At 39.5% G+C, this 63,855-nt stretch overlaps 4 protein-coding genes across 4 annotated transcripts; 1 reads left to right on the top strand and 3 right to left on the bottom strand.

Annotated features, from left to right (window-relative positions):
* Nucleotides 1-17,971: 17,971 nt before the first annotated feature.
* LOC124256539 lies at nucleotides 17,972-25,482 on the bottom strand. The gene is made up of 5 exons (XM_046690527.1): nucleotides 25,119-25,482; nucleotides 23,644-23,723; nucleotides 22,596-22,672; nucleotides 20,522-20,601; nucleotides 17,972-18,203 (listed from the first exon to the last, which is right to left on the bottom strand). The coding sequence occupies exons 1-5, from the start codon at nucleotides 25,205-25,207 to the stop codon at nucleotides 18,041-18,043; spliced, it is 489 nt and encodes a 162-aa protein (XP_046546483.1). The 5' UTR covers nucleotides 25,208-25,482; the 3' UTR covers nucleotides 17,972-18,040.
* Nucleotides 25,483-27,524: 2,042 nt separating this feature from the next.
* On the top strand, nucleotides 27,525-31,426 carry LOC124256531 (cytochrome c oxidase subunit 5A, mitochondrial-like). The gene is made up of 5 exons (XM_046690516.1): nucleotides 27,525-27,682; nucleotides 28,614-28,744; nucleotides 29,373-29,477; nucleotides 29,842-29,996; nucleotides 31,278-31,426. Exons 1-4 carry the CDS (start codon nucleotides 27,607-27,609, stop codon nucleotides 29,986-29,988), a joined length of 459 nt encoding a protein of 152 aa, XP_046546472.1. The 5' UTR covers nucleotides 27,525-27,606; the 3' UTR covers nucleotides 29,989-29,996; nucleotides 31,278-31,426.
* A 1,644-nt stretch (nucleotides 31,427-33,070) lies between these two features.
* LOC124256567 (ileal sodium/bile acid cotransporter-like) lies at nucleotides 33,071-42,384 on the bottom strand. Its single transcript, XM_046690551.1, has 5 exons — nucleotides 42,309-42,384; nucleotides 38,531-38,664; nucleotides 37,525-37,795; nucleotides 34,437-34,641; nucleotides 33,071-33,579 (listed from the first exon to the last, which is right to left on the bottom strand). The coding sequence occupies exons 2-5, from the start codon at nucleotides 38,625-38,627 to the stop codon at nucleotides 33,133-33,135; spliced, it is 1,020 nt and encodes a 339-aa protein (XP_046546507.1). The 5' UTR covers nucleotides 38,628-38,664; nucleotides 42,309-42,384; the 3' UTR covers nucleotides 33,071-33,132.
* A 1,290-nt stretch (nucleotides 42,385-43,674) lies between these two features.
* On the bottom strand, nucleotides 43,675-48,785 carry LOC124256484 (ileal sodium/bile acid cotransporter-like). Its single transcript, XM_046690472.1, has 3 exons — nucleotides 48,520-48,785; nucleotides 45,989-46,193; nucleotides 43,675-44,094 (listed from the first exon to the last, which is right to left on the bottom strand). Exons 1-3 carry the CDS (start codon nucleotides 48,783-48,785, stop codon nucleotides 43,675-43,677), a joined length of 891 nt encoding a protein of 296 aa, XP_046546428.1.
* Nucleotides 48,786-63,855: the final 15,070 nt, after the last annotated feature.

The following is a 63,855-nucleotide window of genomic DNA, read 5'->3' on the forward strand; positions in this document are numbered from 1 at the left end:
TATTTGTTGGTATCCATTAAGTTTGTCTAACTTGTACTTCCCAGCTTCTAAAATGCCACTCAAAGAAATAATCTACATCATTTGTCTTGCTGTTGAAAATATTTTTAGTGATATTCGAAACCATCTTTCATTCTCAATATCATTTGATATTTGTCTCAGATCTGTCCCCGCAAGACAAGGTGTAGCATCACTTTTATCTTACTTACATGTTGAAAAAAAATGTCATTGATATTAATAAACTAAAATTGTTATTTTCATTTGATTCATGTAATTACCTTTAGACCCGCAGTGTTTGAATTAAACAAAAGTAACAGAGGTTACATAAAGTCTTTAACACTCCCTGAATCCGCCCATGTAACCTTCACTCAGTGTATGCATACTTTCCCATGCCGGAATACCTACCACTTTTATCGTCCTCACATTTTGAAATAGTACGTTGATATTAATAAATATAAATTGTTACTTCAATTTGATTCATTTAATTGACTTCAGACTACAATGCATGAATTCAACAAAAGCAAATCAATAAAGGAAGTAATACTCACCAAATCTGCCCAAACACTTCACTCAGTTGATGCGCTGGCCTCAGGAGCTAGCACTATGAATTCTCATTCTACTTTGTCAACTCGCGGCGACTCAACACAGTCGCTGTTGTGAAATATGAAAAACATCCATATATGGAATACTCCAGCTGCTGATGTTTTGTATTCTTACACTTTTTGCAAATATTGAACGTGTTTCCAAGTACAGCCTGAGACAACCTACAGCACTGGCTTCATCAGTGATTATGAAACATACGCATTCAATAGAGATCAAAGTAAATATTAAATGAATCCCATCAGGAATACAGTCTTTACAGTTACGGGTAAATCATATGCATGGTAACAAAGACCGTGACTCTGAATACTTTACCTATATATGTACAGCGAATACGTAAATATTCCAATATGAAGAAAGTGAAATTGTGAAATGGTACTGCTGCCTCGAGAGTATTTCACAATGTTTGACATTATACAAGTTCGTGTTTTTTTATGTTTCAAGCACTTCGGTCGAGCTGAGATTCTGTTAGTGATTTATCGAACTGTATTGTACCATTCGTAAGGTCAGCTTGCAATGTGATAATATCATCAGTTATGCAGCAGCGCGGAAACGTGGTATGTCAACTAAGACACCTTTCCATAATACATCGATGTTCACAACATACATTCTGTGAAGTCAATATCCATGAACGATACGCTACTCGATAAGCGTGAGTGAGTGAGTTTAGTTTTACGCCGCACTCAGCAATGTTCCAGCTATATGGCAGCGGTCTGTAAATAATCGAGTCTGTACCAGACAATCCAGGGATCAACAGCATGAACATCGATCTAAGCAATTGGTAACCGATGACATGTGTCAACCAAGTCAGCGAGCCTGTCCACCGATCCCGTTAGTCACCTCTGTCGACAAGCATGGGTTACTGAAGGCCAATTCTAACTCGGACCTCCACGGATCTGCTCGATAAGAAATGGAATTCAAATTTAAAACCGTTGTATAGTTATTTAGTTATTTGTTTGGTTTTGATTGGTGTACCTCTCTTTTGTTGTGGGGGAGGCAGTTTTAAATAGCTTAACTGTTTTAAAATGTGAAAATATTTGACTGATGGTCTTCATATTTATTTGACCCTCGGTGAAAAATACATGTGTCTTGAAACTGATTTCCGTCTTGGAAACAAGTGCGCTTAATGCTTTATTCTCTGTGCATTGTAGAATATGACACCCTTTCTAACTCGGGATTGTTTCAAAACAGGGATGCCGGACACCCGTCTGTGTAAACACATACGTCCACAAATTAAAATCTATAGATATTTTAACGGATCATAGTACAGATACAGAATTCGGATGTTAAAGACAGTATATACAAAATGTCACCTCAGACCTTTCTTTGAACGAATATACGTAATATGTGATTCAGTTTAGTTTTACGCCGCTTTTAGCAATATTCCAGCAATATCACGACGGGGAACACCAAAATGAATATACGTAATGACGTGAGAAAACAAATTAAACTATGGTATGTCTCCGACATGGCACCGAGGCTCTGTGTGTTATATTTGGTTCTGATCTAACCACGAACTCAGCTCTCGCAATGATGCTCAAAACATAGCTAACTGCCGATCACTATTATACCATCGATAATGCTCTGAGCGTATCAACAAAGCGGTCTGCATTCAAATTACATTTCAGCTGATTGCGTGTTTTAAACACAGGGATACAATATTTGTTTCCGGGAACTGTTGATTGATTTCATTAGTGTTTTGTTTGGCATGATCCATCGTTTGATACAAGCCTATGGGAGATAGACACACGGAGCAGAGTAATGCCCAAGGGACCTATAACAACACAGAATATCATTGACCATGCCGACTGTTTGTTACAGATCCACGGCAACGTGTTCGTGATGTCAGATGTAGTTGTATAATGTTAGTATAAAATAATAACCAGTAGTGACTAAGCTTAGAATTAGATTATATTTAGCGTAAAAGCTAAATAGCGGTTTACATCATAAGAATGGACCACTGATCTTTACAATTCTTACAATTTTCACAGCTATCATTTTCTTCTCCAGTTTGATGACACCAGATGTTCGTGAAATGGGTAAACATGTCCAACCGGTTGCAACCGGCATTCATTCAATTTGGGGGGAAAGAAATGCGAGAGTTACCTGCCCTTGTATTTTTCGTTATGCCGCCATTGCGTACCAACTACGGTGGAAAACAGCCACATACCTGCCAACTCTCGCGCCTTTGTCTTGAGACTTATTACTGATGTCACACTCTTACGACAAAACTGATAAATCTTACGCCAAACTGGGTTCATGTAAAAACAAAATGTACATGTTGACCACTTAAAATCACACAAATAGGTCTGAATACAACGTTTTCAGTGAATGTTCTGAGAAACGAATTTGCAATTCGTGGTTGGAAGCTCTGCAGCACTCACACGTATTCAATTGCATATACATGTAATTTGCCAACGGATGGACATAAACATGATGAGATTTCAATGTACTAGACAGAAATACCAAAAGAAGGTATACAAATTTTACTCTCTCTCTATATATGAGACTTTGCCCTCCTCGAACTATGCAGTTATATAGCTATAGAAGATATAGACTGCAGCAATTTGAAATAGACGGCTTATTAAATTTACTATGTATATATATATATATATATATATACGCACACACACACACACACACAAAGATCACACACAAATTCTTCACAGTCTAAAGATCCTTAGTACAGATTTAAATTCTTCAATTCTAATACCGGCTTCACTCCGGTACATACATATATATATATATATATATACATACATACATACATACATACATACATACATATATATATATATATATATATATACCGGAGTGAACCAGGGGACTGCTGCAATGTAGCTAAGTGCGGTTTTAAACAAACATGATTTAAAAATTAGTGTTGACCTTAAAGAAATCGAGAAACATGTAACCATCCTTACCATTAATGTAATTCCGATGAATATGTGAACAGCCTCTGCAGTAGACTCTCAATCAGGCGATGACTCTGTATCTAGAATAACACTAATGTAACCAGTCGTTGGCACTTTTGAATAATCTCATGTCACACACCCCATCACAAAACTGCTCATAACAAGTGTCTGACTGTTTCAACGCAAAGAAATCCCGGTACCAGTTCTCAACTTAGGGCTTCACTCTGTCTACTTCATTGTTGCAATCATTAAGCTACTGGAACCGGGGTAGAATTGGTCTAGTGTGTAAGGGGCGACTGACGGGACCGGATGATCAGGCTCTCTGATTTGGATGTTGCTTGTCATGGCATCCTAAAGTGCTGTCGGAAATGCTAGAAAAATGCTTTTTGACTTATATTTAAAATTCAGAGGTATTACAGTTACTGAAATAACAAATATCACTTCAAGAAACATCTACCTAATGTAGACCGAGGGAATAAATTTGGAGACATGCTCTAAAATGTGTTTTTACTGATGAAAATACCAAAAACTTAGAAAAATAAGGGGTAGTTGGACGTTATTTGAAACAAACATTAACTGCCTGTGTTACGTCATCAGCATGCACGGTATCGACAGGTGAAATTGGCACCTGAGCACACGCTCGGGGCGAGGGGTCATCTCGATAGGTGTTTTCTGCAAAATGTTGAATATGTGTACGTATAGTATACGTATCAGTTATGTAAGGGATCATTTGTGTATGTGTGTTTGTTTTGAAATAAACATACGAATTACTGTACATTTGAAAGAATCCTATCACTTGTGTTATCTTATCGACTGATTGTAGAAATGTGCAACGTTTTAATAAATGTTTTGCATGTCAACAGTATATTTCATTGAAAAAATATGGATGTAATTCGGTCAGTTTAATCTAGTTGAGAACATTGGCCAAAGATTTAACGAAGTCACTGGTGTAGCTTCTTTAGAATATATATATTTTTCTTCTCATAAAGTTTGTAGACCGCCCGTCTAAGCACTCTCTTGTCAAAGTTGTCAAGGATGGTTTTACGTCCCGGTTTTGCATTTGAGACGGTCCCTGTCTTGTCTGATTTGTTTACAATATTGTAAACTTGTTGGTAAGACATGCCAACAGCTCTACAAGTTCTGTAATAAACCCTTTCTAAACTAATGAAAGGTTTACCTCTGTCTTTTTTAAGCAGAAAAAAACTAAAACCTTTGCAACAATCGACTGCAAATCGTTGGCCATAGTGGACGCTCTGATAAAGATGTGCATGCATGACGGGAAACTTATTTATCAAGACTTAACATTTATATTAATATTTCTTCAATAAAGAAAACGATACTTTAGTAAAGTAACACAAACATTCAACATTTATTTGTTTAGGATAAACGTTAATTCATATTTTTACACCACCTGTATTATTAGCATAAATGTAAAGACTATTTCAGATTTCTGTTGTTGAAATCTGAAAAAATCTTAAGTTGCTGTTTTGGTACTAATTCTCTCCTGTAAACTGCCCTTTAAATGCATGGGAATGTTAAATCGATTGAAATAAAAATTAGGTAGACAATAGGCGAGTTGATATATTGACAACATAGTATATTTATCACCTTTATAAAGATATTAAGGCTAAAAAGCATTTTTCTAGCATTTCCGACAGTACTTTAGTTCCGTAGATCGAAGATATGATGTCAATCAGGGGATTGTCTTGTCCAGACACGATATTATTTACAGACAATCGGAGAAAACAGTTGACGGCGAAAACAAAAACAAAAAAAGAAGCCCATTGAATCTATATCAGGGTATCCAGGGTGCAAAATAACATGGACGACAGCAGTATTATATATACACTCTGTCTGATTACCGTTCTGTGTGTTTACAATGAACTTGTTTAACAGTTCATAATTATTGATGGTATCAAACATGCGATTAGTCCGGTAAAAGATCCAAACGAACACCACTAATGGCTTCCACTTTGTGTGGTGATGTATTGAATCTCTTTCCTCGGACGAAACAATATATTCAGTTTTTAAACACTCATGTGGTGTAATTGTGATATCATTTGTGTTGAGTAAATATTTCTGAGCCTAAAGGACGAGAAACTGAACTCATGTCATTAAATAATTATTTATCTTTACAAAAATAGTGAAAGATCTACGTGGTTTATGATACACTTTGGGTTAAGAATCAATATAATCACATCGCCTGGCGCCAGGCAAGAGTAGTTAATGTTTTCAGATAGGCTAAACGCACGTCCTGTGTTGGTTAACGAATCGGGAGTGTAAATACCATCTCAGTAAACGTAAGATTACGCTTACCGGCCGTCCAAACACAATTATAATATGATTCATTAAAAGCATCCGGGCTCAGTGCAGATTGTTATCGAGAGAAAAACATCATGCAAAAATCACATTTCTGTATATGATAGACATTTGAAAAAGGGAATATGTTTTTCTGCAGATGACTCTTTCACAACCTCCTCCTCGATGCACAAACCTCTTTAACAACCTCAGCTTCAGGATTTGGCTTTCTTCCACAAAGTCATCCTCAGGGTAATGCTCCCTTTCAGAAACTCACCTTTGGTGCACGGTCCTCTTGGGCAACATCCTCTTTGGGAACTGGATTTCTTTTACAATCTCATCTTTGGTACACGACTCTTCTAAGAAACTTCATCTTCAGGAATTGGCTTTCTTTCATAAATTCAACCTCAGGACACTTTTCTCATTCACAACCTCACATTCTGTACACAACATTCTTTATCAGCTTCCTCTCCCTTTCATAACCTAATCTTCCAGAAACTGACCTGTTGCGCCCCCATCTGAATCAATTGCTCTCGTGACCAAACTACTCTTCAGGAAAGGGATCTGTTATTCGTCCTAAGTTTCTGGTAACGGCTATCTTTCCCAACTTCATCGTATGGAGACGACCCTCTTTCCGGTAATATTCAGGCGACAAGTCTCTTTCACATAGTTTTCATGAGAGGGCTCTTCACTACGTCATCTTCAAGAGATGACGTTCTGTTACCTCATCACCTAATCTTTAGGAAAATGTTCTCCTTCACTTTATCGTCTGTTTGGTTTGGTTTGACCGTTGTTTAACGCCCCCGCACTCAGCAATATATGGCGGCGGTCTGTAAATACTCAATGCCTGGACCAGACATTCCAGAGATCCACACCATGAGCAGCGATCTAAACAATTGGGATACGATGACATGTGCCAACCAAGTAAGCGAGCCCGACCACCGGATCCCGTTATTCGCCTCTTCCGACAAGCATGGGTTACTGAAGACCAATTCTAACTCGGATTATCATCTGGTTGCGACTCTAAAATATATACCTTTTATTTACAAAAATAGAACTGTCATTTTGTTTACAATCTTGAGGAGTCGGTTTTTCTTCATAACCTCACCATACCCGTCTTCCCTGCGCCCGATGCGGATTCGGTTGCTGGCATTAACTGAAACATTGGTGACATGAATCTATAGTTACTAGTGTGAAGTGAAGTGAATGTTTATTCCGTAAACAGGTCACAGGCCTAGTATACATTTACATCATCAATTCACATCGCAAAACAGAGGTAGCGTCATAGTGGGTACATATACGACACTGGAGCAACTTACTGCGCTTCTTAAAAGCAAGGAAAATATACTTGGCTAAACTGGTGCATCTGTAGATATCATAAGCTGAATAAATTTTGCTTCACATAGGTGATTATTGTAATATTTTGGTGAAGTATTTTCTCTAAGACCTTGGTAGAAAGGACAAATAAGGCAAAAGTGATACTCGTTCTCTAAACAAGGTATTCTACACAAAGGACATAACCTTCCACTTCTTGGAATGTGAAATTTTCTACCTTCAGAAATCAAAAGATCATGTGCTGAAGAACTAAGCTGTGAAAGGGCAATTCTATATGGCTTAATAGTAACTAATGATTAATAGTCTTCGAACATATTACAACTTTTTATAAGTCGGTATACTGACAAACTTGAATACAATTGGTTATCAATATTGATACATATAGTTACTTTATGTACTACTTTATAGAACATTATAGTTACTAAAGGTAGGTTTCCATGTGTACGTATTGTCTGCGTAATGTGTTGATGCGTATTACGTGTGTGCATTAAATCAAGTCTTTCATTTCCTGGAGACCATACTGATCACAACTGCTGTCTACAATGTTTCTAAAAGAACGCTAGAGAACTAACAGACATAACAGAGGATGAAGAGGATGTGATTATTGCTGTTTTTTTGTACTGTATGTGAAAGAAACACAAAAAACGAAGGCACCGGTGGTGGGTGCATGAACTCCTGAGACAAAGAAGGACATTCCTTGCAATTTTGTAAAAATGTGTGTGCAATGAAGAGCACGTGACATGGAAAACCCCTTGGTAATCCCTACTTCCGGCCTCCATATAGCTGCGTGATGCGTATTCGGACACTTTGAGCGTAAGCATAAGCACGCACTGCGCATCGCGTAGCATGGAAACGGCTATAACTATTTTAGTATAAAGTGATGTTTACGCACTACGCATCACGCATTACGCACTACGCGCACATGGAAACCCGGCTTTACTCGTTCATTTTGTAGTGACAATGAGTATCAAGAGCAATCGCCACCCACAATACATTTGAAATCCCTCTTTCGAACTTGTAGTGTATGAGAACATCGAACTTGAATGTCAGTGCGTATACCTGTGTAATATTCTCGATATCTTACAATTTAATGCTGCTATATCATTAATGAATTATTGATATGTTGATTGGGGATTTTATTCCAAAGAGCGATACTTTACCCTGAGAAATGTTCTGGTCTTATTCCCGACTTAGTGTGCGCTGCGACAACTTGTGAGACGTAAAGACAGAGCCAAGCTTTGAGCTGCCATTTTGGAACCGGCAGTATTTGTCGATATCTGAAAATCCTTTCCCGCCTTTTTGGGAACCGAAATACTTCGTTTGTCGTTCTTTACTGTTAGTTATATAACAGATGTCTGATATAAAGATTCATCATCTAGTTGAGGTTGTTGTCGGTGCAATAAAGCAATCTGATAAACTTGGTATCCAAATCTGATAACTATGCAAATTACGTCAATCAACGAACTACTTTCTCAAAACTCCATACATGGCATTAGTGTTGGGAATTGGTTAAAGGTCACATGCAACGTAAAACACAACTTTGCAGATTCTGATACCTTTCGGTATGGACTTACCGAAACAAAGCGTCAAAAAATGCAAATTCAACTTATAAAGTTGAAAAATAACGCGATGAAAAAAATCGGAGTTCAAACGTTTCACTAATTTTCCCCAGACTTTTCTGGGGAATACGGGTTTCAACAGCTGGGCTGCGCTCATAGCACGTGCGCAGTGAAATAGGTTCGCGCAACTTGGAAGCGGGCTGTCTGGTGAATACTCGGTGAAGGCTTTGGTGTGAGCTATTTTCATAATGTTTTGTTGATATCTCACAGGCGCGAGCTTTTTATATGTTATGACAGTAAATAAACTGTTTATATAATTTCATTTGTCTATTTCACCACACGTTCTTCTTACCGAGTCACTTTCTCAGTTCGATACTTAAAAGCAATGTCATTATTTAGCGTTGACACAATTTCTAACTGTGATATAGATATGTCGCTGTCACAGACAAAACTCAATGTCTTGTTTTATTGACACCTGTGTGTCTGCCTGCCTGTCTGCTAATGACAATAATCAATACACAACTGCGATCACTGACCACATGCAATTTGAACTTAACACCAATCAGGCTATACACCATAAACAAAACGCATTGATTTATGGCCCGAGTTCGGTCTCTGTCACATTATGTAATTACACAGACAGGCAGGTGTGATACTTGAACACATGACATGTTATGATGTCTGTTGATTGCAAAATGTTATACACAAAAAATGAGCATGTACTAGTATTTACAAAACCCAACATCTCTATATATACACACACAATGAGCCGTGAAGACGGCATCTGCTAATGAACCAGCCGTTACACTTGAGTGCACACCCACCCGCTCTGACTGGGTTCGGTATCCCGGCTGCTTCGTTTCGAGGGAGGTAAACCCAAGTACAAAATATTGCACTTTTGATTTGCGATTATACGCTTATAATTTTGTTTATTTGTTTTTTCATAATCAGCAATGCATATTATATGTCATGAAGAAGTGATAATTGTGTTTTAATTATGTTTGATTTTTTTGGTTGCATGTGACCTTTAAAATCTCATAATTGATGATTGGTTCATTACAACCGATCAATCATCGAAAATAATTGGTTTGCGTCATTTATCAAATTGTCCTGTTATGTTTGTTAATGCACAAACGTTTTTCGGTTGTTGGGGTTTTTTTTGCAAATTGTACAAAATACGTTTGTAAATTTCACATCTTTAAAGGATTACTAGTATGTTAGGAACATAAATTTCCTGGAGTCTTTAAGATAAATTCAGTCATGACTTGGGACGAGCTCCTAGTGCTCATGAAATGTAAATTTAATGACACAGGCAAAACAAACCTTGTGAAAAATATTGTTAACACAATCGATTGCTTGGTCGTTTAGACACTGCGACCAATCTTCGATTATTTCAATTAATCGGACCACCACAACATGGCATGCGAATCCTAAAACGTTTTAACATTTCATTGATGACGTCGTCGCGAATTGACATTGCGTGGACGAGTTTGTAAACAAACATGGCTGCCCCCATTATCAAAATTGGTGATTCTGTAAGTATTGATGACAGAGGTTCTGGCGTCGTTACTGCAGCAATTGACATTGGAAAACACGAAACGGAGAACCTTGTTTAAATTGAAGGTACGGATTATGAGGCACGAGTGACAGGCTATCGTCTAAGAAAGGTATCAACCAAATATTTCGATCTATACAAAGAAGACGACGAATCGATTCCGTCAGGTATCAGAAACTGATATTCATGAGGTGATAACACTCAATAAAAATAGAAACACTACAACGAAAACCCTGCCTGATTTTGTTGTTCCTTTTAAACATAAATATCTTATTTTATGTTTGCACTGTATTAGCGACTAGTCAACCATATGCCGCCGCCAGGAACGGCCTTCACCTTGGTGTACCGCTAAGTATTCTTACGCGAATGCTCGATTCTCTTCATTATATATCCCCGTACGATTTGCTTCTTTTTTTAGAGTAATTTTAAGAATGACATTATATGATAAAGAGGTAATTAACCTCGTGTGTTTCCGTATCATTAATATCATATATTAGGAATAAAAATTGTATTATGCGAGCCTTTTTTAAGGAATAAAAATGTGTTATGCGAGCTTTTTAGGCTCGCATGATACAATTTCTATTCCTAATATGTGATATTAATGATACGGAAACACACGAGGTTAAGAACCTCTATGTCTTCAAAGTTATTAATGATATCTTTTATTTTAGATAACATTAACGGTCACAAAGCAAGTTGTTTTAAATTCAATAACAGATTGACTAACTGAATTCAGGATATCTTAGCGAATCAATGATATCAGTAATGTGTGTATAGACATGTGTAAATCATTTTAACATAATCTTGAACTGAATTTGAGATATCTTGAATTAAGTTTTAATTTGATTATGTGTAATATAATTGTTATTGTTTTATTGATATCATAAACACATTCAGAGATATGAGTAACATTGTTTAAATGTGAAAATGTTAGTAAATGAAAATATACTAAAAACTGCATTTGTTTTATGTGACTAATCATTTCACACCAAGTCTTTCGACTCATACGTATATGTGAGTGTTTTAGTCTACAGTGTTACTAAAGAAAAGGGCAGGGTCTGTTTTTTCCGCAGACAAATAACTTACTTCATGGTTCGGGATACACAGTAAGCTATCCGTTTCAGAGTCTCAGCGTCAGTCCACAACGTTCTGAAATATCTGAGTCCGCTAATGTTTCATGTGTTCATAATTTTAGAGACATGTGTATTGATAAAATTAGCCAAATAACAGAAGCATGCATGGGGAAAATTGAGCGAAACCCAACTAAGAAATAATTAAACTTTCACTTTTAAAACTTCCAGCCATATACCTTCTGTTTTAGGTGAACACTTGAAAGTGAATCGATGAAAACGGTATACATTATTTCATACACGAAGGGTCTGACCTACATTTGTGAGTAAGTATGATTTCACGCCGCTTTAGCAATATTTCAGCAATATCACGGCGGGGGACATCAGAAATGGGCTTCACACGTACCCATGTGAGGCATCGAACCCGGGTCTCCAGCGTGAGGAGGGGACGCTTTAACCATTGAGATACCCCACTTAAAAATGGGCTAAATAGGCTTAAATATATTTTAATGGAAGCGAATGTACTGCTAATGATTGATAAGAATTAAAATAAGTGTAAAATACAGAAATGTAAGAAAGATGAGATCGAGTCGATATCTGTCTTGTGTATCTATATATTCAGCAAAGTTCATGGTTCACGAAATGACAATCGGGAATTTTACCGGGTTCCGACAGTTGTCATCCCTGTATTCTGAGGACTCAGAAAGTTAAAACTTTCAAGTATGATGACTGTTCAGATAAACTGTGCTGGTCTACTCTGTTGTGTTGAGATTCTTTTCGCAAACGGTTTCATCTTTTTGTAGCTCAGATTAATGAGTGAGTTTAGTTTTACGCCGCATTTAGCAATGTTCCAGCAATATCACGACGGGGGACACCAGAAATGGGCTTAACACATTGTACCCATGTGGGGATTCGAACCCAGGTCTTGGGCGTGACAAGCGAACGCTTTAACCACTAGGCTACCCCACAGCCCCAGTTCGGGTTGAACTGCTCTGAATTGTTGATCCAGAATTTGTTGAGTGGCATGGAATTACCTGCGATGAATTCAATATAGCGAGTATATAACAGCGCGTAGGCATGTCGTTAAGAAAGATAGGTTACAATGTGGAAATTGCTGATATTTTCTTAACAGTTAATTTTTAAAAATTGGCGATAATGTAAATCGGTCCAAATGTAGGCGCCCACAAAGCCACTGGCAAACAAATCCTGAGTGGTACGGTCTTGTTTTCAATTGTATGGTTTCCGCAGGCTAGGAGCCCAAAAAGACTGGGCAAGATGGTTCCAATTATTTTCGCTTTTGCAGCTAATATTCATATCATACAATTAATGAACAGTTACAGATGAACCCATCATAAAATGTACTAAAGTCAACTGACTGGTATTAGATTTATACCCACATTTATCTGAATTCGAAACTTATCTCAAAACTTATCTCGGGTGAGGGAACTAATTACGGATTTCACACATGTTGGGAAAAGAGTGAAGGTCTTCATCCCGACAACCCATACTTTAACCACGCATCCACTCCAACAACCCTAAGCCAAATAATGTCTCTCGAGTCAGAAATGAACACGCATGTATCTGTGTACGTTTTTGCGCCAATACAGAAATTAATGTGTGCTTGTGCATGTCACCCAGAAGGGATCCTGTGATAGAGGTAGTTTGTTTATTGTTTAACACTGCACTCCAATATTCCAGCTATATGGAGGCTGTCTGTAAACAATCGAGCCAGGACCAGACAATCCAGTGATCATCATCATGCACATCGATCTATGCAATTGCGGTACGAAAGCATGAGTCAACCAAGTCAGCGAGCCTGACCACCCGTTAGTCGCCTCTTACTTCAAGCATGGGTTGCTGAAGACGAAGTATAACCGGGATCTTCACAGGTTCCTGTGTTGGAACATGTCACCATGAACCTGTGGGGATCACAGGAGGCTAACATGACCTGGTGGTCAGATTCAGTGGCGGTCCTCCTTGTGTGTCATCATACTCAAACAGCATGGGTCGTGACTCAGAATACCAACCACTCTATTGCGTCCTCTCAATTTGAGTGAGCGAGTTTCGTTTTATGCCGCACTCAGCAATATTCCAGCTATAAGGCGGCGGTCTGTAAATAATCGAGTCTGGACCAGACAATCCAGTGATCAACAGCATCAGCATCGATCTGCGCAATTGGGAACCGATGACATGTGTCAACCAAGAATCAATATTCTAACCCGGACCTTCACGGGTCCCTCTTAATTTGATTAATTACACACACCGTTTATGTGGCATATTGCGAGCTGGGCATTCAACCACAAATAAACAAAAAAATATCTGCCTTATTTGTTTTCCCCATTTAGCTGCAAGATTGGCAATTAATCTTCTCACATGGACACAGCAGTATACTCGCAACTTGGTGCCCTTGTTCAAAGCAACCTTAACACTAAGACTGTCACAAGTCTATGTTAAAGGCCGGGTTCAAACCTATACACAAATGGAGTATGGTCGCGTTGCCTTGTGAAAGTTGTCTTCAGTCTAAGTAAACTTTAGGCTCAGTATTATTCGTTACACTGCTATACTGAGTCTAACAAAAGCTTGTGGAAGGTCGCGTCAGGTAACCTTTGAGCGACCTATGACCGTCAACTCAACCGCGAGACGGCCGATCGGATTTAACCAATCAGACAACGGCTACTATTTAGGGTTTGGCGGGACTTACAAAATGGATTTTCTCTTCCTCGGTCGCCAACACTGATCTCATAAGAAATGAAAACCCGCATAAAACACATGTATATGACCTGCAGAATATACGCTTTAGGGTTTCTGTTGACGTGGCTATCATTAGCTAATATTTCCGCAAGCTGACATCCTTGAATACTGACAAAACGCTATTCTCACTGAAAACTCAGCGACTGTTTACTCACTCTTGTGGCGTGCTCCATGTGCATCACTCAGAAGCGATCGTATAATTACGTACGGAAAATAGCATTCGGAATCGTTCGGGTACAAAAATATTTCGAGGTAAAACTTCAAAAGGTTTGTGCGAATGTCAACTTTCGCGATTTGGTAAGCTGAGTTCTGATTTGTCCATTGAAAAGGTCAGCTGACGAGACCTTCCACAAGGTTTTGTTAGAACTCAGTATAGCAGTGTAACGAAAAGTACTGAGCCTAAGTTTACTTAGACTGAAGTAGGCCATGAGCCACTTAGAGGGAACAAACACTTTTATTTTTTTAAAGTTGTTATGGTCTCTTCATATCAAAAATATATGGTGGCCATGTCGTAGCTCAAACTCAGAACGAGGCCAAATCCAAGATGGCCACCAAAACTTTTTAAAAAATGTCAATTCAAAGCACTAATCGTGAGTAAAGTTCAACAAATAGGTTTGAAATGAAAAATGGGAGGTAAAATAGTGCTAACATGATTAAAAAGATTTAATTAATATCAAGTTGTGTTATTTGGTACCTTTAAATCATATCGTTTCTGCATTTTGTAAGAGTCAAAATTGTAAGTTCAAAGAGCTTTTTCAAAAACTCATCATTTTATGTATTCTGAAGACAGCTCTTTAATTTCAATGAGTGAGAGCACCTTCAAGTTCCTTAAATTGGTTAGTGATAGTCACTGTTCCGCATCATGAACATCAGCTGCATCATCAGTGTAGCTCCTCGGCATGTCATGGTCCTCGCATACCATGTTGTCACAAGTCTGGTTCCGACATGTCACAGTGCATTTCAGTCCATTGGTAAGGCATTGACAACTTGGCAGTTTACAGACTGTTGTGCACTTGCAAGAAATGAACCCAAGAACAGCATCTGGAACAAGAGGTCCTGTCATCCAGCAAATCTCTATGTGACCATTTTCTTCCACCCATCCATGCCCATCTGTTGCCATTCAGCTTCCAGACAGTTGTACCATATTGCAGCTTGATAGTTTGCTCTCAGGATGTGCATAGATAGACAATCAAAGCAGGGTGGCAATTGTCCTGATTCAATTGCCCCTTTTCTCACTTCAAATACGTGGTAGCCCAATTGATTGACATCCCTTATTTGAGAACCTGAGGCAGACAGGCGAATACATGTGAATGCTTGAAGTGAGTCAATCAAACCTGGTGGCACAGTCCACTCATTCACAAATTGTTGGAAAGCCTCTTGATGTTGCTCTTTGCTGTTGAAAAGAAGTTTGAATGCATTGGACAATGGGAGGCTAACTGGAAACCATGGGATTTTTTCGCTCTAGTTTAAGGTATAGGAGTTACGATCACCTTGGCGCTATGATCCCTTTGTACAAGGTCTTCACTGAAGTTAAAAAAGAATCCCAATAGAACAACCTGTTGTCTCAAAAAACTCAAACATGTACAACTTTCTTTTATTACAAAAACAATAAATATTTACAAATCCTCCCCTCCTAAATCCCTGCTGCAATCTGTTTATTTATCTTGTCCATCATTATCTGGTCCAGCATGCTTCGTCTGTGATGCACGACCAGGTAGGATGCAATTCCAATAACCAAACACACTCCCTCAAATATCCAAAACTGTCTTTGTTCATCATCTGGAGTTATGTCACATCTGAAGAAAGAAAGAAAGAAATACTATTAGGTGAGGTGAGGTGAGGTGAAATTGGGTTTAACGTCGCGCTGCAGAATATTTCGCTCATATGACGACGTGCATGCGTGTGTTTGTGTAGGTGCGGCTGCTTGTACTAGCCCAAAATTAAGCTGGTTTTATAGTGCTAGCCCACTGAGATACCATGCCGCAGTGAAGCATGAATACCCCACTCAGACACATTATACTGACTCTGAGCCGACCAGTCCTTGTACCCATTAATGCCGAAGCCAGGCAGGGGACCAACAAGTACCATTATTTTAATGTGTGCAGAAATAAGGCTCACCATCAGCTCAGGGCACTGGCCCCCTCTGCGCTTCAACCTTCCGGAGAATATGTAGACTCCCCAACACTTCAGCCTTCTGTCCATTACCCAGAAGAAGCGTGTCAGGAGGGCTGTCCTCCTGGTAGAGCTGTCTTCAGAATACATAAAATGATTAGCTTTCGAAAAAGCTCTTTAAACTTACAATTTTGACTCTTACAAAATGCGGAAACGATATGATTTAAAGGTATCAAATAACACAACTTGATATTAATTAAATCTTTTTAAACATGTTAGCACTATTTTACCTCCCATTTTTCATTTCAAACCTATTTGTTGAACTCTACTCACAATTAGTGCTTTGAATTGACATTTTACCTCCCATTTTTCATTTCAAACCTATTTGTTGAACTTAACTCATAATTAGTGCTTTGAATTGACATTTTTTGAAAGTTTTTGAGTTTTTGGTGGCCATCTTGGATTTAGCCTCGTTCTGAGTTTGAGCTACCAAACTGACATGGCCATCATACTTTTTTGATATGTAGAGAGACACAAAGGAATATAAAAAACACGAAAACTTTTGGTCCCTCTGAGTGGTACCAATATGTCCATTTTCAGCTCCTGTCTCATTGCATAAAGTTGTCTTTCGACGCAAAGCAAAGCAGTATTCAAGTACATGACAAATATCACAAAATTTACCTACCAGGTTCATGATGTAATTAAGCATGCAAAGAATAAAGAAATGTTATGAAGATTCACTGCAAAAAAATTCATGCAGATATTCTACCAAACATACATTTTGAAAATATATTTCTTTTTTTGATGATCCGGGTTAGAATTGATCTTCAGTATGCCATGCTTGTTGTAAGAGGCGACTAGGCCATATAGCTGGAATATTGCTGAGTGCAGTGTTAAACAACAACCAACCAACAGCAGACTTGACACGACTCCCTCCCCACTACCCTGACGCCCTGCTGTGCAGTGTTAGGTGAGGTGAGGTGAAATTGGGTTTTACATCGTGCTTGAGAATATTGCGCTCATATGACGACGTGCATGCGTGTGTATGTGTATGTGCGGCTGCTTGTACTAGCTCTGACTTAAGCTGGTTTTATAGTGCTAGCCCACTGAGATACCATACCGCAGTGAAGCATGATTACCCCACTCAGGCACATCATACTGACTCCGAGCCGACCAGTCCTTATTGTACCCATTAATGCCGAACGCCAGACAGGGACCAACAAGTACCAAATTTTAACGTCTTTTGGTATGACGCGGTCGGGATCAAACCCACGACCTTCCACTCTCCGGGCGGACGCTCTAACCACTACACCACGGAGGCGGTCTGCAGTGTTAGGGTTGTACACTTATTTCATGATGCCATCCACAAGCTGAACACTTTATTCTTCCTTGAGAGGGTGATACTTGTTCAGTAGCTTTGTTATCAGTATCACCTCTCTGCCAGTTAAATTTACTTCTTCAAAATATGTAGTGAAAGGGCTGTTGGACATCTACTATAAGGCACGTGTTTATTCTAGTAGTAAATTCCAAGCTTAACCCTTGATACCGCCAGGCTCTTGCCAGGCACCCACAGCTGTTACAGTCCAGTCTCTCATGGGCAGATAAAATCTACACTGCTGAGGAGTAGACAATGGGAGGCTAACTGGAAACCATGGGATTTATTCGCTCTAGTTTAAGGTATAGGAGTTACGATCACCTTGGCACTATGATCCCTTTGTACAAGGTCTTCACTGAAGTTAAAAAAGAATCCCAATAGAATAACCTGTTGTCTCAAACAACTCGAACATGTACAACTTTCTTTTATTACAAAAACAATAAATATTTACAAATCCTCCCCTCCAATCACAGTTCCTAAATCCCTGCTGCAATCTGTTTATTTATCTTGTCCATCATTATCTGGTCCAGCATGCTTCGTCTGTGATGCACGACCAGGTAGGATGCAATTCCAATAACCAAACACACTCCCTCAAATATCCAAAACTGTCTTTGTTCATCATCTGGAGTTATGTCACATCTGAAGAAAGAAAGAAAGAAATACTATTAGGTGAGGTGAGGTGAGGTGAGGTGAAATTGGGTTTAACGTTGCGCTGCAGAATATTTCACTCATATGACGACGTGCATGCGTGTGTATGTGTAGGTGCGGCTGCTTGTACTAGCCCAGACTTAAGCTGGTTTTATAGTGCTAGCCCACTGAGATACCATGCTGCAGTGAAGCATGAATACCCCACTCAGACACATTATACTGACTCTGAGCCGACCAGTCCTTGTACCCATTAATGCCGAGCGCCAGGCAGGGACCAACAAGTACCATATTTTAACGTGTTTTGCTATGAAACGGCCAGGGATCGAACCCGCGACCTTCTGCTCTCCGGGCGGATGCTCTAACCACTACACCACAGAGGTGGTTACCCCACTCAGGCACTGACTCTGAGGCAACTGGAGTTTGTTTCATTCCTTTACTGCTGTGTGCCAATCAGGTAACAGTAAATGCCATCTTTTGATGCAGTCAGGGTTCAAACCATCAACAACAGGCTGACACTCGATGCAGGGGACCAAGGAGATTGTCTGGATTACTCAGTTTTGTTCAGACTCATTTCTACCCCAAGTGTATAGCAAGTGTCATTTAAACTTCCCACACAGGAATTGATCATTTCCCAGTTCATGTTGTTGTCATGAGCAATGTTTTTGGTTAGAGATGTGACTTACATTACACGATAACCGACCTAAACAAGATGAAGAGGCCTTAATGCCTAGTTTAACATTATTCCACTGAATATTTCATATATTATATAAATACACTGGAACAATGAAATAATATAAAAACGTTTAAAAAATTCAATTAAAACAAAATGATTTGCCTGCAAAGACAACAAAGTTTGGAATGCCTTATTTAACATTATTCCACTGAATATTTCATATATTAATTATATCAATGCACTGGGACAATGAAACAATATAAAAACTTTAGAGAAAATTTAGTTAGAGCAAAATAATTTGCCTGCAAAGAGAACAAAGTTTGGAATGCCTAGATAAATCCTTGTATTAGTGATCAATCAAGTAGGGACATGACAAGACACTGTTCAATATATTGACCACAATCCCTACTAAATCAACCAAGCCACTGAGCTTTACCAGACATTATAGCTAAAACACATGGAATTATCATGAAACGGCCCTCTTATTATCAGAAATTTGCGGGCCGCTGCAAATGATATTGGACCGCTCAACCTTAACGACGGGCCACTATCAATTCTGTTGTCAAGTGACGTCATAGTGGGTGCGTCGGTTCATTCGACATTGGCTTTGGACTGGCAGATATTCTGGATCAAACAAGTCAAAGCAACCCCAATTCCCGCTTTAAATAGCGGTAATATTGGCTTTCTTGCTGGTGCTAACCTTAACAATTGCACTATTAATGTTGTTGTTCGACCAAATTCGAACACTGGCATGGTTTGGCATGTTGCAGGCTATGGTCTTGTCAAAGGCCAAGGTCGAATATCGTCACTTTCTGTTGTGACGTCACTTGAATTGTTTGATGACGTAATTGCATTCGGGCAGTCAACCCCGTCAGAAGTTGGTTTTGAGTAAACTTACAGTCAAATTCCTTCAATGTTTCCTTTTTCTTTTCAACACAAATTCCATGTATTTTAGCAATAATAACAGTAATGCTATTTTTGAGAGCATTATCATTTGCAGAAGCCCTCAGTCTTTTTCAACTGCACTCCTTCGTCGGGCAGTTAATGGAAGACCGCGAGCTTCTGCAAATGATAATGCCCTCAAAAATAGCATTACCCTTATAATAAATTTTTGAAGCAGGAGTTACTGGGGGCCAATTCTGTCCTGGAATCCACTTAGATGCTATAGCATTCACAATAATGGTTTGGGGTAAACACAGGATAACCCTGTTACGGTTCTACATTAGACTGGAGTGAGTGAGTTTAGTATTACGTCGCACTCAGCAATATTCCAGCTATATGGCGGCAGTCTGTAAAATAATCGAGTCTGGACCAGACAATCTATTGATCAACAGCATGAGCATTGATCTACACAATTGGGAACCGATGTAGAGTAGACTGGACCCCAGCAACACATGTTGATCATAAGAGACATCCAGATAAATTGGGTGACCAGGGATAGTGACTTGGTAAAATGTGTGTCAATGTACCCTGACAGAATGAAATATAATCATCAGTATCAATCACTGGAATGCCTGGTCCACACTTCACTAGTTACCCTGACTAGGTCCTCATCATATAGCTGGAATATTGCTGAGAGTGGCATTGAACGACAAACAGACTGTTTTCAGAATATACCGATAACAGTGGCACTCACCCTTTGTACATTATTCTCATGTCCGAACACTTTATGAGCAACTTGTATCCCTTTTCATGACAGTAATGTACATCTCGTCTCTGGAAAATAAATTGTATATCACTTGTAACGAAATACCAAAAGTGAACTGTAGCTAATCTAGATCATGTAGATATGTAGTTAACAGTTCAAAATCACAATCAACCCCTGTATTTGTGCTGACATTACACCAAGAATTAAGCCAAGACACAGTGGTTCACAGTTTTCATTGAGCTTGCCAAAGTACATTTATTTCTTTTTGCAAACTTCATTATTTTTTAATCGAACGACTGAATGCTTGATGCAGAGAACGAGATGGAGTAGTATTTTTGGGCAACCGTCTCAGAGCTTTCATGTGAGTGCAATATGCAGGGTTACTTAATACAGTGAGGGGTGGTGGGGTAGCCTAGCGGTTAAAGAGTTTGCTCTTCGCACTGAATACCCAGGTTTGATTCCCCATATGGGTACAATGTGTAAAGCCAGGGTTCGAAATACCCCCTATTTTAGCATGCAATGGCACGGTAAATATTGAATTGGCACGGATAAAAAATGTCCTCGGTGCCCTTATGGCATGCCTAATTTTTTAGAGACATAACTCACCTTTAGTCATTTAATCCCCAAAACAAAACACTTACGCAAATAACAAACAAGCAAAAACATTTATTGACTCTATCGCTCAGGAAATCACTGGAATTATGATAGATGATATAAAGAAATTTGGTTGCTTTTCCATTTAGAGTGATGTGCTGATAGTTCAGTTATTGAACAGGACATTGTGTTTGTTAGATATATTGAACAAGTAAACGTGTCACTTAGCTATTAAAGATGTTGGGAAAGCAGAACAAATGAACATGATGAAGCTTAAGAAAGCCATCTTAAACAGAAGACATATCAGTGATAACAGAAAACAGGTTACATTTGTTGTTTACAAACAATAAATTTCAAATGATCATCATCATTGCTACAGTCATTTATTCTAAAAACAGGTGGACACACTTGATTTCTGAAAGGCACATTTAAAATATTTGCCTGGTGCCCTAAGGCACACCTCGGGAAAAAAATATTTCTATCCCTGAAAGCCCATTTCTGGTGTCCCCTGCCGTGATATTGCTGTAATATTGCTAAAAGCGATGTAAGATTAAACTCACTAAACTTAGTACAGTGTAGTTTGTATGCCTCTTATATTGTAAGTTTATATGCCTCTTATATTGTAAGAGTGAAATGCAAAAGTAATGAGTACCTTAAAACTGTCATTTTGGTTTTCAGTGAAGGATGAAATCTCGCTTTTTGTTTATATGATCAACAAGTCATCTGTTATGGTAGTAACCTTTGTGAAATCATTTGAAATAAGAACAGCAATCTCATTGAAATTGTGTTTTCATGTCAAAGAACACAACACCTCTGGTACATAGTGTACACTATCAAGCCAACTTTCAAAAAGAAAGGGTGGAAACGGCTTAGATACAGGCTAGAGCACATGTTTGCCTTGGAAAGATGCTTCATGTATCAGTCACTAGTTTGTCTGTTGTAGACTTGAACATCAAACGAGTCATCACAAAGCTGGAATATTGCTGGATGTGGTATTAAACAACAAGGTGAGGTGAAATTGGGTTTAACGTCGTGCTTGAAAATATTTCGCTCATATGACGACGTGCATGTGTGTGTATGTGTATGTGCGGCTGCTTGTACTAGCCCAAAATTAAGCTGGTTTTATAGTGCTAGCCCACTGAGATGCCATGCCGCAGTGAAGCATGAATACCCCACTCAGACACATTATACTGACTCCGAGCCGACCAGTCCTTGTTGTACCCATTAATGCCGAGCGCCAGGCAGGGACCAACAAGTACCATCTTTTAACGTCTTTTGGTATGACACGGTCAGGGATTGAACCTCGATCGATACGTTCCGCGACCTTCCGGCTCTCGGGCGGTTATCAAACAACAAACATACATACCATTCCTGTGATATTCACAGGAAAAAGATGAAAAAGAAAGGAATAAACTGCAGATGTGATATATTTACACCATTTCCACACTTTATTTCAAATTATACTTACAAGTTCATCTCTTGTACAACTTTTGCAGACATCCAGTGTTGTGTATTTCCCAGACTTACATGTCTCATTTGAATAAGCTGTCAACATAATAGGAAACAATATTAAATAAAAGTACATTTCCTCTCTATGGATAAAAAGTTTTGCTCAGGTTCCATAAGCCATGAGTTAAATTGAGTAAGTGAGTTTACTTTTACACAGCACTCAACAATATTCCAGCTATATGGCAGTGGTCTGTAAATAATCGGGTATGGAGCAGACAATCCAGTGATCAACAGCATGAGCATCGATCTGCGCAACTGTGAACCGATGACATCTGTCAACCAAGTCAGCGAGCCTGACCACCCAATGCCGTTACTCGCCTCTTACAACAAGCATAGGTTACTGAAGATCAATTCTAACCCGGACCTTCACGGGTTCATGAGTTAAAAGGATGATGGAAAGAAAAACATGATAAAACATAAAGGTGACTTTATTTACAATAAATTCATGTTGCATAGTTTTGGTAGAAGGATTGTCTACATAGTGGCTACATACTGAGGTGAAATGGGGTTGAATGTTGTGTTCATTATTATTGCACTTACATGGCAATTTGTTTTGACTGTGGAAAGTGGTGGCCATGAGTCTACCTGCCCTAGTCCCGACTGGTGACAGTTTTATAGTGCCAGCCCACTGACATACCATTCCACAGTGTAATATGGATACCCCGTTAGACACAGTAAACCACCCCAAGCAAACCCTCTGTCTTTCTGTCATCCCTTAATGACAGGGTTCAGGTAAGATAGACTGCCGCCATACAGATGGAATATTGAGTGTGGCATTAAACAACAACCAAATACACATACAAAAAAAACATTCTCCATGTTCACACATCACTGACAGGGCTCAAACCTGTACCGCCATACCTCCCTTCATTGAATAACTTGAATAATATACTAGGGTAGGTCATAGCAAAGCCTATGCATATGTGAGGGGCGGTGATATGGTACAGTTATCAAATATGCATCATTACTGTTATTCCTAATCATTTAATCTCTACTATCTTACTAACCCATTGCTTGAATGTGCGCATCTTTCAGTTTTTTCTGGAAGGACCATCTGCTTTCGAGGATAAGTGTTACAACCGACAGACTGAAAAGCATAATATCATTATTAGTTGCATAGTAAGACAACAGAGTCAACATTGTCCAAGGATGTAACACACGCAAAATCATGCATCCTGTGAGTATTTCATTGAAAACAGAAACAAAAAAGAGCACATCTTTCTTGACAATTTGTTCATGAAAGAATGTTGCTAAACCATACAGGGAATTTAATACCCTTTACATGCTTACAAAACAATTCAGTGTATATTTTTATGTACTCGATTAAATACTACAAAGTATATTACAAAGTTAAATGTTTCACTATCTTCTAGTGCTAATACTCTTTTTAGATTTGTTTCAGTTCATATAGTTAGGAACTCCATATCAATCTTTAAATAATAGCTTGTTTGTTGTTTAACGCCACACTCTGCAATATTTCAGCAATATGGCAACAGTCTGTAAATTATCAAATCTGGACCAGACAATCCAGTGATCAACAGTATGAGCATCATTCTACGTAATTGGATAAGATGATGTGTGGCAACCAAGTCAGTGAGCATGGATGAGCCTGACTAAACGATCCCGTTAGTCACCATGGGTTGCTGAAAACCAGTTCAAACCTGGATCTTCACGGCTGTACACAGGGACTTGTGACGCTAAAAACTGGCATCAAGGTATACATTGTACACTTGTGTAACCTTGATTCACGGATATAAGGGAAGTGCAGCGAAAATCATATTTTAAATGCACAATTTCATTTTGTATACTCACTGATTATTGTATTCATCGATTCAGCAAATTGAAAATGCCCAATATTCCACTCGTGAATGAAACATTTGTCTACGAAGCCATTGGTAATCAATGTAATCATCACCCATTTGTGTGCCCACAACATTTGACATCACGTTGTTTCATGGATTACGTAGTCGGTTACTTTATACCACTATGTACGACAGCCCATTGCAGTAAGTATTGACACTAAGGAAAGCAGACAACGATATGTGAGAAGACTGGTGCTGACGGTATCTTTTTTACTTGACATTTTGTAAAAATAAAATTTGGTATTGGTGGCATTAGTGATCTTGGGCTATTTATCTCAGTTCTGAACAATTACATTTAGTATACTTGCATGTAATGCAGAGATTCGGAACATTTTTTGTCAGCGTGGGGTGGCATTGTATGTACATCAAAATACCGCATCATGACATCAGTCGAGACTTAATTTATGAGAGAGCATGATAATTACAGCGATCCACGAATCAAGGCTATCCACAAATTTAGGTTACGGTTCTGTAAATGATGGGGTATTCATTTTATATAGTGCTAAGACTCATACAAAGACAATGTATACGTTGATGCAAGTTTTATTGCGATTCAAGCGGCTGTGGTTAGTTATTTTAACAGATCATTGTATGTATCCTGTTTTCACAGTCAGGCTTACCATATAAGTGCAATGACTGCAAAAACCATTCGTTTCTTCGTACAAAATTCTATCATGTTTTGGAATTTAAACCACTGTCGATATTTCATAAACAGACTTCTAGAAAATATCTAGAAATGCCGAGCAATATTGATCATCGTCAGCGCTGGAATCCCTCATGCGTGGAACTCGACGAGAGTCATTTTCCAACTTCGCATCTCCCTTAGACCAACATCAAGACTCCGTATGTCCACTGAAAATGCTTAAACAATATAAAATAAATTCAAAAGTTTCACTACAGTGCCACTCTAAAGAATGTTTTATGTTTACACATTTCCTGGAGACACTGTGCCAACTTGTAATGTTTGGAACGGAAGCGGAAGTCACTGGTGTACACATACTATTTCCCAAACAACAAATGTTAGTTGAAAGTATTTGTTTAGGCATCAGTTGGATTACATTATTTTGCAATAAATAGTTTTATGAATCCCGGAAAATGTTATCCGTATACGTATGTTCGTGTGATGACTGATAAGGCTTGTTGATACTACTTGCGTGTTACATCTAAAACGGCAATATCAGCGCAAAGTAACCGACGAAAACGGATTCTCGTTTAAAGCGAAAAACGGCTACTATTTTGGGCAGAAATGGTAGGATATGTTTTTTTGCTTTCGTTTTTAACCAGTAACTGAAATTAAACTGCACATACATGAACACATGTTAACATTAGACATCACCCCTAGTTCAGTATACCCGAAGACACGGATTGTGTGGAGTTTAACTTTTGGAAAAAACACAAACCTCAAAGCGACTCAAAATGAATTACTGAGTATTACAAGAATCCAAACCTCTGAATATGAATATTACATACTATCAAATACCATTCACAGTGAATTTTGTATTGTTTGTCTGCAGAGACAAAAGAAATGATAATCTGGTGTTTAAATAAGTGTGAGACGACGCAAAAGTATTCGATGTGATTGCAGTGTGCGAAATAGCCGCTGGCCCGCTAGCCCGTGGCTAGTAAAAATCCAGTCGAGCCAGTACATCTCAACAGCACTGGCCCGACTGGCTGTTGAATTTTCATGGGGTTATCTTTTAAATATATCATTCTCTCCGACTTGTTAACCTATGATACACATTCAAATCATGCACGATTATGGTTTGATAAATGATGGTATTTTACCTCTTTGTAATATTTAGCTTAGTTTCTACATTTAAATTTCGGGCTAGTGAATTATTTTGTGGGCTAGTAACTTTCAGGCATAGCTAGCCCGACTGGCTAGTTAAATCTGGAAACTGTTTCGCTATACTGTGTAATAGCAATTATAAGTGGGCTCTTTTCGAGATCTATACCACTGAATCTTAATCCGGTACAGGACTGTCATCATCAGCCAGATTAATATGTAGAATAGTTCGGTCATAGAAGCTTACACTTTCTTTAATCAGAGAGAAAAACAAACAGACCGGGTATACTTTGAAGCGAGTGAACCGAAGCAGTCACATATCCGGAATTCCTTGCAACCAACATATAACCACGTTCAATCGATAAATTATATATATATATATGATTATTGATCGACGTTAATAAGGGAATACAGACAAAAACATGCCCGTCGTGATTCTTGAAGAATTCAATAAGTTTTGTATGTATCTTCCGTTTATAAATGTTGCCATCAAACATCTAATGGTTCCAATTGCAGACAGTGAAGACTTCACGTAGTCTAAAGATGTCATACTGCCCACTGTAGCAGTTGTTGTTGTAGGTATCGTGAAGCTGAGTGAAATCTAGACTTGCCACATTTTCTAGACTTGCGTGGGCTTTCTTGGATATATTTACTTCAGGGTCTGTACGAGAAACTAGTATCTACTCAGTGTGAGAAATAGTTTCCACATTTTGCTGGTCAGTCGGGCTAACTATGCCTGAATTTTACCAGCCCCTAAAATAATTCACTAGCCCGAAAATTTGAATGTAGAAACTAAGCAAAAGATTAAAAAAATGGATGAGAATAAGATATTGTCGGCATGATACGTGTTTCATCATTAAGATGATGAACATTTTTATCAGGCAATAATATTGCAAGATTTAAAAGTGTATTATAACTAAACAAGTCGGAGAGAGTGATATATTTACAAAATGATCCCATGGAAAGCGAGTCGAGCCAGTGACTGTGGTGTGGAGATTTACTGGCCAGACTGGATTTTTACTAGTGGGGCTAGCGGGCCACTATCTATTACAAAACTGTATAAATCGAAATAAAAGATTTCAGATACTCTTACAACACTGTGAGTAATGCTAAGTGTGTGTTATTTTGACTGATGTTCTGTGCCCAACTCTATAACTCGTACAAATCAGAAGACCATATAACAAACATATAACACACGTTGTGGATCAATAAAGAGTTTTTAGGGAAATGTAACGCGAGAAACGGAAGCAGCGAAAGGCATTGTGGGGTTTCGGCCATTTCCGAGCAGAAGGACAAGGAGGTCATACACACACAGTCCAAACATGTTCCGTGCCGTACAGAGAGCGAGTCGATCATTGCACTCTGTTGCTGTCCAAACTCTGAGGAAACCGGCAATCGGTATGACATATGTACAGTGTAATTTATTTTACAATTTGGCTCTCAAAATGCACCATGATCGGTGTACGTGACAGAAATTGTCAGAAAGGCATGTTCAGGTTTGACTGATAGCGGGTTTTTTCTAAACACGTTTAAGCTACGACGATTCACGGGTCAAATGTATGTAAGGCATAAATGCTGAATACAGTTAAATGCCTATGACAATGTTGAGAAACAAGTCTAAGATTGAATTGTCAGTTTCCTGAAACTTTGCTTTCAGGAGTTACTTCCCCTTCTCATTTCCCGCATGAATTGTCTAAGATTCCTAACCATTGACTTGTCATTATCATCAGGTGTCAAGATTTATATTAGTGCTGCCGTCTTGTTATACCCAGAAGCGATGCTTAGGCGAAACATGGATTGTTTTTATTCTTTCAGGATTCATAATCACTGCAGTCAATAAAATTTGAAGGTCATTAATACAGACTGAACAAAGGTTGAATCATGAATGCAAGTTTTCAAACCAACTGATATTTTAATGATTACCAAAAGTTTACGGTTTCATCTCGGTGGTTAAGTGTTTATGATAAGTTTCTGCATGTTGTCAACTCCACCACACTGACACTAGTCCTTGTTCACACATGTTGCATTATGCTGAGCAAATCATCCACCACCTTGCAAATTATTATGAACAAGCCTCTTGGTACATTAACAAAGCAATATACCACAGGGCGTTTGGGATGAAGACAATGGTGGAATACGAAGTTGGTACACAGTTGTCAGAAACACAAAAGGTCAGGATGAAGGGATACAAAACACAGCTTATGGCTTATATTGTTGATGAACTTTACATTGCTTCAGTTCAAAGGCAGCATAAAAGTATTAACCAATGTTAAATATGTGATCTATTGTTTCTCGTGCATGTCATTAATAAATGTATGTTATGATTTAGCTTCAGTTGGTGTGCGTCACTCACATGGAGTACAGGAGAGTGATGAGGAGTTCGATGCTCGGTATGAATCGTACTTCAACAGATCAGACATTGATGGTTGGGAAGTTCGCAAGGCCATGAATGATTTACAGGTATGTATATATATATATATATCAATATATGTGTCACAGGGCTCCAGATAAAGGCCGTATCGGCGTATGTACGGCTAAAAGATATGCACGATAGGATAGGAAATAATTTAGGAAACGTAGCAGATACGCACCACAGCAATGGTGTACGGTCTTAGAATCATTTACAGACATATGTATCTGAAAAAGTATTTTGTTTATTGTTTATTGACCTGTGTACACAAGACTAGCAGTCTTGTGGTGCATATATGAAACGAAACAATAGATTACTGATATGCCATTAAAGTCCATTCAGTACTCTAAATGTAATCTGTAGTTTTTCCAGTACTCCTATATTCGAAAAATTATCTGGAGCCCTGGTGTCATTTTCCCAACTCAAATGGATACATTTCATTATTAGTAATATTACTTAGTATAGCCTTAAAGAAGAAGCAAACAAACCACTGATGTCACTAGAACTGCAACATGTACCACAATATTTATCAATGGTTCAGGACACTGGATCAGATCAGTTATGCGAATAGGTGTGACAAACATCATATTTTGTTTGGTACCATTTATATTTTCGTTGCCTATTTACCAATGTTGAACATGTGTGACAGGTAATAGCGAATTTGTATTATTGTTTCAGGGTTATGACCTGATCCCTGAGCCCAAGATCATTATTGCAGCATTGAAAGCTTGTCGCAGAATAAATGATTATGCCTTGGCTGTCAGGTATTTGGAGGCTATCCAGGTAAGACAATATCAATTACGATCTCATATGGGAGTTTCTGAGGTGAACTGATCTTCAGTAACTTGTTACATGAGTTCCATAATATTATAGTACCAGGAATATTTCTTTCATTTGTTTCACTTCTGATGAATCAACACATCTAAGTGATATGTGATAGAATCACTTTGATTTATTGATATACATCATGCATTTCATTGTCTGTATAATTATTCTTAACAATGTGTAAACTACTCCACTGGGAGCCAGTCTGTTTTGATTTCAAGATACGTCTATTTGTTTACAAGGGAAAAGTCCAGGCTCATGGTATGCCGTGGTTGGCCTCTAACAGCGTGTTTCTCAGTACTACTACAAACTTTCTTTACAGGACAAATGTGGCAACAAAGTGAAGGAAATCTGGCCATACATCAACCAACAGATCGACCCCACCCTGAAGGAGCTTGGTATCCTCACACCTGAAGAAATGGGCTATAACAAACCAGAACTGGCTCTGAAGGATGTATACGATATGTAGATATTTAGGTCAGTGGACATTTTTCTTATCATGTAATGGCTATAAGGCATTTTTTAACTTCGTGTCATAAGTTCCTGTTCCCACCTCTCCCAAGATCCTTGCTGGAATTGGCTTGCCTTGAAGGGCATCTAACAAGAATGGGTCATCAAACTTACTGACTTGGTTGATTGCATGTCATCATGATGAAAACACAATAACTTGTGTTTCTGGGTGTGACATTGCTGTAATGTTGCTATATGCCTCATCTGTCTTTCATTGATGTCATGAGGTCTGTAACCCTGGTAACAACTGAGGCATGTTAATGGCTGAAGCTGTACAGATGATCACTAAGCGTGTTCACATGACAACCCAGTGATCACTCAGATGTCTTAACCCCAAATTGCCAGCATTACATTCTAAAGGCATATCAGAATTCAGTGGTGAATGGTTTGAACCCTTTAATGGCACTGTACCGTTGCTGATGAGTGATATAAGTAGTAAATGTTTAATACCTGCATCACTTTTGCCTTTGCTAATGCTGGTACCCAACCCATAACATAAATGAAATAATTCTGAGTCACTCATCTACCAAACAAAACATGCTGATTGTTTGGACGAGTGGTACAAGAATTGTCTACAAGGGAATCCTGGTGCTTTCTGATTATGTTGTTTGTCACTTTCCATGTCAGCACCATACTACATTCTTATGGGCTGCAAAGTGATAACCATGATGACTGTCTATGACCAAAGATACTTTGGCTTTCCGCATATATTAAATCACTGTGCTGTGCTACAAATTATACTACCCATCAAAAGTTTAGACTCACTGGTGTAAATGTAGCCACTCACTTCAGTCTACTGATCTCAACTAGATCTTGCAAAATATTCTATACAGTTTAAGGGTACTGTTTACACATGAACTGATGTATTGTAAAACAAATTCGTAACATTGAAAAGATTATTGTCTTGAGTTCAATAAATGAGTAAACTCAGTGAAAGTTGGTGAATTCTTAACAAAACTTTACACCAAACCGCAGCTGTTCACATGCACGATATTTGCACATGCTTTTCAGCAATTTGATGCATGATCCTCGTGCAGTTCATCTGCATAAGGTTTGCACTTGGTTCCCCCAAATTAGTGGAGAAATTCATCTTCAATGTAACCACATATATATACATAACATGTAGTGCTTTAAGTGAGTCTAAACTTTTTATGGGGAGTATATATCAGTCCCATCCCTCATTCCAATACTTTTAGTGTGTCTCTCATGTAATGACATGTTATACATGGTTCCTTTGTTTTGTTGCAGGGTGCAAGTATGATCCAGGTCTCTTTGTTATGTTGAACAGAACTTGAAGAAATTCCATTGCAAGGATACTATTCATCAACGGACATGATAGTGACTGTTTTGTGTGAATGTATGCTATTTAAAAAAACAATAAAATCATATACTAGTTACATAGTTGTCATGTGTTGTTCTTCAGCTATGATATATTGGGATGACTGGAGGTTTTGTACACCGGTTTTATGACATGTCAGGTACTTTCTTTTACATACATCATTTCATTATCCCTGGTAAATTTGTTTTTGTACCTATACAAGGCAAAGATCTGGATTGTAACACAACATGACAATGCATGAAGGCTTAACTTGACAGTATTGTGAAAAAGAACATATGAAACAGTTATTTAGACACCAGTTTTGACATCAAGAATAATCAGAACAAAATTGCTTTAGATCCTCTGTCATATGTCAAACTCATTCCCCTGTCTGTCACTTACCATGATATTACAATACCATTTGCTAATGGATTGCAAAGTGATCAATTTCGATGCCTTGTGAACTTGCCATGAAACTTGACAGTATCTCTCCGGACAGACAAGACATCATGAGGTGAGGTCAAATTGGGTTTATCGTCGTGCTTGAGAATATTTCGCTCATATGACGACGTGCATGCGTGTGTATGTGTATGTGTGGCTGCTTGTACTAGCCCAGACTGAAGCTGGTTTTATAGTGCTAGCCCACTGAGATACCATGCCGCAGTGAAGCATGAATACCCTACTCAGACACATACTGACTCCGAGCCGCCCAGTCCTTGTACCCATTAAAGCCGAGCGCCAGGCAGGGACCAACAAGTACCATATTTTAAAGTCTTTTGGTATGACGCACAGTTGGGGGATCGAACCCGCGACCTTCCGCTCTCCGGGCGGACTATTCAAAGAAAAGACGAACTAAAACAGCTTAGTTGAGTCGACAGTCACACACTGCTCTCCAGCAGATTGTATGTATACTGGAGCAGAATCCTACAAGTAATAAGAAACACGGTACTGTAAAGTAATATTTTCATATTCCATTTCCACTTTCATTATTTATCTCAAATTTACTTCAAATGTTTCATTTGAGCTAATATTCTCTGGCCTTTATGAAACAACATCAATCGATAAGTGTATTGTTTATGTATTGTTTTTAATCACATGGAAATCTAAATATTGCTTGTTGTTTCTTGTTGCTACATTATTTTAGCACCTTCAACTCCAGTTGTAGAAAACAGTTCTTTCGTAATGCTGCACCAATCGCTTCTGAGGTAAAGTGTTTGTGGGCGAGCTGGCTAAGGCGCCAGGCTAGTGATCCAGCGAGGTTGAGGTGTCGGGATCCAGCCCACCTGTGACCGGGTGTACAAACCTTGGAGTCAACTATGTGTGCAGACTCTTTCAGTGTTGTCACAGCCCCTAGTGTACAGTACACAGCCCTGTGCACTTAAAAGAACCCACGAATCCGTTGGTATTTGACCATATGGTGGCCACATAAATACGTGCAAACACCTAGTTGCGGGTACAGCAACGTGCAGTGAACATGGACAAAGTAATGTGGCTATGTGCCCCAGTCCACCCAGCTGTGAATGGGTACCTCGTTAGGATGAGAAAGCCACAATAACTCGGTGCGCCTAGTGGCTGCAAGAGTTGTATACTCCCCAGGGAGTTGAGATTGATAATGCGATGTGCCGTTGAGATTGACATCCAATGATCGAGCGAAAAATGCCAGCGCCTTGAGCATGCACTAGTGCGTGGATATGTGCGCTATATAAATATCCTATAATAATAATAAAGTGCAGTTTTAATCAAACGAAATGAGTGTTGAACCTCTCCGAATATTTTCACTTGATGTTAACATGTCTGTTTTGTGGCACCTGGGTGGTGTTCATTGCTGTCTATGGACACAGGGGTAAACTCCCCTTGCTTAGACATCTTACTGTACATGAGGACTCCAGTCCTATACATGGCAGTCGCGATTACTGAGTCCACAAGAATAAAAACACCAAATAACAAAGGATACAAGGACAGTTCACCCATTTCTGATTGGCTGAATGTCAAGGATAGAAGGGTCATGCAAAATGGGAAATTTTGTATTCCTGTTTCCATGGCAACAGTTCTACACCGAAAGTGTGGCATCCGGAAGATGAAGGCAGTTGCGTATCCAAACCCAAAACTGATGAATGGAAGGAAGACAACGGCGAAGTAGATCCTCCAGGAAGAGTAGTACATGAAAGGGTAGAGCAGGCTTGTGAGAGTCATGGCCGCTACAACTGACACTGCTCCAGCCGCGCTACCTATCTGCAAAACAAAATATGCCGTAACGTTACATAAAGGTCAACCGATTAAATTACTGCGACAAACATGATTGCACATCGTGGTCTTCTGTGAAAGGTCATTTGTGCGAGATAAATGCGAAAAATAAATGTTTTTATAATTGGGCAGTTATTCTCGAAAAAGCACGCCGAATTACGTCCAGGCTCAAAGACATACAAGGATCTATTGTTACCCTAAACCCATCCGATGTTGTCCACGGAGCCATGTTTGATGAAGGCAGAATAATGTTCCAGGAGGATGAATTCTAAACCGGGAATTGTGTTAACGCAAATGATTGGTTTTGGTTTGTCTGGTCCGTGCATTTGCTGACTGATTGGGATGCGCCGACTGATTGGCATTTGTAGACTGATTGGTATTTGTAAGCTGATTGATATTTGTAAACTGATTGGCATTTGTGGACTGATTGGTATTTGCCAACTGATTGGTATTTGTAGACTGATTGGTATTTGTAAGCTGATTGATATTTGTAAACTGATTGGCATTTGTGGACTGATTGGTATTTGCCAACTGATTGGTATTTGTAGACTGATTGGTATTTGTAAGCTGATTGATATTTGTAAACTGATTGGCATTTGTGGACTGATTGGTAATTGTAGAATGATTGGTATTCGCCGACTCATGGGTATTTGTAGACTGACTGGTATTTGTAAGCTGATTTGTATTTGTAGACTGATTGGTAATTGTAGAATGATTGCTATTCGCCGACTGATGGGTATTTGCCAACTGATTGGTATTTGTAGACTGATTGGCATTTGTAGATTGATTGGTATTTGTATACTGATTGGTATTTGTAGACAAAGCAGCGATGGCACCATACTCACCTTTATAATGTACATGGCAACCTTTGGCTTCCAGTGACGCACTGCTATACCTACGACTGCCGGTACCAGCATCATAGCAAACGCTTGTGCCAGGTTGCCAAAAGGTATAACAGCCTTCTTGTTTGTCCAAGAGCGGCTATAGATGAGAAGATTGAGCGGCAGAAATCCGGCTGACAAAACCGTATTCACTGTGGTCATTGTCAGACTGTAAAAATATGGAATGTAATTAATATATCCACCATTAGAAATACCTTGATACCATTCAAAACGAGTAATTATTCAGCTGTTCACATAAAATAATATTCAATAACCCTACACTGGCTATCTCGCACACCGGATGACTGAAACACATAACCGTTTAGTCCGAGTGAGTGAGTTTTAGTTTTACGCTGCCTTTAGCAATATTTCAGCCTTTAGCAATATTTCAGCAATATCACTGCGACGAGCACCAGAAATGGGATTCACACATTGTACCCATGAGGGGAATCGAACTCGGGCCTTCAGCGTGACGAGCGAACGCTTTAACCATTGGACTACTCCACAGCCCATGTATTGCCATTCTTGCAAGAGCGGACCCCAGAGCAAGTTTAATCACCAGGTCCACCAGAGTGAGAGGCATTAATCCAGCAATACAACGAAATCCGACCTCGGAAATGGGCTTCACACTGTACCCACACGGACAATCGAACCCGGGCCTTCGTCAAGCAAATATGTCGCCGTGGTGAAGTTGTACAACAGTGATGCCACAACGGTCACACGCACCATGCACCTTCACTGCAGGAAGGGAGATCCCCTATTGTGTTACGGGTAATACTGCAACACCCCCGGAGCTCTTGAGACAACACAAGGAGTAGGGTAGTCTTCATTGCTTAACGGGGGCAGCGGGGTAGCCTAATGGTTAAAGCGTGGGCTCGTCACGCCGAACACCCGGGTTCGAATCCCCACATGGGTATAATGTGTGAAGCCCATTTCTGGTGTCCCCCGCCGTGATGTTGCTGGAATATTGCTAAAAGCGGCGTAAAACCAAACTCAGTCAGTCAGTCATTGCTTAACGTACAACTAATGGGGCAGGGCGAACAACTTGCACACAACTTGCAGAGTCCGGCAGAGGCTACCAGGGGAAGGAGGCGGAATGATGCTGGCACATGGGCAGCTGGACTGGTAAGTTCGTCCCTTCAAGTCTTTTCTTCTGGTTTGTCCACGCTCTTCGCAATGTCTGCCGACTCTGCTCTGTTTGCCTGTCCTGCCTGCTTTTAAAGGCAGATAAGTATGGAATCCGAGAAGGGACATTGTCGCTATGTCGCATTGTCGCCCTCTCAAAAACAAGTAAAGTGAGGCAAAATAAACCAAAACGCGACACGTGACATCGCGACAATGCGACAAATGGGCGAAATGTCGCGTTGTCGCGATGTCGCGTGTCGCGTTTTGGTTAATTTTGCTTGTATTTGAGAGGGCGACAACGCGACAATGCGACAACGCCACAATGTCCCTTCCAGGATTCCATAGATAAGCGACTAACAATCTGCATCGGTCTGCAGTTCTCACGGACATGATCTGCCAAGCTGGCTAAGCTTTGACGAGCTTGACATATGTCCGACAACTGTGAACAACAATACCCACTATTAAGGACATTTTACTGTGTCCTGAGTTGTTACTGATGCGTCACCATTTTCACAATTTAACCATAACTTATCTATATAATATTGTATCTAATTAACTGATTTGGAAAATAATTATTGTACATAATACAATTTGTAGTTTTTGCACTCGATTTTAATTTCACTGACATATTGGACTGAATATTTCAATGATACCTAACACCATTGTCAAACTTACAAGTAACTTACAACGCAGAAAAATAATATCCATTTCACGACGCTAACAGCTGCACAAAGTGAAATAATAATAATAATGTACAAAATTTATATAGCGCCCTATTTGATGTGCAGCTACATCACTCTAAGGCGCTTAACAGTCAAATTGGTGGCTATTGAGCTTATTCACATTTGAACAGATAGGTCTTAATGTTCTTTTTGAAATTGGTGATTGATGTTGAAGTACTGATCTGAAAAATACTAGCCGACTCACATTCCAACAAGGTAACAATTTTAGTGCCAAACATCTCATATTTCTACTCGTCGATAATTTAGTGTCACTTATAGTAATCGCATACATGATTCTCTGTTGTTAAACGCACATTACGTTTTTTGTCCTTTGGTAAGCTTGTACGCGGACGGTATGGGTTTTTTTAGACATCAATGCTACTTATCAATCTCATCAGATATGCGACTGGACTAACACCTAGTCTCTGAAATGATCATATATTACAGGAGTAACAGTTCCTAAAGCACATCTTTAAAATATGATAAAAAGGAGCCCAGAGACTTTGTTCATTTCATGACACAGTGGTAATCTAGATTTGCATGGGCTGGGTGTATTTGTTTCAGGATATGACAGACAAAGGTGCGCAAGCACCCAAAGTAGATTCTTTTCATGGTTTAACATGTTTTGGGTAAAGCTGTCGTTCGTCATGCCCAAGACACCAGTTCAATTCTTTGTATAAATACATCGTGTAAAGACAAGTTTTCGTGGCCCCTCCTCCTGAATATAACTAAAGACACTCTAATTCACACAGTCACCATCCTGTCCTGTACATGTACATGTTTAACCTCTTTAACATAAGGACAGGTGAGGTAGCCTAGCGGTTAAAGCTTTCGCCCGTCACGCCGAAGACCCGGGTTCGATTCCCCACAGGGGTACAATGTGTGAAGCCTATTTCTGGTGTCCCCGCTATGATATTGCTGGAATATTGCTAAAAGCGGCGTAAAACTAAGTGCACTCACTTGCTCTTGTGCTTGAAGGAACCTGGTTGAGTGACTGTAGATACGCCCCTGTAATTCCTTTTGACTATATTCGACAGCTCTTGATCTATACGGTTTGATGTTATACTCATCAAGCTAAACATATGCATACATGATGCCACTTCGCTGATACACATTTAACACATCACATTTTGAAATGATCACAAGTACATGAAGGAACAAGGCCACGTGACTGCAGATACATTCAACGACCAGCTACCACTGACCTTAGCGGCACGTCTCCATCCACCCACAACGTGAACATATTAGAGGTGGATCCACCCGGGCAACAGCTCATGATCAGCATCCCTATCGCCTGCTTTGGGGGCAGCTGCAGGGCATGACCAAGGCCGAACGCCGTCAGAGGCAGCACGATGAATTGTGACGCCGCCCCGATGAGGATGCCGTATGGACGTCTCAGATGAGCCCACAGTTCCTTCAGCTGGATGCAAGCTCCGACACCCAACATTATGATGATGAGACTTCCCGTCATCACCACTAGATTGGTGGGTATGAAACATATCAATATCAATATTATACCCGTAAACGCATTTTCTACTGTTGAACAGGGACACCGTATCCCATTTCACTTTGCCAGGAACAGAATGATTACCATATTGTTATGCTGCAAATCAACAGCTTTGAATAACAACCTGACTTCCATAGTGACACAAGAATTGGCGCAGCTGCGTTTATCTTTAAAAATTGTTGCTTGGTCATTCTTAGTGTAATTAAAATCAGTTCTTTTCCCATGATAACAAATATACAATAATACCCGATTTCTGTACGTCGTAGACGAATATATACCCGAAATGTAAAAACAAAGAGGCGGTCTTTCTTTGTGAATATTTTAGACAACATGTCGTTTCTGAGCGCCATGGTATCTGCCCCAAAGAGAGAAATATAGAAGGTATGTTGTTTTCTGTGAGTTTTTGTTTTTCTTTCTGCAAGATCAAAATTGACGAATGAAATTGGTGAGGAAATGAAACTGAAACGTATGGAATTGGGTAAAGAACTCGCCCATCCTTTATTCTTATTTTGAATGGGTGTACACAATTTGACTGGGGTTCGCCTGACGCCCTTATGTTTGTCATGTCTTGAGTAAAGGCTCCAATCTTGAGATGGAGTACTCAGTTACAAGCCAGACTGTTGTCATGTGATATAGTTCAGCCTTGATCACGATAAGATAAGGAGTGCCATGAAAGTGAAAATCAGCGTCGAAACTGCCTATACCTGTTGTTGTCACCTTCAGCGGACTGGTCTCTTCAGTGGACGTCTTGTTCACCATGTCGGATATATTCCACGACTCTCTACTGCTGTCATTTGTCATGTTGCTACGTCCGTCCACACCTTCATGTGACCATTAACTGAAACAAGGAACAAGGTTAATATACAGGTATCACAGTTCACTCAAAGTAGACCGGCAAAACGTAAATGAGTGAATTAAAACAGTTCTCACGCAGCTGAATGAGGTGGCCTGAATGGCCCGCTTGATAAAGACATATCTTGTCATTCTGTTGGTCGGTCAAGATAAGCAAGGAAACATATCTATATCAGTCTATGTCGCCTCTTACGATAAGCATGGGTTACTAAAGATCAATATTCTAACCCTGACCTTCACGGGTATAACCATCGTAAAACTTCAAACAGAAAATCAAAACAAAATGATGATAGTTTGTTAAGTAACTTTTTATTTTTGAGACAAACGTTATGAAATTTTTTTCCAGAGTTGGTCTGATGTTTTCATTACATTGGACTGCGTTGAAGTGAATGTTTGATCATGAACCGATTTGGAGTTAGATTGTGATTCATCGGTATCATTTTTCACCCAAACAGACTGTAGATATATGTTGATGTGCATATATATGTTGATGCAAAAAGTCTTAATTTAAAAATCACAATTCATTAAATGAATTAATAAAACTATAGTTAATACCTAATGTTGTCTTTTTTATCTGGGCACATACCATTATCGTCAAGGGTACAGCTTAATTAAGCCTTATGCAACCAACCATAAAATGTGTTGTTGTAAGTCTTATGGAGGTCTGTCTTATGGGAAGATACCGTCTATGAATATCACGTCTACGTAATACTCACCATGGCATTGCCGCAGACATTTATGTCTCCGTTGTCACTTCAGAAGATGAGATAGGGCGGTGGGATACCCTAGTAGTTGAAGCGTTCGCTCGTCACGCCGAAGACCTGGGTTCGATTCCCCACAAGGGTAAAATGTGTGAAGCCCATTTCTGGTGTCCCCCGCCGTGATATTGCTGGAATATTGTTAAATCGGCGTAAAACCAAACTCACTCACTCAGAAAATGAGTTTGTTCAGTTTGTTCTAAATGCCTCTTAAAGAGGTTGTTCAGTCAGTTTGTTTTACCTTGGTACATGATGTTACAATCGACACAGCAAAAATTTGCTTATTTTGTTATGAAGATACTGTGCATTTTATCCCAGGCTAAGCTGCAGGATCCGGATCTACAAAGCCTTTATAATGTTATGTTCTGTTTGTTGTGTAACGCCGCACTCAGCAGTATTCCAGCTGTATGGTGGCGGTCTGTAAATAATCGAGTCTAGACCAGGCAATAGAGTGATCATGACCATCAATCTACGAAATTGGGATATGACATGTGTCACCCAATCCCGTTAGTCGCCTTTAACGACAAGCATGGGTTGCTGCCCCGGATAGTCAAAGGGCTCATAGCGTTACTACCCGTACTAGTTCAATACTAGAGTGGTGCTACGAACACTTTGTGGATAAGCTCCCAGGTTGATTAAATAGCAGAACATACTCTCTGTTCTGTTGGCCCATACAGTCACTCGTTCCAGATAACATTGCTGACCTCTTCCTGAGATACACAAAATGCCAGGCAACAGACGGAACTCAATGATAATGCAAATGTTCTGACGTTCCCATGGAAACTATACTTTTACCGTCGCGATTCATTATGTTTTCATTAACAATTGCCCCAGTGTGAAAATGCGGATTAGAATGGGTCTTCAGCAACCCAACCTAGCGTTAAACAAGAAACCAAATTGTTAATTCTCATGGTGTTTATGTTTGCCCAGCCCAAATGTTCAGTTAACGATTTGAAAACAATGTTAATTCCCGATAATTTGGTGGCAAATGTAATTGTAATCACTTTGGTCTTGTTTGACAAAATGATGTTAGTATTAAAAGCACTGTTATTACTTACAACAGTTTTGCGCAATAATACCTTTGTTAATAAAGCGGACTGGATTAATCTTTGGAAACACTGAGACATGCCAAAAAAGTGAAAACAAGGGCACAAGGTATGATTTGCACTCTTATTGCCCACTTTAAGTGTCACACCATAAATGTTGAAATATTATGAAACTTTCAATACACTTTATTTTCAAACGTAAGGCAGTTTTCGTTCATCCTTTTGACAACATAAAACACTGTTTAATACTATTCTGTTCATTCTCCTTTGTTCACAAGCATGTTTGCTGTTGATCAATTCGTACCAGGAATAGGATGTTTTTGAAAATAACATGACCTTCGCTTTCATCAATCTACATGAACGTTTTCGCTTAAAGCACCCAGAGCTAGTAGTCAAAACGAATCGTTAGCGTACCAAATTCGTTGTTTTGTCACTTGGACTGTTTTAGTCATTTGAGTACCCATTGTAAATGCAGCCATATATTAGTGCCAGTTATTTTAACAGCTGATTAAAGCGTTCGCTCGTCACGCCGAAGACCCGGGTTCGATTCTCCACATGGGTACAGTATGTGAAGCTCATTTCTGGTGTCCCCCGCTGTGATGTTGCTGGAATATTGCTAAAAGCCGCCTAAAACCAAACTCAATCAGTCAGTGTTAGCAGCTATACGATAGTACACATGTAGAAATTTGGAAGATGTTTCCACATTACCCTTCAGTGGAAAACATTATGTCTGATGCAATCCTCTTGTTACGTTTTATATACGATTTGTTCCCGTGTTCTTTTTCAGGTGAAGAACTGCATGTGTCTGACACCAGTGGGTGGAATACGTTCAGCTATTTCGCGCACACATCATCGCTATATGATTCTTAATCACGAGGGGCGGTGGGGTAGCCTAATGGTTAAAGCGTTGGCTCGTCACGCCGAAGACCCGGGTTTGAATCCCCACATGGGCACAATGTGTGAAGCCCATTTCTGGTGTGCCCCGCCGTGATGTTGCTGGAATATTGCTAATAGCGGCGTAAAACCAAACTCAGTCAGTCAGTCAGTCAGTTAATAATGAACGCAGGCATATTACTTACTGGACTCTTGCATTGTAGTTTAGTTGTAGACTGATTTTGTCTCTATCTACATCTAACTGTTGTCTTACGAAACCAAAACACCTCAAGGTGCGTCAGTAGCCACCAGGATGGTTCTCAAACGCACTACAGGACGTTTACTTACTTTCTGCTAGAACAGGTGATCTCAACCAGTGGCACTCCAGGCCCTCTCCAATCAAAACATAACATCCCTTACATTGTAACAAACGTCATGTAAATTCACTACAGAACATTGATGTCAAATTGACTGACAACCAATTACTTTCTAACTCTGCAATGTACTGTAATTTGATTGAAAGACAAACAGGTATAACTGCATGCATATGTTTTTGGTTGGTTGGTTTCTTGTTTAGCGCCGCACTCATCTGTATCCCTGCGTTCTGTAAATAATCGAGTATGGACCAGACAATCATGAGCATTGATCTACGCAATTGGGATACGATAACATGTGCCAACCAAGTCAGCGAGTCTGATCACCCGATCCCGTTGGTCGCCTTTTACAACAAGCATGGGTTACTGAAGATCAATTCTAACCCGGATCTTCATGCATGTCTATGTACCCAAACGAATGAAAAGAATGGATCGACAGGATATCGCAAGAACTTTCAAGACAAAGGAGTGACCCTGTTCGTGTGGTACAAATATACTCCTGTCTATGACGGCACGACATATATACTGTACATATTACACCGCTATATAAATTGTAGGTTAAACTAATCCCGTACAGACCTTGTTTCCGGCTTCACGTAGGACAGGGAAGCTTCAGAACATCACCGCCAAGTCTCCAAGCAACATGCAGTCTCTGTGCCACAGTAGGCTTGTGAGAGACAGACTGTGTATTCCACATTTAACTGCCGCATCCAGGCAGACAATCAGATGGGTTCGCTCAATGTGAAACATAATTGTCCATTTATCCCGCTATTGATGCTAACCCTCCAGGTCTGTATAAAATGACAAACACGAGAACTATGGTCCGTTGTCTAATTATTTAATGTTGATGCAGATGTCATTTATAACAGTCATACAGGATGCGATACAGGTCCTAGCAATTTATGCTGGTTGTAAGAGGTTATTAAGTGTATCGGGTGGTAAGGTTACTTGACTGAGTGCATGTCATCCTACCCCGAACACAAGGGTAGCTTATTGGTTAAAACGCTCGCTCGTCACACCTAAGACCCGGGCTCGATTCCCCACGTGGGTACAATGTGTGAAGCCCATTTCTGGTGTCCCGAGCCGTGATATTGCTGGAGTATTGTTAAAATGGCCTAAAACCAAACTCACTTACTCAGAAGATGAGTTTGATAAGTCAGTTTGTTTTATCTTTGTACATGATGTTACAATCGACACAGCAAAATCTGCTTATTTTTATATGACGATACTGTCCATACTCACTCACTCACTCACTCAATGTACAATCAAACCTCACACCCATTCATGTTATTTGTTTTTCGCTGCCTTTGCTACTATACTGTCATAACTGGGGCCATACTCTTCCTACTGATCTTAGAAAATACCACTCAGTACAATATCAAACACACTGTCAGCATGTGAACTGTCAACAGTATATATGTCGTAATGTTATGCCTATAGTTATCATAACAGGAGACATACAGGTGGAGGGGCTGTGGCGTAGCCTAGTGGTTAAGGCGTTGGCTCGTCACGTCGAAGACCCGGGTTCGATTCCCCACATGGATACAATGTGTGAAGCCCATTTCTGGTGTCCCCCGCTATGATATTGCTGGAATATTGCTAAAAGCGGCGTAAAACCAAACTCACTCACTCACTCACTCACTCACTATACAGATGGACAAGCATAGGAAATAAAGGTGCACGTTGTGTGATTAATTAACGGACTATACAACCCAGTGATGGACATCATGAGCACTAATCTACGTCATAGGGATCTGATGACGTGCATAAACCACCTCAGCGAGCCCGAACACCCAATCCCATTCTTCGACAAGCATGGGTTCTTGAAGTCCAATTTCGACTCGAATCTGTCTAGTAAAATATGTCCTGAGTATTTATTCTGATTAGTGAGACCACGAGTGCTCGAAACGTTAGAAGATGTGCCTGTGCCACACTGCCACATGTGTTAACAAGTCTCATCCTTCTGTTGTACAGACATAAACTCATCTGGCTTTGACATCCTTCTGTAAATGATGACTCCAGCCCTATACACCGCTGTCACTAGAACTGACTCGGTAATTATAAAGACACCAAATAACAGAGGATACAAGGACAGTTCGCCCATTTCTGATTTGCTGAAGGTCAAGGTCAGTAAGGTCATACAGAAAGGGAAATTCTGTATCCCTGTCTCCAAAGCAACAGTTCTGCACTTGTAATGTGGCATCCTGAAGATAAAGGCAGAGGTGTATCCAAGCCCAAAGCTGATCAATGGAAGGATGGCAACTGCAAAGTAGATCCTCCAGGATGAGTTGTACATGTACGGGTAGAGCAGGCTTGTCAATGCAATGATCACCACCACGGACAATGCTCCTGCAATGCTGCCAATCTGAAAATACAAAAATATAGATTCCACGTGAAGAAGGTATTTGAATATGCGTATTTTATGAGACGATTCTGGACACGTAGAAGGTTCTGAAGGTTAGGTGAAATTGGATGTAACAGTCCTTGTTTAATTCTTCAATGTCCAACGTCATTCATGATACCTTTTCTTTTGTGCAATGCGTCCGGTTCCCAGGTACACGCTCTATCCACGAGGCCACGAAGAGACTTTGAAATTCCTGCACAACGTTTTACTTAAGTGATCTGTGAACTTTTGGCACTCAGCTTTGTTACAATACCAGCAGTCTAATCCCCCAAAGGATGTTATTAAAACGGAAGTGCTCTGTCTTTGTTGTGAAGGTAGGTGTTGGCGCAGAACTGTTTCTACCAGAAATACAAGTGGAAGTTGAAGTGATCATGACCTTATTGAAGTTGCTAGAGTTTTGATGCAACCAGAAAAGTCTCGGGGCGGGTATTGGACTGCTTCTGTGTGTTCGTGTCATTAGCATAGTACCACCACAGGGTTAGGACTGCCACGGATTATCAGGGAATGGACCAGTTTCTGTGCCGTCATATTTTGCAAGTCAAAACTTGATTACACAACAGTCTCGTTTCCCGTTGACTGGGTTCCGTCCTATTGCGTAACTTAAAACAATAACCAGTCAAGAATTTTGACACCAATTCATTTAACTGGATACATAAATATTAATCAGTATTATTTGATACATTTAAGCACTTGTATATTGCAACACTACGCTCCTATATGATCAGTGCAAGCATGTCGTGCAGCGTGCTCTGTCGTACAGCGAGCACTGACAAACAGAAACCTGGAAATCGTGGAAATCTCAAAACGAGGCTCTGCCGCTAGAAAAGTTTGGTACGGACATGATATTATATCAATCACATTGTGCGTTACAGAACTACACTAAATAAGCGCAAAAAAACCCACATAACTGGTGTAACCAGTGAGCCAGATGCATTGTAAATCATTTTACGACCTCATCAAACTGGGGCAGTCTGTGAGGTCATGCTGCCTACACCTCATTCTCTTCCCACAGAGGTTACTCCTGTCATATCTTCCTACGTAGCCTCTGTTCTAATACGGCCCTTTCATAAAATTCATACTCGTGAATCTACGATGTTATTAAAGTTTACAATTAAAATTCATTTGTAAATACCATTTTCTTATGAAACAAGTTATGGCGGAATTGGAATTCCAGTGTAACTATAGTTGTTTGTGATGTGTATTTTTGTGTTGTGTAATCAAGTTGAATCACTTTCACACGAGAAAAATTTGGATCGGCTGAAAAGTAGAACCGGGAAATATCATTGTCTGAATAGGTTAATGAGCCCCATGTTTCGGTTTTAAAGAGGCGCAGCTCACACTGTCGAATGCTAGTTTTCCTGGTCCAAGCATTTGGTGAATATAAGAAAAGCCTAGCGGTGTCACTGCTGCCATTCACACTAACCCATGATTTATGTTTTCCAGTTTTAAAACTAATAGACGGCCGTGATATCAAGTTGCATTAGTGATTAACTTCAGTAGTGCTGACTTGGACATCATTCACTGGAGACCCGGGAAGATCCGGGTTAGAACTTGTCTTCACTAACCCATTCCTGTCGTAAGAGGGTGGGATCGGGAGGTCAGGCTCGTTGACGTGGTTGACACATGTCTTGGTATCCCAATTGCGTAGATCGATGTTCATGCTGTTGATCACTGGGTTGTCTGGTTCAGACTGGATTATGTACACACCGTCGCCATATAGCTGGAATATTGCTGAGTGCGGCGTAAAACTAAACTCACTCACTCACTCACTACAGACCGCCGCCATATAGCTGGAATATTGCTGAGTGCGACGTAAAACCAAACTCTCTCACTCATTGGACAACACAATACTCACTTTTATCAAGTACATGGCAACCTTTGGCTTCCAGTGACGCACTGCTATTCCTACGGCTGCCGGAATCAGCATCAGAGCTATTCCCTGTGCTAGATTGGCATAAGGTATAACGGCTTTCTTGTCTGTCCAAGAACGGCAATAGATGAGTAGATTGAGGGGCAGAAATCCGGTCGACAGTACTGTGTTCACAGTGGTCATAGAAAGGCTTTGAATAGATCAAATATTGCAATGTATAATTCATTTAGTTATGGTTCATGTTTAAGACAATACAACAACTCTTTACCTGAACCAGTTTATTCAGACGACCCTATTCACATTCTTTCTGAAAAGGGGCAATGTGTTTGGATTGAACGGGAAAGGGGAATTACATTTGAAGAGTTGTAACATTCTAAGGTGAGTTGGCTATTGTTTTCGGTTTGGGTTTCAGCGTCAATGTCTCAGAAATGTCTTTTGATTTTCCGGAAGTAATTGTCGTTGTATTTGAGAGTGACCTATAAACACATGAATATGAGATGCATGATGGACATTTAGAAGCTGGAAGGGAACATAACAACGTATGGTATGGATTTACAACTTTAATATTTACAACAAGACATTTCTGGGCTACTTCTTGCCCCTTTATTATTTACAACAAGACATTTCTGGGCTGCTTCTTGCCCATTCATCACCTGAAACGTCGTGTTGTAAATAATAAAGGGGCAAGAAGTAGCTCAGAAATGTCTAGTTGTAAATAATAAAGGGGCAAGAAGTAGCCCAGAAATGTCTAGTTGTAAATAATAAAGGGGCAAGAAGTAGCCCAGAAATGTCTTGTTGTAAATAATAAAGGGACAAGAAGTAGCCCAGAAATGTCTAGTTGTAAATATTAAAGGGGCAAGAAGTAGCTCAGAAATGTCTAGTTGTGAATATTAAAGGGGCAAGAAGTAGCCCAGAAACGTCTAGTTGTAAATAATAATGGGACAAGAAGTAGCCCAGAAATGTCTTTTTGTCAATAATAAAGGGGCAAGAAGTAGCCCAGAAACGTCCTGTTGTAAATAATAAAGGGACACGAAGATGCTCAGAAACGCCGTGTTGTGAATAATAAAGGAGCAAGAAGTAGCTCAGAAACGTCGTGTTGTAAATGATAAAGGGACAAGAAGATACGTAGCTCAGAAACGTATTGTTGTAAATGATAAAGGGACACGAAGATGCTCAGAAACGTCGTGTTGTAAATAATACAGGGACAAGATGATGCTCAGAAACGTATTGTTGTAAATAATAATGGGGCAAGAAGTAGCCCAGAAACGTCGTGTTGTAAATAATAAAGGTGCAAGAGGTAGCCCAGAAACGTCGTGTTGTAAATAATAAAGGGGTAAGAAGTAGCCAGAAACGTATTGTTGTAAATAATAAAGGGACACGAAGATGCTCAAAAACGCCGTGTTGTAAATAATAGAGGGACACGAAGATGCTCAGAAACGTCGTGTTGTAAACAATACAGGGACAAGATGATGCTCAGAAACGTATTATTGTAAATAATAAAGGGGCAAAAGGTAGCCCAGAAACGTCGTGTTGTAAATAATAAAGGGACAAGAAGTAGCCCAGGAACGTATTTTTGTAAATAATAAAGGGGCAAGAAGTAGCTCAGAAACGTCGTGTTGTAAATAATAAAAGGGCAAGAGGTAGCCCAGAAACGCCGTGTTATAAATAATAAAGGGGCAAGAAGTTACCCAGGAACGTATTTATGTAAATAATAAAGGGGCAAGAAGTAGCCCAGAAACGTCTTGTTGTAAATAGTAAAGGGGCAAGCAGTAACCCAGAAACGTTTTGTTGTAAATAATAAGGGGGCAAGAAGTAGCCCAGCAATTCCTTGTCGTAAATATTAAAGGGGCAAGAAGTAGCCCAGGAACGTATTTATGTAAATAATAAAGGGGCAAGAAGTAGCCCAGAAACGTCTTGTTGTAAATAGTAAAGGGGCAAGCAGTAACCCAGAAACGTTTTGTTGTAAATAATAAGGGGGCAAGAAGTAGCCCAGCAATGTCTTGTTGTAAATAGTAAAGGGGCAAGAAGTAGCCCATGAACGTATTTATGTAAATAATAAAGGGGCAAGAAGTAGCCCAGAAACGTCTTGTTGTAAATAGTAAAGGGCAAGCAGTAACCCAGAAACGTTTTGTTGTAAATAATAATGGGGCAAGAAGTAGCCCAGAAATGTCTTGTTGTAAAATAAAAGGGGCAAAGGGGCAAGATGTAGCCCAGAAACGTCTTGTTGTAAATAAGAAAGAAGTTGTAAATCCATACCATTTGTTGTTACACGAAGATGACTTGGTTGAAATCGTACAACAGACACTCCTGTTATTGGGGATTCCTTTTGATTATCATCTGTTCATTTTAAAAGGTTTCAGTGTGTCGATATGTGATCCTCATGAAACTCTTACAGTCTCCAAAGATGCATACCCGATACCAGTTCATTGAAGGATATTTAACACATCACAGTATGAAATATGAACAAGGCCACGTGACTGCAGATGCATTAAATTTCAAGTACGGCTACCACTGACCTGAGCGGCACGTCTCCATCCACCCACAACGTGAACATGTTAGAGGTGGATCCACCCGGGCAACAACTCATGATCAGCATCCCTATCGCCTGCTTTGGGGGCAGCTGCAGGGCATGACCAAGACCGAACGCCGTCAGAGGCAGCACGATGAATTGTGACGCCGCCCCGATGAGGATGCCGTATGGACGTCTCAGATGAGCCCACAGTTCCTTCAGCTGGATGCAAGCTCCGACACCCAACATTATGGCGATAAGGCACGTTGTCATTGCCACTGGGTAGATATAAATATAAAACAGCTCCTTTTAGTAGATATTAGTGGTTATGCCAACGGTTTGGTTGCTGTGTTTCTAAGTTGTATATGTTACACATGATATACCCACCATCAATACATTAGGGCAGTAGTATTTATTGGACTTCTTTTTCTATAAAATGAAGAATGTGGGAAATATATATTGCTTAACCAAGTATTTCTAGATGAGGCGACAATCAGTTTTCGATGGAGACAGCATTTATGGTTGTACAACCTTTGCCAAATTCATTTGACTTTTAATTGCCAAAAAGTATGCCTAAAATATTTCCTTCCAACCGGTGTATCTCAAGTTCCACCCAACAGTCGATTACCATAGCCACATGTTGTCCAAGATAGAAACACAGGCAAGATTATACAGACACAAGAGGTGGTCACGAATCATCACTGTGAAAACGCTGATACAGATGATGGATGGTAACAATGTGTTTCAGTGTAAGCACAGGGGAAGCGTGCTACTGAGCATTTTCGTAAATTGTTTTTCCTGATATATATTAATAAGGTCTAGATGAGCATTTTACAACATCTTCAGAATCAAAATACCTATAACCTTCCAAAATAATACTAAGACGTTTCTAGCAAAGTTAGAAACACGCGTTATTTGAAGCTATTTGGTGGTGGATTTAACGTCAAACTCATTAATTTCGTTATCTGAAGATAAATTAATGCTTCGTAGAACCCAAAGGTCCCCCATCCAAACAGCCTATCACTGTACATTTTTAAGTATGACGTATGAATTTGATTGTCTTGAAAATTATTTTTATTATCATTTAAAGTTCATGTAATTGATTAAGTATTGCATATGTCACATGAATAATCATTTCGTTAAAGCGTTCGCTCGTTACGCCGAAGGCCCGGGTTCGATTCCCCACATGGGTACAATGTGTAAAGCCCATTTCTGGTGTGCCCCGCCGTGATATTGCTGGAATATTGCTACAAGCGGCGTAAAACTAACCTCACTCACTCACTCACGCACTCACTTTCCAACGGTATAAGGATCTGTACAAAAACAACGCAAAATGATGTTTAGACATTATTGCAAGACATCGATCAAATTCATAGGCAATAGGATATTTAGAGCGTCATTTGATGTGGTCTCCAGTAACTACCGATAGAGCATTTGGAAATTGAAGTTTTCCTTAACCAATGCACCGTCATTCCCTTATTCCTCTTGTAATGGTTCCGTTTGTGGCCACATGAAGGTTCTTTGGTAATTGTGTGCTTTTACGTTGTCGACAGTTCCTTGTTTTGGTAAACGTGTGTTAGACATTATCATAATGTGTTTTTGGCTGTTTTATTTTAAACGTAAGCAGTAAATTCATCAAATATATCGATAAATATAAATAAAATGTCAGAATATTGAAAGGTTCCTTAATAATCTACCACGGGGTTCCAACAATGTAAATAAACTTATAAGGCAAACGCAATGGGGAAACATATAAAAGTGGAACTAGTGCACAGATATTGCATTCGAACGAGTGTTTTGTATTTTTTGTCTGTGTTGTTATATATTAATAATATTTATTCGTCATATTTGAAACAACTCTGTTCCTTCTGCGTGGACATGTTCATGGAAAATTGCATCGAAAATTCTCATTTTCTGCATCTGTCTATGACATGTTTGGATATATATTTATGTTGTTAGTTGTCATGTTTAAGTTTAACAAAACCTCTAAATTCATGAAAGGTGTTTCGTCGAATTTGTCGCCTTGATTAGAAGGAGAAACTAATACAGACTGTCCATGAAGAATGCGGCCTGGCTTGTACCTCTCCTGCTCCAACTGACCTCAGCCAGCTAAACGGGTTTTTTTCATCTGAATTTATCTTACCTTCATGTGAAATACTTTTCAACTTCATTCGTCAATGACGCTTTAACAAGTTTCGTATCACCCCTCACAGGAGGGTGACAACTGGAAAAAATATTATCCGCTGCCATGCTAACCGCCAAACTCCCCGCCGAGAAGCTGTATCGCTAATAATCGTATGACGTCATAATATGACGCATGCAGTGCCCGGAGTTCGAAAACCATTCGATTAGCTGTTTTTGAGTTCACTTTGTACAGGTTTATTTTACCGACTTTCACTTAAACTTTTTATACACTGAGTCGTTTGAACACTCAACACATATTCAACCATTTTTATAGCAGTTTTAAGCTTGTCAGAATATGTTTTACTGATTTAAAAATTCCAGTCGAGGGGCAGACGCCATTTTGTTTATTTTTGCTCGGGTGACACTGCTACAATGAGGCGTACATCAAACCGTATTACCCTCGAGAGAAGCATACAACTTTATTGTCCATGTTTGATATAAAAACCTGAATTGGTCCCTGTAATTTAAAATACTTTAGATTTGAACTGACGATGTAATTTTCTGGTCTATTTGCAATAATGTCTGATAAATCTAAACAAGATGTTAGTTTTTCAGTTGCAGTATTTGTAAACACTTTTTTAGAATATTTAACGCCTGCAGGCATCGTTTTTATCGAACTCAGTAACGTCGTCATATGAGCGAAATATTCTCAAGCACGACGTTAAACCCAATTTCACCTCACCTCGAACTCAGTATGTACAGAATGTAACTGCATTGTGGTCCAAAACAGGTGTAGTGTTAGGAATTTTAGCTGAAACCAGTATTGTTCACATTATTTTTAAAAAGCATGTGTTGGTCAAACATTTGGGGAAACTTGTGATATCTATTTACGTTTAATTGTCATTTCACTGAAGGCGTGATGCTGTGTTGACACCATGTTGATGCCTCGCTTAAAAGGTTTTGTGTAAAGACTTTTCCCTTGCTACGTTAGTGAGCATATTATGTATACGTGAAAGTCATATTGCTCTTGTACCTGTTGTAGCCACTTTCAGCGGACCGGTTTCCTCTGTGGAGGTCACGTTGAACGTGTCGGTTGTATTGCATGACGTTAGATTGGCCATCTTGTTCACACGTATGACCCCAAACGGTTGACTTAAGACGGCCACTGAAGCACAACTCTTAAACAGTCATTCGTTCAGTTATCTGAAAACTGGAAAAAGATGACTGTTACTAATTATAAGTAAGCCTCGCAGGGTTTAGGTTTGCAATGGCAAATGATCGTTGCCACCCATACAAAGTGTCCAGATGAAATGAAACGAAATTACATGTTAAAACAAACGCTGTACTATACGAGGACTGTACGTGTTTAATAATTTTTAAAATTCAAATTTTACACTGTGTAGCATTTTCTTCTATGTCTCTCCATTTGACTATTCGTTGCATACATTACCCAGCAATCGTAGCAAAAGTTGTGGAACTAAAATAGATGCATTAAATGATTTGGTGAATTCAAACGTCTCAACCGCGTGTGATTCCATAACAATGGCACGTATCAGCATTTCTAATAATTATTCTTTGTTAGAATGAAAGCAAAAAAAACAATTAATAAAACGGAAAGTGTCAGAATTTTTTCTGATTACGTACATCACACGTTTATGTACACACGACCCCTGGGTCAAACTAAGAAGAGTATAATTCACAGCAAAGTCCTTTTTAGCGCTCACCATTTTTACTTCATAAACCCTTAACAGGAATCTTTGTTCAACTTGGCCGTAAACGTCATAGATGAGTTACAAATTGTTTTCAGGTCACTAATATATCTACTTAGATATTACGTAATGGTGTTACCATCTTCTTTTCTGGAACATAGAAACAGTAGCTCAGGTTAATTCGGTTTATATTAGACATGTTATTATGGAAATATCTGAGGCATACCGGTACGTTAAAGACAACCCCTTACCTCATCTACATCCAGGGTAGTCTCTACACTAGAAGAGGTTTAACTTGGTTTTTCAACCAAAACACAATAAAACAATAAAGTGACTTCTAATCTGTAATATTGATACCATCGCTAATTACTGACTTCAAATTTGTATTATTGATACAAATACTAATTACTGAATTGTAATCTGTGATACTAATACCATCACTGACTTCCAGTCTGTAATCCGCCATATAGCTGGAATGTTGCTGAGTGCGGCGTAAACTAAACTTCATATCTGTAATATTGATACCATCACTGATTACTTGCTTCAAAAATATAATATAGATACGAATACTAATTACTGACTTCATATATGTAATATAGATACGAATACCAATTACTGACTTTAAATCTGTAATATTGATACCATCACTGATTACTTGCTTAAAAAATGTAATATTGACAAAAGTGGTGATTACTTACTTCAAATCTGTAATATTGATAATTACTGAGCTTTAACTTGACATCTGAAATGCTGAAACCATCACGGATTTGATGAAACGTCCATGAAACTGTAACCCTGAGAGGCAGTTATGCAACACTCACATAGCAAGTACACATCCATGTAGAACACGACTGGTAATGCTATTAATATAGCATAGTATTATTTTCATAATTAAGATATTCCACATTATGAAGCAGCTGCTTATAAACGCTAGACCAGTCACATATGCTGCAATTCATAGATAATGGTATTCATTCCGCATGAAATCTATCAGATACCCATCAGCAGGACAATCATCGGAATATTATGGGGCGGCTGCTACAAACAAGAGCTTAAAGGACAACCACGTAGCAGATGATAGATGACAATAGGTGTTTTACTGCAGTTACTCAAGTGAAGCAATGAGGAATTGTTATTATAACGCCACTTATGGAGATTTTAATTGAAATTAAGATTGCCATTAAACAGTATAATGAATCGTTACATTATATTATTCACAACTAAGGTATTTGTATGACATGGACTCAATAACCAGTCAAAGGCAACAAAAACATATCTACATTAATATACAGTTTCTGCACAAGTTTGTACGATTCTGACTAGATTACTGTCAAAACCAGCCATACTACTTTCATCACTGGGGCGGTGGGATAGCCTAGTGATTACAGTGGCCGCTCGTCAGGCCAAAGACCTGGGTTCGATACCCCTCATGGGTACAAATCCATTTCTGATGTCCCCCCGCCATGATATTGCTGGAATATTGCTAAAAGCGCACAAACGCACTGATGCATAAATGCATGTTTATGTCACAGAAATGAAAGTGGTTAGGAAAAGTAAAATTGTTTTTTAACTTTGTATACTACCATCTTACAAGACAAACTTACACCAAAACTTCCTTCTTGGTGATCCGTGGGTGACATGGTGACCACAAGTATAAGATTACATCACACATAATTGTGGTCAAAACCGTTTGAACTGTTTGACGCTCTTTGAAATCGTCGTTGAAAGAGCATGTACATTCAGCATTACCAAATGTAGACAAGACAGCCTGGAAGAACTGGAATATGTCTTGACATGAGAAAGATGATTATTGGATCATCCATTTTGTCACATGGTGTTATATTTTGTAAAAAACGAAACTTAATATATTGATCTAAATATGAAACAGATGAGAATGTTTTACTGGTAGCTTAGGTAAACAAATCACAGGAAGGTACATTTACCATTATTGAACTATATACATATCAGATATCTGATGAACACCTTGGCTAAATTCTTGTTTTAGTTGTTCCAGTCGTACCTGAAATTCCGATGCGTAGGCAAAGAAACAAATCAACAAGGAAAATAAGAGAGTTAATGCCTATAGCCATGCCTAAATCCTTCTAAATTTCCTATCCCCGAATCCCTGATGCTACCAAAGAGAAAATGCAGCGTTCCTCAATGAATTTCAGATGGTGTTTGCTGTATATTTGGATATAGTGCCCAGAACCTTGGACAATCGTGATGTTACTATGGGTCTATGGTCATCCGGTTAAGTGACATATGTCCTGCTTATCAAGGAACGGAGTTTTTCTAATATTTGGTCAAGGTGTACACAGATGAATAAACAACGTTTTTTATGAAATTTTACTTTGTTCTTTTCTGAGACTGACTGACAAACATTGAAGCAAACTGAGACCTATAGAATCCACAAAGAAATCATTCCACCTGTCTCGTATGTTTTCTGTGAATATTAGGAAGTCCACCATTGATTTCTTTTCAGGATTATGTTTAATCTTTGAGAAAGGCTAGTTGTAGAAAGGCTAGACCCTGAAATGTATTTCTCTTAGTACGGATGATGTGGAGCTTCAGAGTCCAGTACAAACAGGAAAGGATTTTAGAGCCAACCAAAACGTTGATAGTACTCATTGGTGATTGGATTGATTTCCTTCTCTACCCGTGACGGTCCGGGTTAGAATAGTGGCCTTCAGTAACCCATGCTTGTCTACCCGTGAAGGTCCGGGTTAGAATATTGGCCTTCAGTAACCCATGCTTGTCTACCCGTGACGGTCCGGGTTAGAATATTGGCCTTCAGTAACCCATGCTTGTCTACCCGTGAAGATCCGGGTTAGAATATTGGCCTTCAGTAACCCATGCTTGTCGTAAGAGGCGACTAACGGGATCGGGTGGTGAGGCTCGCTGACTTGGTTGACACATGTCATCGGTTCCCAATTGCGCAGATCGATGCTCATGCTTTCGATCACTGGATTGTCTGGTCCAGACTCAATTATTTACAGACCGCCGCCATATAGCTGGAATATTGCTGAGTGCGGCGTAGAACTAAACTCACTCACTCACTCTTTCTCAGAAATATAATCAAGGAAGGACTGTTAAGTTCAGTAAACGACGTTAAAAACTAACAGGCTTAATACGAACTAATGAATATAATGACCTGGTTTGGCTGTACATTTAGTCTACATTTTAACTACAGTCATACTAAGTTACACTAAAATTAGTGGTCTCTTCGAATTCGTACTGTAATAGAGTTTTAATCATGAGCTGCCAAATACCTTTCTGCATACTATACTATGATTGAACATTTCGGAAATGATGAGGAAATATATGAACAGTTGGGTGATCATCGACTCGTCACATTTCACATCGCCGTTGCAGTAGGCAGCTCTCGTGAGAGTTGACGATATTCTGCGATATGGACTACGCATGACAAAGGTCTCAACACACTGGTTTCATAGGCTTCTTGCTCGTGATGAGTAAACAGCCAGGTTCATCTCGTGAGAATTTATTACGTTTGGACGCAAACCCAGTTGATTGTGACTTCGCTCCTTTCATCAGCCAGAGACTAAACAGCAGTGGTTGATAACTCTAATGTCCCATCCTCCGATAAAGGCAGGGATGGCTTCGGTTTTCTGGAGTTCAAAACGAATCTTATCCTTCTGGTGGACTTTGTCGGGAAAGATCGGGGACCATTTCCACAAAAGCGTTCTTGGCGCTAAAGTATCCATGGAATCCTGGAAGGGACATTGTCGGGTTGTCGGCGACAACGCGACAATGTCCCTTCCATAATTCCATACTAAAGTGATCGTAACTCTTCAACGATCATCGTAGCGCTAAGACGGCCTTGGGGAACAAGGCCAAGAGTATTGAAGGCCAACATTAAGCTAATCTGTTGCAGAGGAAAACACACAAGTCAGTGCACCTGTTCACACGTCTGTCGTTGCTGCAGTCGAATGAGCGTAGCTTTGTAGGTTTCAACTCATAAAATATCCTTCGCGTTCACCGGAATTAGCACCGCCATATTTCCACTTCTTTCCAAAACTGAAGAAAGAACCGGCTCTTATGCAAACTGGGTGGTGATGATGACTTGTCAGTTCTGCTGTTGAGGACATTTTACCCCGCTAAGTGGAAGCTAGCGTTGCTCCAATACTGTTCTGAATGCTAAGCCTATGGACGTATAGTATATATTCTATCCTTTAAAGAGGCAAGTCTAGCAGGTCTTGGTAGAATTCTTCTGAAACCAGTGGGATCAAGGTACGCCAGCCAGCAGATCTCAGAGGAGATTATGTTGAAAAGGAATTAGCAAACAACTACACCAACTCAGTCCATCATAGTTGTGCTACGAGATGAGGTGAGGTGAAATTGGGTTTAACGTCGTGCTTGAGAATATTTCGCTCATATGACGACGTGCATGCGTGTGTATGTGTATGTGTATGTGCGGCTGCTTGTATACTAACCCAGACTGAAGCTGGTTTTATAGTGCTAGCCCACTGAGATACCATGCCGCAGTGAAGCATGAATACCCTACTCAGACACATTATACTGACTCCGAGCCGACCAGTCCTTGTTGTACCCATTAATGCCGAGCGCCAGGCAGGGACCAACAAGTACCTTGTTTTAAGGTCTTTTGGTATGACGCGGCCGGGGATCGAACCCGCGACCTTCCGCTCTCCGGGCAGACGCTCTAACCACTACGCCACGGAGGCGGGCAGTTGTGCTACAAACATTCAAACAACGTCTCGTATCGTGTTCCAAAAATGATTGTGTAAGAATGAAAAAGTACCAATGCTGTTTATTGGAAGTAGGTCACAAGTAACCTAACATAAGAGTGCCATCACTTGTCACACTAGGCGAATGCTGCATATGACGCCAAACACTGTATGCAGAAAATGGCATTTCAGTGAAGATTGAAATCCAGTTTTACTGAACAATAGGTAACTAGTCTCTGCTCATCTCTGTCATGACTTTTGAAACGTTTTTAGGCTATGACCTGAGGAATGTCCTTGACCTGTGATAGGTCAACATACTAAAACAATAACAAAGTCGCAAGACTTAGAAGATGATATCATATCCCTTGTTTAAGATACCTCCGGTATCAAACTTGTCATGACACACCACAGTAATACATAGAGAATCTCACCTCAGTGTCTACTGATATCAATTATATCAACACGAGTTGATAAAGTTACAAATATCCGAGGCTTGCCGAGGATATTTTTACTTTTATCAACGAGTGTTGACGTCATACGTACGACATTACGCGATGTTATTAAACATTGACGTCATACTTACGACATTACGCGATGTTATTAAACAATGTGTAATAACATTGTAAAATGATTAAACAGTGATATCTTCAACGGGTGAGTAATAAACACTGTTCTTGGACATACATGTACCAACAAGCATACATGTTCTTAGCAAATGTACCTAAACTAACGGATTGTTGACTGACAGTTATTGCTATAGTGAGATTATAAGATTAATGAGTATAAACCCCGCCGGGATTTGGTGTTTGGATTAATGCATAAAATATGTAATACAGAAGAGAAATGTTCCAAACTCGACATGTCATCAAACGTATGACTTACGTTCTGCACGTTCTCGCAAGTGTTTAAGGCTGAAAGTTTGTAGCTTGACCTTCAGTGTTTAGAAATTTTAGGTATGCCGATGGCCATTTATATCGATGCATTCATACACGCAGTTTCTAAGTGAAAAATTTATTTTAGAGGTATCGAATTTGATACTTCATTATAATCCGGTTGCGACCAATAGGGCTCACGCGTGTTCTTCATTGACGTGGTAGAATGAATGCTGCAGGGTCCACGAGTTCGTAGCGCTATGACATTCGTAAGTCTATGGTAAACTGTAGAGTTACGACAGGTCGTAACCTTACGAATGCTTTGTGGATCGGGACCCTGATCACCACGAATGAGAACGAGCAGGCGGCTTCGTTACAGATGGAAGGACGGATAGATGCGCGCACGTGGATGATCATATTTGGATTAATGAATATTTAACGCACTCTTTCCATAACCATTTACATTTCGGCCTCACACTACCCTTGTCTTATCGATTAGGAGCTAAACGTATAATATATAAGACAAACTCATGTGTATGACTGTAACCATATATCTGGTTAACATATATCTGATTTGTTTTATGTGCTACACATACACACGGCTGTTTTCATTATTATTATCATTTCACTTGTAACGTACTGGACCGTGAAGATCCGGGTTGGTGAGGTGAGGTGAGGTGAAATTGGGTTTAACGTCGTGCTTGAGAATATTTCGCTCATATGACGACGTGCATGCGTGTGTATGTGTATGTGCGGCTGCTTGTACTAGCCCAGACTGAAGCTGGTTTTTATAGTGCTAGCCCACTGAGATACCATGCCGCAGCGAAGCATGAATCTTATAATAATAATAATAATAATAATAGTGCATTTATATAGCGCTATTTCCAAACATAAGGATGCTCAAAGCGCACAAACATGGTTTGATATGATATTAGGAAAGTCAGGGAAAGCTTGGCGAAAGAGGAAAGTTTTTAGTAAGGATTTAAAGGATGACAACGTTTGAGAGTCTTTGAGTTCTTGGGGCAGATTATTCCACTCAGTTGCTGCTGCGGCATATGCAAATGATCTGTGACGTAGCGGACAGTGTTTGTATTTGGGACAACAAGGAGAGACTTGGTCTGGGATCTGAGAGTTCGAGCAGGCTGGTATGTCTGAAGAAGGTTGCAGAGATAGACTGGAGCTGATCCGGAGATACATTGGAAGGTCAGGGACAGGAGCTTGAACTTGATACGGAAGTGAACAGGAAGCCAATGAAGAGATTTGAGTAATGGAGTGATGTGTGCCTGTCTGGGGTAAGGGATGCAATTCTTGCGGCTGTGTTTTGAACATGCTGAAATCTGTTGATCAGAGATTTGGGAGCGTTAATCAAGAGGCAGTTACAGTAATCAAGACGTGAGATGACGAGAGAGATAATGAGGGTTATAGTAGCACTGGTGGTAAGGTGTTTTCTGATACAACTGATGTTCCTTAGGATGAAAAAGCAAGTTTTGGAGATATTGCTGACGTGGGCCTCCATAGTTAGTTGGGAGTCAAATGTGACTCCAAGGTTCCTGGCTGAGCTGGCAAGAGGAATCGGCGTTGTTCCAACTGTGATGCTGTCAAGCTGTGTTTTTCGTGTTCGACTCACAGGTCCGGTTAGGAGTGCCTCTGTTTTCTCGTCATTCAACTTCAGTTTATTTGCGGTCATCCAGTGTTTAATGTCTGAGTAGCACTGACTGATCTTAGTGTGAGCTACTGAATATTATAGCTGGAATATTGCTGAGTGCGGCGTAAAACAACAAACCAATGGAATGCACTGTCAACGGCACCGAAAAGTTAAGGTAACCAAAAAATAATTGAGTGTCACACCAACCTATCCCGACATATGTTGTACAGTTACCAAGTATATCATGAAATTGTGCGTACAGCAAAGTAATTCCAATAGCAGTACACAATATATTGCAGTACAAAATTCAATGACAACACAAAATACTGGAAATAGCAATAAAGTCACTGATAAATAATACTGACCTAGCATCAACTGTGGTAAAGCTTCTGATATAGGCTATGTTGGATAACCATGGCGAATATGCGGTCTTTACACCTGCTAGTCTTGATGCAATGTGAGACATGCGCTTACCATTTATATACAGTCTAAATACCTTAAATAAATCTCCATCAACATGGATTAGTCCGTAGCTATTCAAGAGTACATTTTTGCTCCAAAAGCATCAACATATGCTTGCCCCAAATCACTTATGTACATTTGATAGTTATACATTTCTGAAAACTAATCATTGTTATAACAGAATGTTATTCACTTTTACTGTATTTTAACAAAAACGTTGCAATACGATTACAACTTTGTCTAACACTTAAAGGCACAATGTCACACCACATTTCTCTAAAACCACATAATCCGTTTCTCTTAATAATACTATCAGCCCTCAGGGAAGCAACCATATAATGTATTTTTAAAACATACGTATTTAGATTACAATATTAAATTAAAAAGCTCAAATAATGTTTGACTGGTTCGTGACCTCTGCTGCGTTACCCGCATTTTGTTTTATAATCCTCATTAGTTTATTATCATATTTGTATGCATTTTGAAACCTTAAAAAATTGTGAATTTATAACATGACTGTAATATCTAGACATTTTATAGATTGCCAACGTCGATTATGTATATCACAAGTGCGATCTAGTGTATGTTGTCCGTCTCATTACACTTCACGGCGAAAAGAATGAATCTGTATCATGTTACAACAAATGAATAAAAACAAAATGCAAATATAGCTCCGAGCAGCGATGAGGGCTCCTTGGCTTTATTTCAATCAAGCCATTTGTACCTGTGATGTAGATGTTGAAAGTAGTAAAGGTTACAGTTAATAGGGATCATATCAATGTCAGTAATGAGAAATGCTTCAGTAGTGAACTTTGAATTCTTATGGCCGAGGGTTAGATACAAAGGATTGTGTGGTATGGTTTGGATAATGGCAGTTATGGCTATGGAAACATTTGTTGGCTTGATTAAGAAATAAGAATAATGGTTCCACGTTCAATTGCTAATTATTTATTTGTTTTAACTGAATTGATGACATTCCCACCAGTTCTGACAAGCTTATGGTGCTGGCTGAAAACATTTTAACTGGAAGTACTGGACGTTCTGATAAATTAGATCAGTTTATTGCAAAGCTTGAATTGCATTTCTGGATCTGGATCTATGAATATCATTTGGTGTCTCGGGTAAAACAGGAATCTCAAGGCAGAAGATCCCGTTGATCAAATTGACAAGAAAACAGAAGATTTGGTAGCCTTAGCTGAAAAAGGTGCAAAGTTCGCTGTGATTCACAATATAGTACTTAAAGAGTAAGTCTATATCTTATACAAACAAACAAACGTTTCCAGTGATCTAATACAAAAATTACAATGGACCCAGTCGAATTAGATATAGAACGTTAGTGCACGTAAGATTCATTTACTGCATTCACTTTGGTGGTTCAACTGGTGTAAAATCAACGTAAAATACTCATACCAGTTCCAGCTGAAATTCATTACCGTAACACTACAGTCCAAATGATATTGGTTAATTGATTTCTTGAATTAAGACTAACAAAATTACTAACAACTACTTCTGTTTCTATGAAAAGATTGAGCTATTTCATCAGCAAAAGATACATCAGGTGCTAGAAATTAAAATATCAAATCTAGTGAGAAATTTTGGTTCAAAGTATCCTTCCACAAAGTAATTTAAATGCCTAATAAAAGCTTACTGAAATGTAAGTACTATTAGTGTTTCTAAACTTTAATATGTCAGTGAGATGTTGTTAAAGTCAACCGCCAATACCAACAACTGTTACTGGGAGAAACGATGGTGTGAGATAGTCATGACATTACGTCACTGTCGAAAATGCCCACCTTCTGATCATGATCAACATTTAGCTGGTAGTAGACAACACTCTTGCGCCATTTCAGCTCATATTTTCAACGGTTGCAAAGTTGAAATGTTGACACGAGGCGATCGGGTGCTGTATTTCTATAGCCAATATCAATATCAATTACACTGTTTGTCTCATGATGTCACAACTGACCGTGTGAATCCACAGCAAGTAAGGTATTTCTATAGCCAGTGTCAGTATCCATTACACTGTTACTATCACACTGTCGCAACTGAACTTCTGAACTCCAGAGCAAGCAAATATACTATGAGTACCCACATAACACCTGTAAACAGGAAACTTATAACCATAGACAAACCACAATTGACACCCAAAGTGGATTTGCTCTGTCGGCATTGGAAAGCCAGTGAGTAGGGGGTGCTGGTAGATTTTACTGGCGCTTCCGTAAGCTTTCTCAATTAACGCTAGCAATTATGAAAAAGATATCTACCAAACGGTGAAACTTTTCACATACACCATAGAACAGAAAGTGATCAGCAAACTTTTGAGATATATACTGCTAACTTTCATTGTGCTCTTTACAAAACCGATGAAGGGGGCAAGTAAAATATTTTACTTAGTAAAATATTGTACTTGTCCCTCCGTTGTCTTTGGAGATATACTGACGGCACTATAGCCTAAAATGCATTTACAAAGTTTAGTTGAAATCAGACGGTTGGTTTCAGAGTTACGGGTGTTTGAAGCATATTTGAGGGCTGGAAATCGTCCAAAACGCAGCCAGAACACGTTTTTGACACGCGAGCGGATCTTCCAAATACAGCCGGGGTCGCGGGGGTGATGTACCTTTTAAGGAGTTCTGGAGAAGAAATAGTTCCCTCTTTGACAGGCTGTAGTTTGGTTGTTCTTTGGTCTACAGACAAATCAATTAGTGTTCTGGAATCGCCAAGACAAAGGCTATCAGACATACATAATACAGACACATAGAACAGCTTCAAAATGTTTCCAGTTTTGTGGTTAGTGTTTATGTGGTTGTTTATGGTGTTTATTTTAGTGTGAGTGTAGATACCATTTCCATTTAAATATCAACAACAGCCAAGTTGAAATGTGACACGAAGCGCCCGTACTCTGTATTTGTGTAGCATGTACCAATATCCACAACGCTGTTTCTCTCACGCTGAGCTTGGTTGACACATGTCATCGGTTCCCAATTGCGCAGATCAATGTTCATGCTGATAATCACTGGATTGTCTGATCCAGACTCGATTATTTACAAACCGCCGCCATACAGCTTGAATATTGCTGAGTACGGCGTAAAACTAACTAAACTCACTCACTCTCACGCTCACGCAAGTGAACTTGTGATTTCACAGCAGTTAAGGTACTTCAGTAGTTTGTATCAGTATCCATTACACTGTTACACTCGGGCTGTTGCAATTGAATTTGTGAATCGAGAGCAGGTATACATACTGAAAATACACGTAACACCTCGATACATGTCACCTATGAAGTTTTAAAATCCTTGCAAACTGCAGAAAACCCAAATGTTACCGAAAGCGCATTACTCTTTGGGCATTGCAAAGCCGGCGAGTGGGTGTTGTTGAAAAGATTTTACTGGCGCTTCCTTCAGCTAGCATAGCGCAACTACCACCAACACTCACAAATACATATGTATCTAACCCACAAACGGTAATGCTTTTAACATGCACCTTAGCATAAAAATGATCAGCTTTTGAGATACATATTGCCAGCTTTCATTGTGCTCTGAAGAGAACCAATGAAGACAGCAACTATAGTGAGCAAAATAGATTTTTTTTGTCCTACCGTTGTCTTTCGTGCTGTAATGCTACAATTCATAGGTATATTGGGGACTGGCAGCATACGTGCATACACATATTTCATTCGAAATCGGACTGAAAGTTTCATAGTTACAGGTGCTTGAAGCGTATTTGGGGGCTTGAAATCGTCCAAAAGAGAGACCGAACACGTTTTTGACACGCGAGCGGCTCGCTGAAACGCAGCCTCAGACCAGAGTTATCCCCCTTAGACCACAGTTA

The sequence above is a fragment of the Haliotis rubra genome, unplaced genomic scaffold, assembly GCF_003918875.1.
Source record: "Haliotis rubra isolate DU_JTF1 unplaced genomic scaffold, ASM391887v1 Scf63, whole genome shotgun sequence".
Lineage (NCBI taxonomy): Eukaryota > Metazoa > Mollusca > Gastropoda > Lepetellida > Haliotidae > Haliotis > Haliotis rubra.

Bases quoted from the DNA above. Each gene is read 5' to 3' on its own strand.
- LOC124256567 (XM_046690551.1), bottom strand. From the start codon at position 38,627: ATGACAAATGACAGCAGTAGAGAGTCGTGGAATATATCCGACATGGTG. The intron at 37,796-38,530 runs GTATAGGCAGTT...CCACCAATCTAG, and splicing joins GCTGAAGGTGACAACAACAG to TGGTGATGACGGGAAGTCTC. The intron at 34,642-37,524 runs GTCAGTGGTAGC...ATATTTTTACAG, and splicing joins GATGGAGACGTGCCGCTAAG to TCTGACAATGACCACAGTGA.
- LOC124256531 (XM_046690516.1), top strand. From the start codon at position 27,607: ATGTTCCGTGCCGTACAGAGAGCGAGTCGATCATTGCACTCTGTTGCT. The intron at 27,683-28,613 runs GTATGACATATG...GTTATGATTTAG, and splicing joins TCTGAGGAAACCGGCAATCG to CTTCAGTTGGTGTGCGTCAC. The intron at 29,478-29,841 runs GTAAGACAATAT...CTTTCTTTACAG, and splicing joins GGTATTTGGAGGCTATCCAG to GACAAATGTGGCAACAAAGT.
- LOC124256484 (XM_046690472.1), bottom strand. From the start codon at position 48,785: ATGACAACGTGCCTTATCGCCATAATGTTGGGTGTCGGAGCTTGCATC. The intron at 46,194-48,519 runs GTCAGTGGTAGC...ATCTATTCAAAG, and splicing joins GATGGAGACGTGCCGCTCAG to CCTTTCTATGACCACTGTGA. The intron at 44,095-45,988 runs GTGAGTATTGTG...TTGTATTTTCAG, and splicing joins TTGCCATGTACTTGATAAAA to ATTGGCAGCATTGCAGGAGC.
- LOC124256539 (XM_046690527.1), bottom strand. From the start codon at position 25,207: ATGAAATATCGACAGTGGTTTAAATTCCAAAACATGATAGAATTTTGT. The intron at 22,673-23,643 runs GTTAGTAAGATA...TTATGTTGACAG, and splicing joins TGCGCACATTCAAGCAATGG to CTTATTCAAATGAGACATGT. The intron at 20,602-22,595 runs GTAAGTATAATT...TTTATTTTCCAG, and splicing joins GTTGTACAAGAGATGAACTT to AGACGAGATGTACATTACTG.